Source organism: Lutjanus erythropterus, chromosome 1 (assembly GCF_056507025.1).
Source record: "Lutjanus erythropterus isolate fLutEry1 chromosome 1, fLutEry1.hap2, whole genome shotgun sequence".
Classification (NCBI taxonomy): domain Eukaryota; kingdom Metazoa; phylum Chordata; class Actinopteri; order Lutjaniformes; family Lutjanidae; genus Lutjanus; species Lutjanus erythropterus.
The window spans coordinates 34,490,548-34,551,495 of NC_139317.1; the positions used below are offsets into that span (position 1 = coordinate 34,490,548).

Sequence of the window (60,948 nt, forward strand, 5' to 3'; positions counted from 1 at the left end):
ATAGAGGGCAGGTGTTTTTTTCCCTAACACACAACAGTAAGTAAGAGCTGATATCAAAGCATAATCCACCACATTATATTTTAGATCTTTGTAATATATCAGGGACAGTGATTTCCACAACTGGGCCGTACTGAGACCTGATTTATAATGTATTATCATTTCATGTGTGTGATAAGGCTAAGCAAAAGGAGGCAGACGGTGACCAGAAAAGTCATCTGTAGAGCTTTGTGAATATTAGTGACATATGAAATAGTACTTTGTGTCCTTGGATCAGTGTGCTAAATCATTTAAGCAGAATGACCCTTGACTGGATTAGAGGGAGGAGGGTGAACTGGAGGGATACCGAGACCTGTTTGGCTGGAGAGACAAAGGGCAAAGGTCAACCTCCAGCATCGTCACTGTTGACCCAAATTCCATCCATCCTCAGCTACAAAGATCTGATAATTATTTTTCCAGGAAACTGCAGCATTTGATCTCACCTACACCTCTGCCTTTACTTTAAGTGGCCCTCTAGGTTAGGTGTGATTGAAGTGAGACGATGATTTACAGAGACAACACTCACCTAGCACGCTGTTCGGCCTGTTACAGCCTCTGTCTTACATGTGCCCTCTTAAATTCACTTATGTAGAATACTTGTCTTTCCCAAGGCGTTAGACAGGACGAGTGGATGCACAGACAGATTGCAAACTAGTGTTAATGATCGGCCTGTCAGGCAGAATCTGTATTACTTAATCTCCCAGTCCTGCTGTACATGATCAAAGCAATGCAAATGCAATGGGGTATTGATTTCTACAGCAGCCCTGCTCTTGTACTTATATTACTCTGTTTTTTTTGCTATCCACAGTTTCTCTCCACATCTCTACCCCAAGAACTATTGCCATTTAAACAACTTGGGGCAACAAAGCCGGTCTTTTAATGTTTTGCATTATGTAGAACAAAATACAAGTGATGATATCTTTTTTATGTTATTCTGTAACTACAGTCAGCTGGATATGCAATGTTTTGCAAAATCAAGTACTTTTCCTTAATCTGTATATCTCATTGTGGATAGGAAACTTGTCAATTCAAGATCAGGGGATTAAAGAACAGAGCTGAAACAGATGGTTTGCATGATGTGTCCTAAATGCTAATCCTGTCAACCTTTCACATAGTCAGCTGTGATTGATACATTATGACATATTGTAAAGGTTATATTCTCTGTGATGTTGATCATCACCCTTACCCTGTCTTCACAAATGATAGCCTGTCCCTTAAAAACAGGACATTATAAAGACTGAGCAGTAATTGATGCTGTATTGATCAAGAAGTCTGTCTGAATTTTGTTAAAATCCTTGTTACTACTCATGAAGAATGCGACCGGACAGCAGCGAAACCCATTTAAAGTCCCATTCTCAAAATGTGAGCAGCTACAGTGAACTCTCTGTCACAATGAAACATGGTGATTAAGACAGCCAGTCGGAGATGAAAATGAATTCCTTCAGCTCTGAAGAGGTGTTGTATGGAATTGTCACAGGTCACCCTCCAGGCGTGTGGCGTTTGCAAAGTAATTCATCCAACGCACTATCCCAGTAATGATAAATTTCAACCATTATGAATTGGGATGTTTCCTCACACAAGACTTTAAATGATATTTAGGTAAAAGGTCTCAAGATCATTTGCCTTGTTTCAATTTATCACAGGCAGGCTTGAGAATCTGTTTAATCTCCAAAAGCAATTTGTGACATAGAGAGACACAGTGAAATATTGGCAGGCCTTTGTCTTTTAAGTTATTCCATGGTAAAAAAAAAAAAAAAAAAAAAAAAAAGCTTTGCTGTTTATTTATTCTTTATTTTTTTAAACCAATTCTTGTTTTTCTTTTTTTTTCCAACTAGTTTAAATGTCACTAATGAAATTCAAATACACTGGACTCCTTGAACCTGCAATAACAGATTTTCTTTGGCCACTCAGGGGCAGCAGAAACAAGCTGTGAAAACAATGATATATTACTGCCTTTTAAGTTGATATCGCAAACTTGTTAGCTTTCCACTTTCACTTTGTTACCTCATGAGCAGATGTGGCGTTGGCATATGGAGTTGTGTTTCTGGTCAGTTGGCCAATATTTATACTCTCTCTAGATTTGGTTTAGTTTCGATCAACTTCTGAAGGAAATATCTGGACCTTTAGCTCCTCCTCTGTGTTTATCAGCTACGATACATTTTACTGAAACCACCTTTAACTAAAATGAAGCCAGTAAAAGAAGTGAGAGTGAATCAAACAAGTTAGAGAATCCAACATGGTAAACATGGTAAACTGATCATTGCAAGTAAGGGTTTGGGGGCATTATCCACTTTAAACATTTGTCAAGTATAATGACTTTCACAATAATTTCAAAATAATAAATTAGTTACAACTTAAACTGTTTTTTCTAACATAGCATATGTTGCAGCCCCTGTGCTGTCTTTATTCCTGGTGGAATATACCCATTATGCTGGTGACCTACCTTTGAGAAGGTAGTGACAGCAAAGTGTTATGTGTTAAGAATGAACACATTTTGGGGGGAGGGGGTTAGCTTGGACATTTGTGAACTTCATCCAATCTTTGGTTGCATGGCAGTATGATTCATTTTTAACTTTTGGTTGTGTGCAATTATTGTCTTCTATATTCAAAACTACATTTTGTTGAGTTTACAGCAGATTGATCATATTTTACTTTGCTGGGTAAGTTCAAGCACCTATCACATAACATTGTTGTTTATTGGCTCCATATGATTGTAGGCCTGAAATCTTTTCAGCAATGCTGTCTGCTCAATTCACACCCAAATAGTGGCTGTGCTTGTGTGTGGATGGCACCCTTCAGTTTTCTAATTGATGACTACTGGGTGCAGTCCGACGGAAGCAGTCTGCTGGCAAACACACGGGAGGAAACCGCTGCCAAGACAGCTTTTCTATCAGATTGCTCTTTGAACTTGAGGCTTATGAGCTGCTGACAAACTCAGTCTCTGCATGGTGGTGTACTGCAGTGCCCCTTGCCTTCCTTCCTCCACTCAATCCCTGAGACCTTGTGGAATCTACAAAGTCAACATTAGAGTCTAAAGAAGGGAAATATCCTGCTGTTTTTCCCTCACAAATGTGTCCAATCTCTGGCGCACTGTGATTCTGACTTAACTCTAAATGGAAACAGTGTTGTTTCTTTTCTTTCACGCCACCACCTAGCAGCAGAACAGCGTGTCAGACCACTTTCCTCCGGATAATTTCAGACATGAGAGACCCGTTTCAGCACTCTCTAGCCCTCCCTTTACTCTTGCAGCCTGGCCTTCATTAGGCCGACTTATTGGTTCCACATGGCCAAAGTGGACTTCGTGTTTATCCTCACGCGAAAGGTGCTGAGGAAATTGCTGAGTCTTCTGTCATAAGACGAGTCCTGAAGGCGATTTCCTTGGCTTGCTTCGCACGCGTGGCCTGGCGTCAGCCCGGTGGCAAGGGGAATAATGAGGCTTAGACTGAGGAGGGCCGTAAGCCTGGCAGGTCCTCATGGCTCAAAAGAAACTGATATCTACAGTGGGCCGGACATGGAGCCCTGAGGGACCTCTGACTCTGTCCTATGGGAGATTAGCTTTGCTACCCTTTGCCATGTATGCTTCCTTTCTTAATTCACTAAACTAATAGTGCACTCACACATCAGGGAGACTAGAAAGATTAAATAATCACAGAAAGTGTCTGCTGTAAAGATTAGATGTAGTGTGATAATTTATATGATTAGTAACGTGCACAAAAACATGACAGGCCTGGATTTAGCATAGGCTAGACCCAATGTAATGTAGTCCATCTGATACTTGCAGGAATGCAGGCTTTTGCCTATCATCTTGAAATGATATACAAAGGATTTTATCCTTTGAAATGGAAACAAAGGGTGTATTTATATATAAGAAAACGTGATCCATACATTATATCACAGTACCTAAAGATATAGGCAGGCATGCACAGACACTCCATTATTATGTGTTTATATGTCTTTCTGTGTGTGTGCTCTTGTGCCCTGGGTGAAGATGAAAAGTTTTTTGGACTTGTAACCCCTCTTCCCCTGCCGGTAATCACCCCAGAGCCCTGTAATCCCTGGCGCATGCAGATGCCGCCGGGGGAATATTACTGTTCATAATATTAATCTGCTCTCAAATTCCTTTCTGTTACCAAGATGAGGGCCCTCGTGCACCATGTTCTTATGGGTATTAAGTGTGCTACAAGAGATTCATCGAGAGGTAGATTCTGACTCGTCAGGGATCAAGCCCAGCCTGAGGTCGTATCGCTGCTTTAAGGAACACCCGTGAGCACGCAAAACCCATCTCCATATTCTCATAAACAGCCTGACATGAAAGACGCTGTGCCACAGCAGGGACACAAATCCACACCCAGCCCACATGAATCATGTCAGCCTGATCCAGAGGAGGGTTAAAGCCTCTTTAAGGTGCTCGGTCCCCGGCTGTGATACCTGACTTAGCAGCAGGTAAACCCCCGTGCCACAGGGCTGAGGAGAGAGGCATTGTCTCCATCAGCTGATCAAAGGCACGGCAGCACACCACCACCGCACACCTCTACAACCACAGGAACAGAAATGAATAGGAACCCGCCAGATGGATTGGAACCCTTTTCCCATTCAGCTACTGTTCATCATCCTGTACCTGGAATTTGGCATTGTAACATTTGTTGTACATAGCTTAGCGCCAAGGTGGATTTGTGGCTTTTGAAAGGGCCTCAGCACAACAGTGTAATCATACTAAGCCTCTGGGAATTTATTATTAAAAACATGCAAGGCTAATGACCACAATTACTTTAATCACAGAGTAGCTGTCTTTGAGGAGTGGAGACACAAAGTATTTACCTAATATGAGCTATTAAGCACCCTGATGACCCTTTTCCCAAAAGACAAATTTGTATGCTGATGATGCGCAGCATCACTTGAGTATATATTTATTTTTTAATAAGAACCTCAGAAGTTCATGAGTTTAGAAGCCAGTCTTGCAGATGAAAGCCTCACCCTGTTCTTAACTTGTGCTGTGTGTTTATTAGTTAACGCTTCTTTTTTTCACTCTCCCTCATGACTTGTGCATGTGCAGCCTGAGATGTCTGAGCGGGTGTGGAATTGGATGCAGTCCACTGTGTCACTGGGAGTATTTATGCAATCAGGAAGCGAGCAGGCAGAGGTGCGGTGGTGCCAGTGGCGTGTGAAATCTGCCGGCAGGATTGACACTTGGATGACGGATACCTGTAAAATACATTCACGCCTCTGAGAAAGAAGGATTATTTGTCTAGTGTTACACAAAACACTCAGCGACACTACTGAGGGATTCCATCCTCCCCCCGCGGTATAAGAAGAGAAACCCTGTGTGAAGTTAGGCTGAGGTAAAATGAAGAGAAAGGCCTCCACCGCTACATTCAGATCATTTTGATGTCTGGGAAATACACATTCAATTATAAAGGCAGCGCCGCATGTAAAGCTGTTTGTTCAGTTCCCTGAGCAACAGCAAAACTGAGAACTTGTAATGGAAAGTCGCTCTTTTGAATCACTGAGCATTTACATGCCAGGTGTTTGTGTTCTGCCTTCACAGGAGATTGGATGGAAATCTACATTATTTCTACATTATGTGTCTCTGTGTCTGATCTTGTAGAGAAGAACAAAGAAAGATGGAGGAATTTGTAATGCAGCATATTGATCGTGTTAGCCAGTGTCTCTGTATCGTTCTTCTGTAAGTGGTGTGGCGTGTTATGACCCTTAGCTTCCCTCTACAGGCATATTAGTCACCATTAGCTGTGCTAAGGTCACCTTGCAATGAGCCGACCGTCCCTGTGGAGGTGACACTGTCAGAGTGTCACTTGGCTTATGTAGACTTGTATCTTAACCTTGACCAAAGAAAATGTATTTTCCAGTAGTTAAAGATTTCCAATGGGGCCCACGGCTATAAAGCCTCAGGGATTTTACTGTCCAACCCCCTCTGCTTATCCTGCTGCCTAACCTGTTAGCTATCAGTATAAATGCAGACCACCAGTCATGCATTAAGTGCATAATTATTCCATTTCCAAGATAAATCTGGTGTATAGTGTCATATCTATCATGGCTGTCACCTCCTACATGGAGAGTAGGGCACTAAATGAAAGCCTTTTTGCTCATATGCACTTCTATATAGTCATCAATTTTGAGCAGTCTATTCATTGTTTGGTTTGACAGACGTGAGCTAATAATGAATGATCAAGCAATGCCCCTTAAACAAGAACAGCCAGCACAAGCATACACAGGCAGTGAAGAAGAAGAAGAAGAAGAAGAAGAGGAGGAGGGGGGCCGGTGTCATTCCACAACACAGACAGAGCTAGACAGGCAATCCTCTTCTGCATTACCTCTTATTTTTTTTTCAAGGTTGCTGTTCTGGCAATGGGGACAATGTCAAAAATTTGTAGCGATCAATATTTGTGAGTATGTCCGATCAAGAGGAGGACCAGTGTACAAGTGTTAACAAAGGACCCAGGCCATACCAACGTGGGTTTACAGCTTGTATACACTTGGATATGATGCGAAAACAGTGGTTCAGTCCTCAGATGGTGCCCAAAGAGGAGCTCTGATCCTTGTCCCCGCCTTGTTTCACAATAAATAACATTGCTTGTCCACTCAGCATGGACATGGAAAAGAGATTTAGGCCTTGACCATGGGATGATGTTTATTTTTTTTCTTTTTTATTATGTGTTATTCCGTTTAACATGGGATTAGGCATGTTAGTGCTGATAAAGCTGAAGTAAGGCTTCTGGGTTGATTGGAAGTAAAGCAGGTTATGTGATGTACATAATAAGAATATTTAGGCAATATTGGGGTTATTTTGAAAGGCTTAGTTGAGGACAGCAATCCAAAAACCTTTGCTTTCACAGTCTTTTTTCACTGGAGACTTTGGTTTGAAGACATACTACAATGTTTCATTGACTAAAAGTGTTGGCATGCTTGGCCTCACATGGGACACCAAATATATTAAGGTTTGTGTGGCACCAAAATATCCAATATCTTTCTATTCATTAATTAATTATTAATTTTAGTACCAAGTTGATAGTATATATTTTGTATATATATAGTATATATTATATTTTGAGACTGAGACTGTGATGACTGGCTGTCAATTTTCTCTTCCTTTTTAAGAGTGGTAACTCTGAGGGGACGTCTTTCTGTAGGTGTCACGGTTTTGCCATTATCTTTCTTTTTTTTTTTTTTTTTTATTAAACTGATTATTAAAACATTTTTAACCTGCTATGATTGAATGACAGCTGAGTACATCACAGAGTGGCTATATGTTATTTTGTATCTGATATTGCAAATCCTGCAGTCTTTGTTGGCTGATATTAGTCTTTCACAAAAGATGCATTAAAAATGTACCCAGCATCGTTGAGGGGATGCATGTGTCAGGTATTACGGGTATCACTTTAGAATAATGTTGGCTAACCTACAGAATCTTACAATAGATAGTCCAAATGCTGCTTCAGGCTTAAATGTGAAGATCTGTCATGTGTTACATGCTTGACTGCCCATGTTGCATTTACAGTAATTGATTCTTTTCAATGATTTTAAAATGCTGAGGCCCCTGCCGGCATTGCATGTTTAAAAGGAGTGCAGGCATGTCACGCATGGCTTACTTCCACACAGATACGCTGCTTTCTTGTAATTCAATCCGGCCTTTCTGCTCCTTACCAAGGTGATTAACTCCCTAGGACACAAGTGCTGCTGGACTTCCTCCCCTGGATTATACCCATTCACTATCATTTTCTCCATGTAATCTCATATATAATGACACACATTCACATAGTCTCAGCCTATATCAGATTGGCTTTGTTGTCAACTGACAGAAATACTACATTACAAAGGCAATATGCAGAAACTAAATATTTGGTCAAAATCTAGTTAAGACCTGAATCTGACTTTCTGATGTTTCCATGTAAAATGTTCTGTCAAATACATAAATTCTCTGAGACACTTTTTAAAATTTGTGGAAAAAACAAAACAGAACTATGAAAACCTAAATGCTCCTATTTCACTTTGCTGCATAGAAGCTAAAAGAAGAGAGCTATATCAAGTTATAGCTAGCTACTGAGATAGCTACCTCTAGCCTTTAAAGAATTTTTTTTTTCCCTAGATGTTATCTGTGAAGAAAAACTAAAGATCATTCTTAAAGAACTAACATCTTGGTTATCTGGTGAGGTATTCTACATAACCAGACTACATAAGGCAGTAGGCTCATTAAACCTACGTGATTAAAACCTGGCTAACCTCCTGCTAAAGATAACTGGCCTTGCAGAGTAGCATTAACTGGTGTTTAAATCATATATTAAATGTATTCAATTCTAAATTAGTTTAGTAGTCTACATTCAATTCTGACAGACATCGAGCAAAACAGTGATAAATTCAATCCTTGTAAGCTCTGGACTGCAAATAATCAGAGTAAATCCATTAATTCCTAAACAAACTAGATTAAATGGACAAGAAAACTGAAAGAATACAATTTGTTGGTAAATAGGTCTACTGAATTTTCTATATGCTAGGACCAGTCGAATTTAGTAGAACATAATGGTAAGCTTGCAGATTGCAAACACTTCACGTCTCCCCCAAGTTCCAAGTATGTTGAAGAACCAACAGTGGCTGCCAAACTCACACAAAATGAATCTAGAGCCAGTGTTTGGTTTGGACATTCTGGGCTACTGTAGAAACATAGCGGTGCAACATGACAACCTCAGTGACAGAGGACCTGTGCTGTCTGTAGATATAAATGGCTTATTCTAGAGTAACAAAAACACAATGATTCCCATTTTCAGGTGAGTACACACTAATGAAAACATACTTAGTAATATTATATTCCACATCTGTCACATTCTGGACATGTAAGGCATTATACAGCAATGACATTTGGAGGTTAAAAAAATCTTCATAAAATGAAGGCATCACAACTTATTGTTTAGGCAAAACAGATAATACTGAGGTGATCTGTTTACAATTTTTTAGAAGTTCAAGGTGTGTTTTTGCTCATTTATTTACATTTTTTATGCTTGCTATTGCTGTCAAAAGGACCTCACCCACATGATACTGTATTTTAAAAAGCAGCTTCTGAATTTTTGATGAACACATTGTAGACCAACCAGTGGAATAATGCACACACAATGCAGAAAAAAAAAGAGGCATCAAATGCACTACAGCTCTGCTGTTCACAGCCTTTATCTGTATTGTGCTGGTAAACAACAGAGAAGTTATTTTAGAAATGAAGCAATTAAGCAGATCCAAAATGAACACAACCCCCTTGTAAACCAGCACATGGCAATGTCATTTGCATGCCTTTGAATAACTAATCTCTGAGGGGAGTTCCTTCAGATGGAATTCTCAATGCCATGCGCTCTTTGTTTTAAACACAGCAAACAAACAAACAAAAGCGTCCTGGGTCCAGAGTTACTTTAGCTGCCCCCCCCACCCCCTCACCCCCCATCCTGCGTCTCCCCGTGTCTCCCTCTCTGCTGTCAAATGACCTACAGCTGACTGACAGTGACTGTAAAGGCCATCACTCACCACCAGCCAGCAGGGAAAAAAAGATGGGGGGTTACCCTCTTATTAGATAAACATAAAGAGTGGCAATAAAGGAAAATAGCATCTCAAGTTCAGTGTAGATTTTCTTCTTTTTTTTGGTCTTAATTAGAATCACCATCCATCATGGTCACAGCATTTCTATTCATCCAGCTGATTGGGGACATGACAAATGAATGTGGGAATAAACGGAGTGTCAGGCCGGGGAGGGAGATGGATGTTCTCTCAGCAGGGAGGAGCGGGAGAAGTACAGTTAGCGTTGGCAAGTGGCCAGAGCTTCTGTGCTCCATGTCTTTCCACACATCACCCCAGGGGCCGTAAGCAGGAGCACTTTCCCTCTTCTGAACCCCCTGTTACCCTCTTTTCCCTATTTATTAGTAAATTAACACCATGTCACATTGATACACTGTAAACCCCCCCACCACCTGCTCCAGGTCTCTGAACACACTTCTGTGACCTGCACTGTAAAAATAAACTATTTCTATCGACTTAAAAAAAATGGGCTGCCTTAAAATTTTAAAAGCTACTACAAGGAACATTCATATTTTTTGTTTTTGGAGGCCCCTGGGGTCAAATGCTCAACTATAATAACCACAAAATATGATGTTAAAATTAAATATATTGAAATAAAATGTTTATTTTTAACTGGCTAACCTCACGATAACTTCATCGGGAATATGTGAACACAGGAATGTTTCATCTGATTTTGAGAAGAATCCAATCCGGTGGCAGGCATTAAAAATAACTATAAAGAAATAGCCAATCTTCTCGCTGATGGCCTTGTTTTCTTATGTAGGTCATGTAGAGCAATCAGTATTAAATTCAGGCTGTTTTATAACCAGTTAAAATTCCTTGCAGTAGCTTTAACCCTAACCCTGAATTTGAAAAGACAAGTTGAAGTAATTTGGTAATGATTCATAACATATAATATGATAATAATTAAATAACATCAACAATAATAATAACAATAATAATATTTTTTAAAACAAATAAACTTGGTGTTTATTCAGTACTACTTGAGAAACCATGTTCAATAAACTTGCAATATTAAATTGAAGCAACAACTCTTCAGTCACACTGACAAACATAAATAAATTTGATTTTCTTTGACATTTTCCCAGTTTGATTAGTGTGTAAATATGCTGATCATGTTTCTTTAATGAGTTCATTAAACTCTGTACAGTACGTTCATTCAACTCATCATTTAATTTCAAAAGACTTAAAATTATAAAAGCTCATGTTTATAGGTTCTGATGTGTTCTTAGAATAAATCCTAGAAATACTACATTTAATTAACTTCAGTAAATAAAAGTTGTATATTTTACCTTAAGTTAACAAGAAAGGATTAGCTGACTCTTAGCTGATTAGCTGATTTTTTTTTACAGTGTGAAGTATCTGGATGTCAGTCAAATAAAAATGTGAATTAGCACAGGAATGCAAAAAGGCTTTGGTTCCTTTAAGCGCCTTCTCCTTACAACCGCCGCGGTGTGATGGTGCGATGTAGCACGGATGTATGATGAATGTTAAGAGTTGTACTAGTTGTTGTCTGGATGTAATTATAAAACAGAAACACCGAACATTAGCCGAGCCCTAACAGTGAATAGATTAAAGACAGTTTAGCACAATGCTGTGTTTTATTCTGCCTCACTGTGTTCTCGGCAGGAGCTGGAGGGCCACTGTGCCCATTGATGTGTAAAGCAGAGCGAGCGGTGCAAAAGGGTTGCTGAGTTCAGACTGAATTAGACACCATTAGAAAGTGTTTGACTGACATACTGTAAGCCCCTTCTTCTTCACACATTATTAGCAAACTCACTTTGATCCTATTATACAGCAGACAATTGTTATTCTAGAAATGAAGAAAAAATAATAACGTTATAAAGATTAATGCACCCCTACACCTCATTCTTCCATCCGCCCACTTTTGCATAGACCCGGCTCTCATATAAATTTGAATTGGTTTTTCAATTATTAGAGTGCCTCAGCTCTCTCTGGCTAAACAAAGAATTTCCATCAGATCCATTGAGATGAAGTTAGATTATGCATTACTGCAATATCCAATTTAATAACTCAGATTTTCCTTTATTGTTTTTTCTGTTTGCATTGTATTCCTTTAAACGACTTAACCAGGCTGGATGGCAGGCTGGCATAGACAGGGGTTCTGCAGCTTCGCCTGACAAAGACATATACAGGGCTCATCATCAATGACTGAGAGCATGAATAAATACAGGCCCTCTTCAGGAGGGATGACAAAAAGTTGAATTCATGGTTCAGCCGACTTAGTGGAGCAGAATAAATGTGATTAATTTAATTATAGAGTAAATCAATATCTGTGTCAACTCAAATAGCTTCAAAAATAACAGTGATCACTGTCAGTTTGTCAGTTTAACTTCTATTAATCATATTTTAATCACATTTTATCTTAGGGCTTATTGTTCTGTCACTATGTTCCCTCTATTGTATAGTTTGAAATAGCAAATAGTTTATCGACAGTATATATCTATATATTTAAGTATTTGGCAATATATACGCGGTATGTGTTCTTGTTTCTTAAATGACAAGTGCCCAATCTTTGCACAAGATGATCTCACAGCTCCATTTTCTTAAAGTGCGCACGTCAATGGTGTCATTTCAAATTTGAAGAATTATAGTGATTGAGCTGCATAAACAACCTGCAGAGGAAGTCAGATTCACTGTCACATCCAGACGCTTTAGTTTGAAAACAAAGAGAGTGGAAAAAGGGATTGTGATCGCAGCTCCGTGGCATATTGGAACAAAAGCCCAACCTGAATGATTTATCTTTTTCCCCTCTTTGAAGCGAGAAATGCTGTCTCCCCACTGCCTCTGTTTGAGCTGCGCTGGCGGAGTACCTGGGGAGGGCAGCACCATGCAAGACAGTAGGCTGTGAAGCTCTTGTCCCCATATTTAGTCTATGCAGAGAGACAGTGCATACAAAAGGGAGAGGGAGTACAGCGGTTCTGGCCTGAGGCTATCTTGTGCAGGGCTCCCTGAGCTTGAACAAAGTGCGTGAGACATTTTCGAAACACAGATGCATTTTGTTACAGAAGAAAAGAATAGATGAGAAGTAATGGCAACTCATGAAAATTAAAAAAAGGAATGCTCTGATGCATACCATGTTTCAGCGAGATCCCCGGGTGATTACATCCTATTGAAATAACCAACACGATGCTTGCCATGGCTTGCCGTAGCTAAAGCCGAGATGCGGTGTTAAATAAGGCCATTTGATACAAATCTGTCACTTGACACCCCCTCTGGTTCCTTACAATGCACGATATAAGGGAAGAGCTCTTGAACTTTTAGGTGCCACCCCCATAAGCCTGCTTGGATGCAGGTCTAAAGTTTTATTTATTTATTTATGCATTTTGAGAAAATCTGATTCCTCTTATTTCTACAAGAGATACGATATTCTGAAGACATCTGTTATGTTATTAATTTCACATAAATCTTAAGCTCCTCTATGCTTGAAATGAGGCTTCATTCAAGCTGAATTAATGAAACATGATTGTAAGTCCCTCACGTGGAAGAGGCTGTCATACAATATTGAGTTGCTTATAATCACTGTGTAATCTCACTGTCTGCCAGGGGAGGGCGGCGCAAAAGTCCTCCATAAAACAATGTCTTGGGGAGATCAGAAGCCTTCGCCTGTATCTGGCAGGATAAAAAGGCAGGGAGTGTGCAGCGAGGGAAGAAAAATGACTCATTGGTCGTCAGCAGAGAAAAACTGCAGATTTATGCTGTGTACCCGACCGCTGTGATATGTGCTAATTGTTGAGATCAGAGTGCTGCATGTTTGCTTGAACTTAGGTAACTGTGTGTGCGAGTGCCTGGCGGTGCACAGAGAGACACTCTGAGGCCTCATATGTGAAACAGAGTTGAGAACGCCCACTGCCATGACTGACAGCAGCACTAACTCTCAAGCTGGCAGGTGAAAGACCCATGGGTGCAAGCCACAAACAGGACTCACCATGAGGGAAAGCTGTAGTAGGTCCACGCTCGCATGAATAATAAAATGTAGAAGCAAAAACAGAAAGGTGTGTGTGTGTATGAGCGTGTGTACACATCTTCATCAGTCATTTTTCCAGCTTTAACACTCTTATTTGGCCTGTGCTGTGTTTTATCTGGCGTGCACAGACTGCTGGGGCTGAATGCCTCGCGCTGAAGGTCTCAGGTGTTTTGATGTGTTTAATGTCAGCGGCGCGGACAGCAACAGCCACAGCACTTTATCAGACAGACAGCCCCTGTTGCCAGGGGTCACCAGTCACGATGCGCAGGATGACTGGGCTCACACTAGGCTGTTCTTGTCACATCCGTGTAGCGCTTGTCACAACTTACAGCGTCATTGCATTACTTGGCAAGACTTGTTACACACCTGCCCTGTGAAGGAAGGACGAGACTCCAAAATAGAGACATTTTGTAAATCATTTTGCAGTGCCAAAACTGCACATGGCACTCAATCCATGTTAATACCCAGTGACGTATAATGTACTTCATCAAGTACATCAGTCAAGGGAACACTGGGCTTTATCTGCCATCTCCATCCACCACCGCTGCTCCAACCCTGCCTAATTATTTTTTATGCAAAGCAACACAAGAGGAGCGAGTGACACAAAAACACAGTTGAAATTGGGATAGACCTCATCATTGTTTGGCTGCGCCCACGACTTAATTAAAATTCGCAAGGAGCCTGGCTCCTTTGTTCCCTCTGTATTGCAGCATTGTTCATCAGAAGTGAGCAGGAGTACAAATAATCGAGTGCAAACACTTCCTCCGGTGAAGCTAGCCCTTTCTCTAGAGGTTTACCCTACTTTACTTTTCAAACTGACAGAAATGGGTTGTCTCAAATCTGCCACGGCATCACTTCATTAAAGAAGTAGCCTGCTTTAAAACAAACAAACAATACACCCACCCACCCCAATCCCACACCCCCCTGAGCAGGCACATGCACACTTGCCACCCAACCCATCCAAAATGTGTCACATCCCCAGCAATCTGTAATTTTGGACTCGAGGGGTTAATTGCCTGCCATGGCATCAAAGGAGAGTTTTGATGTGCTTTTTGAGGGCTGTCTTTAGCCAAGTTCGGAGAGTAGAAGGGAGCGAGGAGTGAAAAGAGGGAGGGGTGTGGTGAGAGCAGACGGAGAGGAGGGCACATGAGATTTCACTCGCGGCATAGCAGCGCAGGCGTCTCCTCAGGTAATCCTGCCTCTCAAAGGCATTATTGAATTTTCTTGTTTTTCTTCTTCTCTTTGTCAAGGCAGGGAGGAGAGAGTGTGTGCAGAGGGAGAATTGGGGAGGGGGGGTTAAACAGAGTGAGCCTGACTTCTGAAGGGTCTGCAGCGGGTGCTTGATTCTCATTCACCTCTGCAGATCCACGTCAAAACACAGCCAGACCTTTTAAGGCGCCTGGCTTTGAAGTGAGAGGAGAGCCTCAAATCCAAGCTCTCCGCCACATATGCCCAGTCTGAAAAATTAGCAGCCATGTGCGTCTCCCTGCCCCTTTGAAGTTCCACGGACCGCTCTTCTCCCCATGTTCTAACAGAGAAATCAGAAGGTATGCAGCCTGACTCCCAGATTAAGGGTAGTGATCGTGCTGGATGGTAGCGCAGGCAAAGTGCCTCGTCTCTGGCTTTTGTTCAGTCAGACCATGAAAACCTATACCTTGTTAACACTGTTTACCTAACTCTTCAGAAAAGCTCTGCAGAGTTGAAACAACTAGTAAAACAGTCAGTTGTGACAAAACCCCTCTGTGATCTGCCTGACGTGGATCTGAAGAGCTGCAAGTGTATCAAACCAGCAGCTGCACTCATCTAAGACATTAACTGATTTTCTTTTCTTTACCAATAAAGCCTGTGGAGAACTCCTCCTACCCAACAGCCAGATCTTTGTTGTTGATGAACAGCAAACAAGAGTTATTATAAAACTACCTGGTATAAACTTGCTTTAAATTGAATGAAATGCACAGCACAAGGGCATTAAAGGGCAGAGCATTTGCCCTGAGGAACACTAGAGAAAAAAAGAGCAAGGGTGTAAGATGTTGGAAAACAGGATGTGCACAAAAATCAGACAAAAGTCCATGTAACAATATTTCTAGATGTTGCTTCATCACTCTTGGCTAACCTGCTCTGTAAAAAGCAATTATGAAAATAATTTGCATTCTCTTGACATAATGCAGCCCTCCTCTAGTTTCAGGGGACTCGGGGAGACCCTTCAAGAGACGAGTATTAACCACACAATGTGCTGAAGCTGCTTATCCCATTGTAATCTGACCTGATTGGAAGGGTTTGATTAAAAGCGAAGGGGGCCACACGCCTCCTAATCCCCGCTGAGCAACGCTCCACGACCCCGTCTAACCTCCTCAAATGCCACAAGGCCCCCTCCTGTCAAGACAGCTCAATGCACAGTACCAGACGGTGGAGTGTGCTGTGCAGGAGTTTAGGGCCACTAATCCCCAAGCTTGTCTTGTCCCTTTCTCCTCTTATCCTCATCAATGAGACTTTCTCTCCTCACAAGAAGATTTGGGAGATGACTGCTATTTTGGTGCTGGAAAGTGAAATAGCCCCGAGGGGCTGTGTAAACATTGTGGCTTAGCGCTAGCCGTCACAAGAGAGGCTTCGAGACTAGACTCTATACTTCTGAGGCAAGCAAATCCGCATCTTGTTATGAGGGAATCGGCTGCGCTAAAGCCTTGCTTAGTGACACATCTTGTTGTCAGAGGGTTTGTCTAAACAGGTATCACAGCTGTAAGCTGTCGTATCACTGCGCATCATCGCCATCCTCTGAACTTACTGTCATCACATCATCCACCAAGTTCATGAGGAAGCATCAGTATCAGGGGTTTTTTAGTGAGAAACATCATTTTAGTGTCAGTAACACAGGAATAACATCTGGGGGTGAGTGCACCTGTGTGTGTTCAAACAAACATGCATTTAGGCAAACCCCCATCCTCAAGAGTATCTTTAAGGTGCCGCCTTTGCAGTGAGTGTCGGAAGTCATCTCTAAAGCCCCTCAACTCCCCTCCGTTTGGTGTCTGACTACAATGAGAGAAATTGTCAGGTAGAGATGTATTTGTGTGTGTGTGTGTGTGAGAGACTGGGAAAGATGAGGGGAAAGGATCAGCTCGCTGTCAGTGTCAGTCTCAGATGGTTTCCTGTTAGTGAGCTTAGAGAAAGTGTATGTTTGTGTGTCAGGATATATAGTATTTTTTTACATGGTATGCGTGTGTGTTCGTACATGTGTTTGGAGGTAGTTTAGTGGTGCCAGTCCTCTGCGGGCGGCCCGCCGCGTGGCTCTGATCAGATCTTATCAAGTCCAGAGAGGAGGCTGTTGCGGAGCGGCTGGCTGCTGGGTGGGTCTGGTTCAGGTGTCAGAAAGAGAAGGGAAGAAAGATTAATGGCCCCTCTGAAATGAGGGCCTTCCTCCAGTTACCCCGGCCCTGCCTATCAAAAGAGAGGTCTGCTAACTGACCGGGGATCGCCTGGGACAGGTAGGGTGATTTTTTAAAGGCCTCTCTGCTGATTGGTTTGGCATGTCCTGTGGAGGGGTCACTGAGTGATGGAGTGGTGAGGAGACAGCGGGCTGCCTCTGGTTGGCCTCTGTGAACAGCTCCCTCATTCATAGGTATGTCTCTAGCAAGTCTCAGGAGGCAAGCCGTAGATGAAAAGGTCCTAATAGGTTGTCAGTTGATCTCAACACTCAGCGGCTTTCCTTATCTAATGAGGGTATGAAAAGAAGAATTTGAATAGAACCAAAGCCCCAGTTCTTGTTCTGCCACTGTTTTTGAAAAGTTCCTTGTTGAACAATTTGTGGGAAGAGGAAACATGTTGACACACAAGAAACACCAGTGAAGACGTATAATCTTCAATCCAACAATTGATTTCATATGGATGATAATTATCTCTAATTTAAATGCTACACCCTGTTAGGGAAGATCAAGGCCTCGAGAGAAATAGAAAATACGTTTTTTTCTGTGTTTCTACTGTAAAGTTTCAGGTATTATACATGTTTATGACACAGAGAATTGTTGTGAAGATGGCACATTAAAGGGATTTTACATAGTTCTACCCAATACATATTCAGCAATTACAACCTTAATATAAAAAAGTTAGAATGTTGTGTTAAATGTAAATAAAAACAGAATGCAATGATTTGCTAAATCTCCTCAACCTATATTCAAATCATTACAGTACAGAAGCAAGATATTTATTGTTCAAACTGACTAACCGTTTTTTTTTTTTTTTGTTTTTTTTTTAATATGTATTATAGTGAAATTCTTTCTCATTCTTGCTTGATATACAACCTCAAGTGCTTCACAGTCCAGGATCTCTGTTGTTGTATTTTACATTTTATAATGTACCACATATTTTCAATGGCAGACAGGTCTGGACTGCAGGAAGGCCAGTCTAGTACCCAAACTCTTTCACTACAAGACCACACTGTTGTAACATGTGCTGAATGCATCTTGGCATTGTCTTACAGAAGTAACACCTTGTCCTAACTACATGCAAGCTTCAAACTGTCATGTCTCATTGTGTCCCATCATGCACTGTCTGCCCACACTGAATCTGAAATAGAATATGCGGTTCTGTGACAGAAGATGAGATTATGATGATGTGACAGGAATAAATAGAAATGGGGTGTGCAGCAAAAGTTCTACTCAGAACAGTGCAACGCATTGCGTCGTGCCACGTTGCTCGCATCCAGTTGAGACATTCTCATAGTTGCATGTATGTAAGTCAAGGTGTAAGCAGGGATGTCTCTGAAAAAGGAGGTGTAAGGATGACAGCCTATGTTGCTCCAAAATCTACTACTGTTAGCTATGCAATGGGCACTAATACACCCCCGCACCATTACAGATGCTGGCTTTTGAAGTTAGCGCTGGTAACAATCTGGATGGTCCTTCTCTTTTGCTTGGAAGTCACAACGTCCATGATTTCTGAAAATAGTCTGAAAAGCCACAGCACACTTTACTTGACAGTCAGACAACTTCAACAACTCAGCAATTTCAGCAATTCAAAAATAATCAGTCTCATGCCACATGCTTACCTCTAAACTCAGCTTGCTTGATTTCATCTCTCGTATTCCATGTTAGATTACATCAAGTAGGAAGGGTCATTATAACTACATTTGTAACTTATGTTTTTATCTTATTTTTGTATGACTACACTATGTACTTGTTGTATTATGTTTTCCTCTGGCATTGGCAGTCTACTTTGTTTCATAACGGCTGCTCTGGAGATCGGAAAGAGAGCAATTGAGGCATTCATGCTTATTGATATGCTTAAGAAAAAAAAGACAACCCAAAAAGGCTAAATGTCTGTGGGTGAGGGACCGGCTACACAGAGGGGAGACCAGTGGATCATTTCACACTTTATTCAAGGAGCTGGTAGTAATACAGAACTTTACTGTGTTCACTTTAGTAGAAAATTTACTTTAATCTACTCAAATGTATTTGTTTGCGAGCTTGGAACGTTTCTCCTCTGTATCAGTCTCAATAGATTGCTTATTTAAAGGCAGGTAAAACATGCAGGTTTTCCAGATTTGTGAGTGCTGGGAGAGCAAACAAATGAAGTAATAAATAATGCAATTTAACACTAAATTAATATGTTATTATGTGCCTGCCCATGCCTCTGGGGTCTATAAGGAGGCTGAAAAATTGTGAGCGTTGCCAGATTTTTATGAATTGCATATTAAGTGTGTTTAAGTTAGATTTAATTAGGGAAAGCTACTTAGGGAGAGTTTTGTTTGTATCAGTAGTGATGGCAGGCAGAGACAGAGGCCTTTGGCGGGAATATGTAAGAGTCTCCTGTATTGTAGTACTCAGAAGCTGCAGGCATCTCACCTTACACATTCACACTGGATCAAGCACTGAGTCTTTTGTGCTCTTCAATCCAAGCATTATTAGCCAGTCCCCACCAAGGCTATTTTGTGTTATGTCAGAGAAGGCTCTTTTCCTCTCCCTGATGGGCTCAGACACTTTTTTTTGGCTGTCGTCACCATAGTTATAGACCTTTATTGCATAAACATGTTGACAAATGGTCCTTTGTAAACTTTGTTGCTGGCGACATTTATTCAGTAACAAAGCAGTTACTTGAGCTGGCTCCCTGGGCTTGCTTTCCATTCAGGCTAGTGATCATTTGTCTGCACGCCAGTGGCCCCTGGGCTGCTAGCCCACCCATGACGGGGGGCTCCATGAAGGAACTTATTTATAATTGCAACTGAGGAAAGGTTTCCTAAAAGCATTTTTCGCTTTAATGAAGTTTACTGGCACCGGTAGGCTGGTATGTAGCCAAAAGGTTTTAGTATTCTTTAGTAACGTGTTAATATGATTTGTCTTGGCAACAAGCAAAAAAGTGAAATTGGCACAGAGAGTAGCCATGAGCTGGAATCCCAATGCCAAATTTGTCATCCATGTTTTTACTTTGAGGTGGGGTTGGAGGAAAAAAATGTAATTAAGGCCATTGTTGCAGTTCTCTGTGGGGGAGCATTTGCTTTGGCTAAGCCTTGTAATTATGAATGATATCCTCTTTGGCCTGCTTTACTTTCTGTCCCCGCTGCAAAAATTGGATTTGTTCCACACACCCCTGCAAGACACAAGATAATCTTTGACCTGAATTGTCGTCACCTGCACTTGCTGCTCAGAGCAATGCTTTTCCCACTCATTTAGCCCATTCACTTAAAAGCTTGCCATCTCATAAGCGACCGTGCTAACACGATGATCACAAAAAATGACCGCCCTGCCTGCAGAGAGGCTGAGTGATCCCATCAGCGTTGGGTTACCTGGCTGGCCCCCTGCTCACTGTACCTGTAGAAAAAGACATTAGTGCAGTGGTATGCTAAGGCAGGAGGGTGGGATGACCCCTGAGGGTTTGGTTGACGGTGTGAAGGCTCCTCCGGGCCTGAGTGCTCTCTCCTCTCACTCGGTGTCTCGCCTGACCTGGCCAGTTAGGACCCGCACAGACCAGGCTTTCATTCCACCCAGCCCTGCGGCTTCAGCTCCTAATAAAGCTACCATTTGATCCCCTTGAATTTCTAAATCGTTCTCCTTTTGATTCCCTCTTAACTCAGCCTGTGTTTTTCCACTTTGTTCTGAACGGAGGGTCAGGTTTCGCTCTCAGTGATGGAGCGTTTGGTGAACTGTGTGTAGCTGTGTGTATGCGTTTGGTAGCTTGTCGACAAGAATTATGCTTCACTGATGAGATCATTTAAAGCAAGTTTTGCTGTGAAGACATCATATGACTAATATCCTTATTTGCATTTAGTCCAAATTTTGATAATCATAATATTTCATATAATATTTTCAGGTTAGATAGTTACATACCAGACCAGGTTAATTCAATTACTTCTTTAGAAGGGATAGATTTGTGGAAAAACATTATAGGAATTTAACAATATACCTTTTGTATTTTTTTCTCCATTTCATTATTTTTTTCAATTGTTTACATTAAGGAAATAAATATTATGTACAAAAGTACAGGAAAAAATAATCCACTTTAGTAATCCTGGATGATAAGTAGCTTGTTGCAACCCAGTCATCAGAATAAAATATTGCTAGTGCATGCTTCTGCAAACCACAAACATAATTTCTACGTTTCCAAAGTAAAAATACATTTTACAACATTTCTCCTTTCTCATTTTTCATATTTATATACACATATTTAGAAATGTTGATGTAAATGTAGAAACTATAAGTAGCTGCGGTTTGTAAGAACATACACTACCAATATATTATTCTGGTGAGTGGATTGCTTGTTGTTTTAATAAACACAGCGTTGCATATAACATATTTTCATTAGTTTGAGTCTCCTAAATTCCCTTTGCTTAAACACTTAAAAGTTAAACCTTTTTAAAATAATAAATATCTCTGCGCTTAACAACCAACATAACCAATGAATGGGATATAAGCCTATGATAAAATGATCTTCTAAAAACAATCCCATAAACTTAGAATGTTAGTAGGTTATTCAAGTAAAATCACAATGATATATTTGATTTTATATTCATAAAAGGGCCGGTTGAGGTTGTTGAAAGGCCAGATTCATGGGCTGCCAATTGAATAGACCAGTACCAGATTCTCTTTGTTAGATAAAATAAATGGTCATATGAATGAGGATTTGATTATCATTATTATTCTAAAGGAGTGACTACAAACACAAAGCAACAACGTGTAATTTACACCAGTGCAATAAATAAGAAATAGCTCATAGGACACATTCTAATAGACAGCGATGTATGCTTGCTTGAAATTTACAGTAAGGAGAGCAGCAAAATGATATGAACAGACCTGTTGACTTCACAGGCCCAGAAAATTATAGGTTTGTTTTAAAAGGCTGATTATTCTCTGGTGTAATGAGCAAAGTACACCCATAAATTTGCACGGCTGCCTTGAGGCAGGACCCAGTGTGTCAGGACTGCATGGTGTTTTCTCTTTAACACCCCTCTTTAACTGCTGAGGATGGTGTTTAAGGAAATTACACCCCAGGTAGCAGGCACTCCCAGGCTTTGTTAATTGAATGCCCTTTTCATCACTGTTGTCCAACGGGTTCCTACTGTGAGCTTTGTTTTTGTAATTATTGCTTTAAATACACAAATTAAAACAGAATTATTGTATGAGCTGTCTGTAATCAGAAAGGCTGTCTGACCCAGGTCTTATCCTCTGCTTTGAAATACAGTGTCTACCCTCAGGTAGAAGTGTAAGTTTAATTGTCGTTCATTCATACTTTTGGCAGTTAAATGACTCAGTGCTATAGATGTTGACGAATTTTTAGGGTGGAAGTCATGGTGGAAGTCAGGGCTTTATATTGTGCTGTATCATTTCATGCCACAGCATGTAATGTGGTATTTAACTGTATCATATTGTATCATGTATCAACTGTGTTGTATTGCATTGTGTTGTATATTGTACACAAGCTATCATAAGTGCCCAATTGGAACACTGATTGTAAAAAACTAATTGTACTTCATAAAAGTAGTATAACATCCAGTTACCAAAAGGAAATTCAGATAAAGTTCTAATGTGTCAGTTTCATACTACAGATAGATTGAATCTACATACATAATGTATGTCAGTTTTCTGGTGTTCGCAAATGTTTAGGAGTAAAATTAGTGGCCTCCCTCTGGAATTTCTGTATGATCCTTTTCTCCTTTGCGTTCTCTGCAGCTTTCACACCACAGTCCAAATGTCAGGGGAGAATTAACTCAGGCCCTGCTCACTCAGATCACAGAGAAAGTATTTCCTGACATGTGTTGGTGCCCTGGCCTGTACCCGTGCCCGGCTCTGTGTGTGTGCCCGTGGCACTCAGCAGAACAGGGGGAAATGAAAGAGCTCTTATCCTGGTGCCAGTCACAGATGCCCAGCACCACCACCCGCCCACGTCACCGCCTGCTCTGTCTGCATTCCCCTCTGACACTGTCCGGACGGGGCCCTCCACAGACCTGCAGGTGGCCCCATTAGCAGGGAAAGTATGTCAGTGGAGCTGCCCAGGGAGTGTGAATGGAGCAGGCTGTTCCTGAATTCTGGCTCCTCGGGAACGAAAGAGATAGGAAGTATGCCTGTATGGTTAATTACAAAAACATGGAAATAATGGCCATTGCTGTTCCTTAATTATTTTAGCTACATGTTATTTCTGTAGTGTAGAATTCAAGAAATCAGGTTGTGTTAAATTTGAAGTTTTTATTTTACTCAAACTTTTGTATTTTTAAGCATGAAAAGAGAAAACACAGGCAAGCTGTCTGCACATATATCAAAATTTAAATCATATTTGCAGCACTGAGCAAACACTGTATTGCATAACAAGTTGTTGGTCAGATTTTGTCATACACAGGGGGTTCTAGGTGTGAAGAAGGGTACATGAGGGCCTGTGGGAGTGGGCCTACTGTGTGTGTGCTTCGCTCGGCGCAGCATCCAGACTCCAGCCTAGCCAGATCCAGACCCAGCCTCACAGCTATCTGTTCCACAAGCTGAGATCAAAGTGTCGGTGCTGGCAAATCCGCCCGGGCTCCGGCACAGCCTTGCTCCAGCAGCTGCTGAGCAGGAACAGCCCCAGCATGCCTTGTTGAGGTTAGGGAAAGGAGCTGAAAGATTCATGGGCTGGATGTGTCATTAACTCACTGCATGATTGATGTTCCTCATGACTAATAATGCCACAACTCAAAAGGAGACAAGAAAAAGGCAAATATTTTCAAATACTTCATTTCTTGTTCATTTTCACTCTGCCAGAGTCAGACTGCAAGAAAGATTTCTGCCCGTCTCTCTTTTGTAACTCCTTCCACTCTTGTCTCTCCAGGACTTGCTTGGCACTTCAGGAAAAGAGAGTGATGAAATCACTGACAACATTTTTGGAACCAGGAGTGGGTCTGGGTGGCCAGGCAGCTACTGTAGCCTCATGCTGCCTTTCTGACACTCTTGGGGAGATTTTCTTTACAAATATATAAAATAAAATATATTAATTGTTTTGCATAAAAGCATTTATTTGCCTTCCCATTCATCTTTTACAGCCACGTATTCTATTCAGGATCCCGTGTGGATTGCACCCTCTCGAAGCATGCAGAAAAAGAGGGGACTATTGTTACGACGGCCTATTATTTAAAACCCCAATAATCCAAGAAAAGGTCCTATTGGACAGAAAACCCATCCGTGCAACAGACCACTGTCCCTAAAAAACAAATGCCATTGATCTGAAGCCCCATTGCTCTGAAAATACACACTGTCCCTGCAGTTAGTAGTTAACTGACTGCCAGTGCTGTCCATGGTGCTGAATTGGTGGGGGTTTTGCCCTTAATAGGCTCTCTGCCCTTACACCAAGCAATATTTCAAGTGACTTTACTGTTTACTGTGTACTGCAGATAACTTTCCAGTGTCAGAAAAAATCAGTTTTATCTCAGTTGGCCTGTTGGTACCCTGAGGCATTAGATGGTTCAGGGTTAGGGTTAGCAACTGCATGGACAATGTGTATTTTCAGAGCAATTGGCCTTCGGAACGATGGGGTTTTGTTTTCAGAACAATTGGCTGTTCGACAAATTGGCTTTCAGACCAAGGGGGCATTTTTCAGGGGTTGGGTTTTTTGAAATAACTGGCCATCAGAACAATGGCATAGCAGTGTAAAAAAGAGAGAAGAAATATCCAGGAAGTAGTCTCCAGTCCATCACAGGGGTAAGAAACTGAAACCTATAGTATGGCTGCACAGTTAATCCAAGTATTATTGAGATCACAATATCCAAACTGCAGACGCTGCAATTTTTTTGATAAAGAGAAATGTGTGACAAAGCAGCATTATAATGAAGTACTGTAGTGTTGCAGAGATGTTCTAGCCCACAAATCTTCTTCGCCACATGTAAGAAACATGTTTGGTACAGACCAAATGTCACATCATCATGTTTTGATTTATTTTAGTTTTTTCAGTCAACATGAAACTTGTGATGCAAAAATTGTCATTCCCAGTAATTGTGAATCATATCATAATATCTGCCAAAATAATTGTAATATAATTTGTCTTCAGCATGTAGAGGGAAAGCAGATATCTTGCAGGATGGCTCTCATCATATTTTTTTGTTATTATCAACAACTTCAGTCTCAAAGCATCTAACCACATTTCAAAAACCAATATTAGTCAGAAAAAACTGTGCGTGACAACTCATGCTGTTGGCTGGTACATTCTGTCCAGTTGATCTAATTTATTTCCCTTTTCAATAAAGGGCCTCCTGAGGCAAGGTGGTGCACAGAGACAGACATGTGAGCCTTTGGCCGTCTGTGAGTGTCTGCTCATTAATTAGGCCAGGGAATTCCATCGGCCCACGTTCTGAGGGGGAGCAAAGGTACCAGATGGACTCTGGGAGGGGTGTTAAGATAAGAAAAACAAAATGGACAGAAAGAGGGAGCGATAGACAGGCAAAACACACACACACACACACACACACACACACAAACAATTACAATATTGTCAAAATTGTCATGAAAGATCAGCCAACCTCAACCTACACCCCTCTCACACCCCCCGCCCTATACCAGTCCTGTCATATTCAGACTATATGACCTAATAAGAATCAGAATTAAATGCTGTAAAATGTTATCAAAGCACTATCAAACTGAATGTGTGTTCTCCTTTGGAAAAAAGGGGCATAATCTGCCATAAAGCCAGCTAGGCTGTGTTTGACCCATAAATACCCTGTTTGCATTTTGCCACAGTAAATCCTCCACCCTCTCCTAGTAAATGCCGAGTCAAAGAAGCTTAAGAAAAGATAGAGCAATGAATTTGTCGCTCATGAATACAGTTAATGTTGTTTTTTCACGTCTCATATGTTACTTGATTTGATTTTCTGTTATTGTTATTTCAGCTCTTAATCTTCTGGGATTGGAACTCCACAGGACGAGGGTATCTTAGCCGGGCTGATAGACAATGAAATTACCACCAGACTTGGCACTTCAAGCAAACACTAAGATGTTTACAGTTTCCCTGCGTGAGATTTCAACTGGAATAGTTGTTTTTGACAACCTATCAATCTGCCACAAGCAACACAATTCACAATGTAAGGATAATATTTTGAAATAACAGCACCCTGGCAGTGATTGGATGAATCTTAATACATGCTTCAAGCTTATTTTTGTTTTTCTCCACACAGATTTCTTCCCTGTTTTCCATTGCGTATAAAAATTGGGGAAAAAAAATACAATGCTTTTGATTGTATAAATTTAAAAAAATCTATTTCCATTTCCATTTTGGTGGAAGGAAAGTGATAGTGAAGGATAGATTGATCAGTTGATGAATTATGAACAGGAGGGGAAATGTGCAGCACTGAATGATTTAGATAAAGAATTGAGAAACTGAGGATGACAGAGTGAGAGTGAATGGGCCTGGAGAAAAAAAATGGTGCAGATAGATAAGAGTCAGTGAGAGCACAGAGGAGAGTTGTGATAGATAGATAAAGAGGGAGAGCGAGGGAGGGAGAGAGCTTCTTGATTGCCGGTCTCAGGCAGTTTGACTGGTCGGTGACAGCATGCTCCTGCTCCGACCATACGGCCTGTCTCCTTAGCTAACAGCCCAGCTGCACGGGGAATGTCCCCGGGCCTGACATTTTGACACGGGCGCCACGTTGACAAATAGCTGGAGTTTTCACCTCCTGCTACACTGTCTGCTTCCTGCTAAACCAGCCCTCGCCGACTGTATGAAGTGAGGGGGCGGGAGGGCTGACAGATCTGCTGTCAGGCCGGGGGCTGCTGATCGAGGTCTCTGTGGGTGGCAGACTCCTACAAAGAGGGAGGGGCGGGGTGGCGGTAGCCATTGACAGAACACTTGAGCCAGTTTTGGGGCTCTTTACAGACTGGTAACAACAGTTATCTCGCACCCTGCCCCAAGTCACACTCACACCCCCTGTCCCCGTCCCCAGTACGCTCCCAGCTGAGAGGGCTTGTCAGTTTGGTGTTGGCGAGGCGGTGGTGTAATCACAGCACAGCGAGGCATTATAGAGTGTGCGCCCATCTCTCAGTTGAGGTGTGGGCACAAGATGGAGGTGTTTGTATGTAAAAGGCTCCAATGTGGAACAATTCAATGATATTTCTTACAGTAATTTTTGACACAGTGTAAATGTCAATTGTCTTTGGTTGAAACGGCCCCGCCTCTGTGAAAGGAATATCATACATCTGACTAAGCGACTAAGCTGTTAATAATACATTTGTATAGATGCACTTTGCTCAACCTAGCATCTAAAAAACAAATATTCTACTCCCATGAAGGAAGAAAAACACAGTCCTTAACATGACTCAGTAAAGTCATGCTGTCGCTTCCTTTTATTTAAACTTTTTCCATACAGAGAACTTTTAGCAGCATTTTTGATGATCAGTTAGAATGAATTGAATCTGTGTAACAGATGTATCATATCAGCATATTTGATATTTTAAATTAATGGATCATATTAAATTAGACTTTTTCTTTTTTGTTTTTCACAATATGAGATCCAGTCATTTTGGCCTGTATCAGATCAATACCGATACTGAGTGTTGGATTGCACATCCCTAGTGGAAAGTTCTTATAATGATCACATCTGTTTGCTTCAAATTTCTCTTAAATTGGCATTTGTATACTGTATTTATAATATGAATATAAAGAAATGAAATTAACAGCTTCGTTATTTACATACTTTTATTGACTGTTTCAAAATACAGTAAAGCTGATTCAAATGCTTTTCAAATTACTGTACAAATTAAATTATAATTATTAGTATAATTCATATTTGAACTGTAACTAACCATTATTTCAACATTGATTAAACTGCCGATTAGTTTCTTAATTAATGTTGGTCCATAAATGTTAGAAAATGGTGAAAAATGTTGCTCACTGTTTTCTAAAGACCAATGCGATGTCCTTAACAACTTTATTTTGTCCACAACCCAAAGATAAGTCCACACAAAGATATTCAGTTTACTGTCATAGAGGAGTAAAGAAATGGAAAATGTTAACATTTTGACTTTTTTAAATAAAAAAAAAATCACTAAAAATGATTATTCAATTATCAAAATAGTTGTTGATTAAAACTGATGGATTGATAATCTAGTAATTGATGAATCGTTGCAGCTCTAATTCTGATTATAATACAGCACAGTTCTGTATATAAAATATGGCTGTGTTGCTGCTGCATCTCATTGACTCATTTTTGACAGTTTTGTCTTAAACTTTGAGGAGACTTACATTTTTCACTGAGAGAAAATGACTTTCATTTTCTTGTCATGTATCGTAGGAGTGAAGTAGGAAAATATGAATTTACAGTCTTTTTATTTTTTCCCCATTATGTTGTCACATATGAAAACACAAAAACTGTATTAACTTTATTAAACAGTATTTGAAGAGAAATGGCTCCCTAGCTTTTTGATCCATGTAACACTTAAACTGTGATCTGTATAAGCGGTTTGCTCTGTATTAAGATGTAATTACAACCAGTCAGTTAGGTTTACTTTTGTTTTCACAACATACTGATCCCTTCCTGACAAAAGATAGGAAATGAATGTATTTGTATTGAATCTGCACCTCCGTTTTGCCCGAGGTGTCTTCATGTTCCTGACAAACAGAATGTCTTTCTCACAGTCTTGAATGGGAAACGTACAGGTGTGTGAATGTATCTGTGAGCCAGTGTCTGTATGAGTTGGCCGAGGTGAGCGTGTTGTGCCTTGGTACCACTGGGGCTTTAAGTGCTGGCGGTTGGCTGTTATTATGGGGCTGTATTGATTAATCCCCTCGCCTGTATAACCTCCAGCTCACTTTGAGGTGTCCCCAGTGTGCCTGTGCCTGTGCAGAGCACACGCTGTGATTAATGCCCATCTCCTGAGTCTACCCGCTACAGAGCACCGTGTCAGGCCAGATTTGTCAGCTCACAACTATAGATTAGTCTACGTCTCCTCCTCAACTTTGGAGCCACCAGTGCCCTGTAGTGTAAATCTGTCCCCTCGCTCCCCTCTCACTCAGCACCCGTCCCCTGGGTGAGAAGATGGCAGATGCATTAAACAATTCACTTAATAGATAAGCTACAATACGCTTGACTTTCTTTTCTCATACCCTCCTCCTCCCCTCTTTCCCCCCAACGTCCTTCCTCCCTCTCTTCCCTCGTATCTCCCGCTGCTGAAATGGAATTGGATCAAAGAAGGAGAGAAGGGGGTTGTGGGGTGGAGGGAGGGGTCCTCATTGGGTTTTGTTGAAATATTTATAGGTCAGGGTTGACTGGTTAAATTGAATATCTATGCTGATCTCGCTTGCCTGTTTAACTTGCGCCTAGGCAAATATGTTTCCTAGGTGATAACCTTTTATGTACCAGTCTGACTTCATTGAAATGCATAGAGATAAAAATGTGTCACACTTCACAGCCAAGCCAGGCAGCCACTGATGCTCGATTATTCAAATGATAATTGACCCCCACCTGTAGCTTGCTTATATTCAGTAGTCAATCACTCCATCCGCTGTTAAGATATGGTGAAAATACGTTCTGTAATTTACATTACAAACCACTGGTGAATGTCAAGTACCCCAGGCGAGCCATTTGTGTGGAGAAGAATGGGAAAAATATATGGCCAATTATGATTTCCAATCTTTTTAATAATTTAAATGCTGTTGATATGTGAATTACTGGCAGCATGGCTCTCAGTCCTGTGCCCTGTTTATTTCCTAGCAGTGTTATTTTCTCCCTAACAAATGACTTGATGTTAATCTTCATATATAATTTTCATTTGTCTGATATAATGGCTTCTAGTGGCTTGCTGTCAAAGGCTGATAAATTGACAAGCAGTATCATAGCACTAGAATCAACAATGCAGAAGTGTTTGTTGGCTAAGACAGGGCCTTTTTTTTCAACCACAGGGCACTCATGGTAATGAATGAATGCATATTCATGTATGCACAAACGCACATACACACATGTATGTGAACACTTTCAATCATCTGATTCTTTTGCAGAGCGAGCTTTGATCCTCATCATACCTGTTCAGGGTATTTCCTCCAAACCACCAATGGCTTGTCGGTTTCTCCTCAGCATTACCCTCGGCTTTACTGTCTGATCTTTGCAAGCATGAGCGATGTGTTTTAATGTTGTCAGTTTCATCTAAGAAAACACACGATACGGATACAATTTGCATAAATTTCCAAATGGAAGGCGTGAAAGCATGCTCGGCAACTGTGCCTGTTTGTTTAAAGTCAGCCAAAGCTCTATAATTAGCAGTGTTTAATTATGGAAATGGCTGCCGAGGAGAATTTCAAACACACTTCTTCCCTGGATCATTAGTCACAGGGGCAAAAAAATGAAATGCTTTCAGCAATGAAGGGTTCATATTTCAAGCTTATAGCTGCTAAAAGGGTGTACTCAGAAAATCAATTTTATGAAAGTCCGTTCAGCACTAAAGGGAGTTCCATGCAACTAAGCAATTTTGAAATAATGTCGGTGGGGGCCTGATTCATGGATGGTAACAGGACTTTGCTCTCCTTGCCTGGGACATTATCCTCTAAGTCCAGGTCAAAGGTCAACCTCTGGTTTAAATCAACCTCTGTTTAGCATAACTCGATTCTTAAAACGCTGCTGGCAACCCCACACTGAATAGATAAGTAGTCTTCTGCAGGCAGAGATCATGCAGCGGACCAGATCAAAGATTATGAAAGCTGTCTGAAGACTAAAGTGGGAGGGGAGAAAGTTCAGGTAAACTATGGGAGGAAACTCACTGTAACCTTGACCTCTTGTATTATATATGTATTATTGTATTACATTATGTATTATTGCCTTTTATGTATTATTCCTACCTGTACTGAGGCACATTTTAACTCGTCTGCCTCAATTGGAGGGCACTTTGGATCAACTCCTGTTGTTTTAAAGCCCCTTTTACACTGGGCAAAAAACCCACTAACAGCCCCTAATATCTGTCTTTTGTCTTCAGGGGGAAAGGGTACAATAAGCATTCACTCCCAGGTCAAATGACTCTGCAGTAGTCACAGCTATTGTATTTATCAGCTCCAGCTGCAATTAGCAGCAATGGAAACATGGCACCTGGATGGACACACTAATTTCCACTCCTTTTCCAGCATGTCCATCGGAAACTACAGCAACTCTTTTGTCCCTTTTCCGTACACATGCTGCTTGCCTTGATGCAGTTTGACCTGGTTCATCAGCCCAGCACAGCAGAGTTTGCACCCACTGGGCTCGTCTTTAGTCCTATATTTTTGTTTCAAATTATAAATTCTTCCACAATAAAATTCACTCATTGTTTTGTTATCTAAACGTTTTTATTATGAAGTAGCAAAATCTGGAAATGTTGGGTTTTCATCAGCAAGACCTTAACAAGTCTCCTGTACAGCTGAAAGCAAACCAGAAACAGTAAATAAAAAAAAAAAGCAGATTCTCAAGGTACAAGCAACACAGGTGAAACAGGAGAGAAACTAAACTTCAAACCACAGAGATTCAGTTAGACACTACAAATGTGCTGAGTACTGACACCTTTCACTCTGCTCTCCAGCAGTGACAGGAGTAGAGTGCCAGTTTTCCAGTGTATATCAGAAAAAACTGAAAATCAAACTCAGCTCTGGGCAACGAGAAAAGGCACAATTGCCTATTTTTGCCAGGATTAAAAAAAACAGCATATACATGTTAATTCTGGTGTAAAAATTGTATAACTGTGCTAGACTTGACCTCATGAAGTGCTAGTTATCATTTACCACAACAATGATGTCTTAACCTCAGCCACAAACTCACACACTGACAGTAAACACACAACTTGTGCTTTTCCTCCCAGCACACAGGCGCCCTCCACGCTATAAATCCAGTCTTTGATAGCCCCACACATTAAGCTGGGTGTCATTCCCCAGTACGAAGGATATGGACGACACATGTGCGGAGACGCTTTGGGAACGTCAGGTCTCCCAGTCTCCTCTTTAGAAACCACATCATCACCATGCGGCGCCCACACACTCAGTGGGAGGCCCCTGCGCTAATAGCTTGTTGTGGGGCTTTGGTGTCCTTTGGTGTGTGTGTCCTGTGCTCTCCGGTGGCGGTGGCTATAGCTGCAGAGGGGACATTTTTGGTGGGTCGTTTAAGCTGGGAGGTCACATATAAAAACGTCTACAGCTGCACTGGGACGGCTGGCCCACGCTCCTCACAGGGGATTCCCATTAGGCAGATTGATTGTTTCCTCTCCTCTCCTCCTTTGATTCATGTCTTCCATCTGAGCTCTAATGAGCCATCGGCCGTATGGCACCACTCAGGGCATCTGTGCATCGGCCCCTGTACTGTACATGGCTAATGGGAAGCACATACTGTACTGTAAATGCACACACACACACATACAGTACAGACTACAGTCACACCTGCGATGTGTATTGTCTATGCATGCTGCTTTCTGGCAGGTTTAGTTGCATTCACTTACCTTGTCCCTTCACATTAAAAAGGTTTACCCAACTTTAGAGCTGTCATGATACTACAATTTTAAACTTTGATACAATACTAGTATATAAAAAAAAAAAACAATACTCATCACCTCTTTATTACCATTACAAAACGAAAGGCACTCAAAATAAGATTTATTTTATTTTATTTTTAATGAAAAACTGCAAACAGTGCTGGTACAGAGAAAGTCACTGAACACTGTCTGGTTTTGGTGCAAATCAAATTTTGGGCAGGAAAATAAACAGTCTGTTCAGGAAGTTGCAATGTTGCAGTTGCAGCAATTAACACAAATTTTAAAAAATCCTCATGGATTTGCTTGACCTTGCGATTTCGGTCGATCACTGCAACTTGTATGCAAATTTGATCAATAATTGTAGCTTCCTGCAAGTTCTACCAATCATAGCCTTTTTTTAAATTTTTTTTTACAAGTGCTGAAAAGAAAACACATTTTATCACATTTATTAATGCACTGTGCACTTTTATATTTTATAATTTTGTGCTTGCTGTTTTGATTGAGTTTGAGCTCCAAAAAGCTTTTGTTGTTATATATATACATATAATATATTTTTTGCATATTTCACTTGCTTGCACTTGGATTGCAAAAAAGCTGCCATGAAATCATGCATTTTAGGTTGCAACAATCCCCCCAAAAAGTCTGTGAAATGAACTGTCGTGAATGAGCACATATAGTTTCAGTAGTTTTAATAGTATGACGTGTTAGTATTGTATTTTTTTTAAACGCATAGTATTGAAAACCTGTTGATATTCATTGCTTTGAACAATCTTATCCATCTTACAAAAATCAGATGACTATAATCACTCACAACTATAAATCTACACTAACATCTTATATGACAGCTTAGTTAGCATCACAGTACCTACTGACCTCACAGAACAAAGCAGATTTCAGATGAGTGTAGATGTGCACTGTGCACGTGCACATGTTATTTATTCTGCCACAGAAAAGAGGGGACAGCTTTACAGCCCTCCACCACAGCCATTATTTACAGCCTCAGTCATCCATATATCCTCCATCATCCACTTTTATGGCACACACAGAATGATAATTATGATAACAATAATAACTACCCATATAAAATACCTTTACTGCACTTGGGAGTATGAATGAGCTCTATTCTTTACTAGATACTCATATGTTTCTCAGTGGAGAGTTAAAGCAAGCACCAGTTTCCCTCAAATGAAACTCAGCCTGCATCTGATATTGATTCACGGCTGCGTTTTGGAACGTTTTATTCAGGATAATTTTCTACCTTGGGAATTTCGGGGGTGTAAAGGCTCCATAGCGAATCATTCAGCATGTTTGAAGGTGCCGTATAATCGTTTTTTTTTTAGCTAGAGTCCCTCCACTTTCATAGTGCAACTGAAGGTAATACTCTCTCTGTGTGTGGTGGTTTTGCACATCAAAATGAGCTGGAAATGTGTATATCTCAATCTGCTTCCTTATCAGAACATTTTCTATTTGCTAAGAGGAACCATAAAATGCTATTTGGCCTCCCTCCTGCTGCAGCGGTGTGTTAAAAAAATTTGAACTCGCAGCTTCAGACAGATATATTTGTTCTGGAAATATGACATAAAATTGTGTTTCTCTCAAATTGTCCTTGATCCATATGGCTCCAGGCATCTTAGTATTGGTTTTAATGTTTCAATACAAGTTCAAAACAATGCAAATAATTAAAGGTGTGTGTGTATGAGGTGATGTAAAGAGAGAATGACAGAGACATAGTCATTGACTGGAAGAGAAAAAGAGATAGGCCAGAGGGGTAGACTGGTGTCTCAGCTTCAATGAACTGCAGATGAACTGAGTGAGTGGAGGCTCATAAACACATGCTGTGCTGTGTTATTGATTGGGGAGAATAAATGAATGTTTGCTAAACATATTGGATCAGAGAAGACACAGCTCTCACACTGATCAGGGTGATCTGCAGGGTGGCCCAGGGTCTCATCTGTTTGTGTTTGTTTAACTGTGTGTGAGTGCTGGTATGCACTTTTAATGATGTCTGTGTTGTTTTGCATGTGTGTGCGATTCTTTTCCAATGTTTGTGTCAATCTGTGCACATGCATTTGCCCGTCAGGACTTGGCCACAGTCTCAACTCGTCTCACACTATCACCTCACCTGATTTGTGCAGAGACACCTCAGGATGCCTTTCACACTGTATGTGGGGAGAACTGTCTCTAGAGGTCACTGCAGTTCCATGGGTGACAGATGCAGCCGAGGCCAGCAACAACATCCTGTTTAACACAGCCACTTAGACAATAGGCATGAACCGGAGGGAAGAGGCAAAAAGCTGGAAGAAACCGGTGGAATATCACAGTGAGTTTCACACTGTCAAATAGCCACACATGGGCAGACATACACCTATGAAACAAACCTTGCAACCTTGTCACCAAAAGCTGCAGATCCAAATCCGCATTAAGCTGTGTTGGGTGCTAATAGCAGTGATTTCACACTGACACTGAACACTCCATGGCTGCAGCTCACATGTCTGCTGCTGGGCGAGTTAGGAAATGAAATGGATCCAAGCCCTCATCCCTCTGGTGTACTTTAACTAGGTATCTTTTCCCAAGTACTCTACCTAAGTACATTATTCAGGTACTTTTCTTTAGTATTTTCATTTTATGCTACTTTATACCATTACATTTCAGAGGTAAATGTTGTACCTTTTACTACACTATGTGATTATAAAACCTTAATCACTAATTACTTTGCCGACTGAGAGCAGTAACACAAAATATATCAAATAAACAAATCAAATCAAATAAACAAATAAATAATGATATGTTGTTATAGATTAAGGTCTATACAGTTGTTAAAAATTAGCCCCACCTTTACCAGCATCAACATTAAAGTGACACAAACAGGTAGTGTATGTATCAAAAATTATAATCTATTATTACACAGCTTTGAGAATATTTGATTCTGATTGGTCAATTACAGCATTCTATGGTCTCTTATTTCTGAATAACACAGTTTTGATCACAGATTCTGGAGGATCATGCAGAGGCCATAAAATAATTTTTAATTCAATAAAATTATTTTTAAATCAGTATTTTGTGTAAAATTATTGATATTTTTATGAGTAGCCATTTAATAAGTGGAATAATGTCCAGTAAGCAGGTCGTTATGGTGATTCAAGACCTGCAAAGTATAATGTATTGTAGTTGCACAAATCCAAGTACCATTTTAGGCAGGTGCTGGACCAACAAAAGACAGCAATAAAGACATAAAAAGGTCCATACACTGTAGCTCCTTTCAATTTATATAGCAAATAATTTTATAAACAAATTTCACTGATAGAAGATACAAACAGAGCTACCTTTTTATGTCATCATTGATTCAAGACCTGTGTTGAAGACCTGACCAATGTACTGTACATTATACCTCACATAAATAATATGCTGTATATTATTGTGAAATGGGTCAAGATTAAGCATAAGTACTTTTACTTTTGTTATTTAAGTATATTTGATGCTAACACTTTTTTCTACTATTATCCAGGTAACATTTAGAATCCTTGTATTTTTAGACTACTTGTAATAGAGTATTTCTACATTGTGGTACTGATACTTTTAGATCTGAGTACTTCTTCCACCACCAACTTTCACAGCTTTTATGCATTTAGCTCAATAAGACATTAAATTTTGATTTTCAGATTTTAAAGTTCTCTCTTTGAAAGGTCTCGAACAAAATAAATGTTTAAAAAAAGTTGCCCAAGGATTTCCCAGCCATGGGCAGCTCCTAAAAACACAAAAACAGCCTCATCCTTTCCTTAGTTTTGGTCATGCTTCTCAAACTATTATTGTAATCTGGTACAGAAGTCAAAAAAAGGGAAAACATGCTGCCAGGCGCCTCTCTCCCACTAATTCTATTACACTGGGTTATTTTTAAAAGTTTCTTTTCTAAACATTTACTGTCAGTAGTACACTGGGAGCTGCTGTTCCATATGCTTTGTTTGTATTGTGGTTGTGGTCGCAGTGGGACTGAACCCGCCTGCTTCCAGTGAGCTAGTGGCAGCTACGTGGTCCGCCATGCCAAGTTTAAAATTAGTAACAAATTTAATATGTACTCTGCTGGCATCCGGTGCCTTTTGTAGAGTGCAAAATGCTCCGATAGTTTGTCGTGGGGTCTCTCTGGAAGACCACAACCAGGCCCAATATAGAAACTCCAATTGGAAGACGGGGGAAAAAAGAGAGACGAAATCCAGAGCAGATGCGGATAACGTCTACAGTGATCAAGCTAAGAAAGCTGAAACACTAACACGGGACCACCAAGACAAACTCAGCTTTCGCAACGCCTCCCTCTCGTTGGCAAAGAGGGAGCAATTGCTGCTCTGTGCTCCTTCCCCACGGCCACAACCTCAAGCCCAAACTATTAGCATGACCTAAACGACAAAACCATGCTCCTGTTAATGGCATAATCGTGGAGGGACATGATTTATGGCTTTCATTTTTAAGGATCAGTCTCCCCATAACTCCTAATATGGAGGAAAATATCTGTTTTCACTAAGGGAGCCCTCCCATAATGCCTTATAGGCTGTTAAAGCATGGAAAAGAACATATTGGTGTCATAAATCTAGATTTCAAACTAGACAGCATAAAACATAGTGCGGGATTACAGATGGGGACAATAGTGAAGAAGTTAAACCAAAGCAAAGGATTACAGTACATCATGACTGGCTTGGATATGAAGTCTGGAAGTTTGAGGTAAGTTCTATTAATAGTGTTTCATCAACAGATCTCTTCTTGGCTTCCTTTGCCATCCATCACATCCTCAGCTGCCCACAGTAATATACGGAGGATTTACAACACATTTTTAAAATGGATCGGACTTATCTTTACTTTTGACTGGTGCTAGGTAATACAAGTTATCCATGAGTTTTAAGGGGATTTGGCTTCACAGCATGTGGATAATTTGTCCTTTAAGTGTAATATATCAGTTTTCATCCTGGTTCTCTCTGTGCGTGCATGTAATTTATCATGACTTAAATTTCTTCATGAGGACACATAAAACCAATTTAATATATTAAGCATGCAGTTATCCAACAACTAAAATTAGGAAGTGGATTTTACGTTAAAGGAAGATTTCCTTGCCAACCCTTGGCTCACCTTACCTGCATTTTTCTCCCCTGGTCATGACAGCAGACGAAGTCAGAGGGCTGGTAATTCACTCTACTGTAGTTTGGCCTCTGACCAGTAGAGGGAGGTCAATGATTTATTTCTGCCATGTTACAGCAGGGATCTGCATTTGCCTCCTCTGGCTTCTTGATTATGAGTGATTCTAAAAAAATGTGTCAGTTATTATTTTTAGACAACCGCATAATGCAAGCACAGTGGGCCCTTTGAAGGCTCATTTATTACGCAGGAGATAAGCGTGTTCCAGCGGCCAGATTCCTCAGGAACAGGTCACCAGCCCTGATTAAAAGTGACTCCGCATCAGGCCATAAATATTTGTCAGCCCACCTTTGAAAGGCAGGCGAGCCATGGCTTCTCTGCTCGTTTGCCACATGAAAGTGCAAATGGAAACACTTAGGGTTGGGAGCTGCATCAGTCATAGCTGGAATAAGATGGCCAATAAAAAGGGCGTAATTATGATGCTCCATCATTTGACACAGCTCGGGGGTTTGGGCTGTTTGCCTGCGTGCTATAATAGAGGCAGAGAGAAATCCCACCCGTGAATAATGGGACCTGTACTTTTATGAGCGTACTGTGTTTAAGAGTGAACTTTGAAAATGTGTGGTCTGTGTGTCACCTCCCTCCACCTCCTCCCTCGTCCCCCCCTTCCCCTCCTCCTCCCCTCAGCTGTTTACCTTGCTGCTGTAGAATGTGGAGCATGTTTCGTCTGCCCCTCTTTGATGCGTCTTATTGCTCCGCCATATCAAAGCCACGTCACGACTGGCGTGCCACCACAACAACAACGCCTTGTTGTCAGCTGCCCTGCTTGCAGCTTGTTGTGAGGCGCTTTATGGCCCATGCATTGATGGTGCTTGGTGTGAGCCGACTCAGTTGTTTGTGATAAACAAAGCCGTTTTTCACATTTCATGACCCCCATACAATGTATTTAAAGGATTTCATGTTGATTTACAGGCCATGAGGCTCTCCAGTGTCTTAAATCACTTTTGTTTTTGATCAAGAGCCTTCTGTAGGTAATCAACACGACATAATTGCTTCAAAGTGCACTTCTGTAATTTTTAGCCATCTTGCATGCATAGGTTTTTGAGGTCAGCATTGTCACAGTAATGATACGTTCTGTAATCATGGAGATACTGTTCTTGGAAATGCCTCCACATTCCTTGGTGTGTCTGCTTGATATATGAGGGCCCTGAGTAACAGAAAGCAGAGCTGATGTAGACATCAGGCAGGTGTGGAGACTCCATTAGAGCTAGCAGCCATTTGACTTGCACACCAGTGTCTAATCCTACACAGGAGCTTCACACAGAGAGGCAGGGCCCCCAAGCAGAGCCCGGTGGAGAAGAGTGCTGTCGACGCCATACTGTTACACAGCCCTGCTGTGAGTTTTCTTCCTGCCTGCATGATGCCAATGAAACTAATGTAGTGGAAATACTCTGTCTTCAGGTGGAGGAGGCTGTTCATTATATGTACTACTGCTACAGCGAGTCATTGTGCTGCATACCTGTGAAGAAAGGAAAAAAAAAACAGTCAGGTGCAGAGTCTCCAAGAGAGACAAGCTGCTGGCTTCACATGCCGGACTTCATCTGTCAAATCTGCAGTGGTGTTGGCACAGGCTGAGCTCAGGAAATTGGAGACATAAATTGAAGAGAATTGATGGTGCTGCTGCTGCTTTGCAGAATATTGTTGCTGAACATTGTTGCTGTCTGCAGTCCAAATGAACTGCTGCGGAGGCTGTCACCGATATAGCTTCACAAAAATAAACCTATTGTGACACAATTCTTCTCCAAATTATCTTCAATCAGCCTGAACCAAAAAGTTTGACCCAGAATGTGATTTATGTCCATGTAATGGGAAGTTACTAAATTGTGTGTGTGGGTCTAAATATGTTGTTGAACATGTATGGGAATTCGTTTCTAAAAAATATGGTCACAAACACCATAAAATTTAAGATTTTCCAGTTTCAGAATTCCTACAAAATTATAATACTGACATCCCTTCTATAGAAACCTGAGATGATAGAAGCACCATAGAAAATGAGAGAACTATGTTTCAACAGGGGGCACTATACTCCAGTTATGTAGGGTTATGCTCTGTTAATGTTCATATAAAGTTACCCCTGAATACACATTCTGCAGTCTTAGCTTCACTGTCCATGGCCATTGTGTTTTCATACATTCACTACTTTTCATGTGGATGTCCAATCAGTATTGATGGTAAATGTAGTCAGTTGAAGTAATTCCTCAGTGTGGGTTTTTTTGACCAATAAAGCTGAAATCTCCTGCTTGCGAAGTCATGATGACAGTGCCTACATGAACCAGGAGGCACTGCAAGCTCCTGCTGCCCACACCCATGTTACTGTGTATCTAGCCTATAGCTATTACTTTTTGGACAAAACATAGTGTTAGGTTAGCACATCCCCTGACCACCAAGAGGTGGAGACGAGAAATCTAAGCTGAGGTAGCCTGTAGTTCTTAATAACATCAGTGACATCACTGTGACATCACTAGATGCAGGAAGAACAACAGATTTTGCAGCAGAAGAACTCATCTTTCTTGGTCAATTTACCACATACTGAGGAATGTATTGCATCAATTGACTACATTTACCATGAACACTGATTGGACATCCGCATAAAAAGTGTTGAATTTTCCATTTAAAGCGTGGTTAATACCCACCAATTTTTGACCACCAAATGGTAGAAAACACCACAGCAAGCTGACGAAGTATACAGTCACCCTCACATCTCTGAACTGTTCAGTTGCCCTCTTTCATATCCAGTGAACATAAAGAAACATTAGAAAATCTGAGTTCAAGTGGACGCTATATTTAGAATATTTGCACGACTTTTCCTTGCTGTCAGACAGCCCTTTCCAATGGGAAACTGGCATTACATGAGCTAAATATCAGTCTCTCCAAACCAACGTCATTGGTGAAATCACTAATTTTACCTTGCAGAACATGGAATTTGCTGGTCTACTGCTGCCTCAATCTTTTAGTTTGTTTTTGGCAAATCACAAAAAATACAAATTCTTGCCTAGCTACATAATTGCTTTACTTGGTTGGCACACAGTTTTGTGCAGTCATTCACTGTTCCTAAATTATCTTATTTTTGTTTCTGAGTCTGGTTGAATGCAAGAGAGTGACATTTGAATATTTTCATACAATGGCGGTTTCCTGTTGGAAAAGGCTGTCTGATGACAAGCTAAAGCAGTGAAAATATTCTAAATGCAGACTTTTTTGCTTCTCTAAACAGGAGGGTGTGTTGCTCGCCATCTCTTATGGGAAACACATTGACTATGGTTGGTACCTCATACAACCCCACTTAAAATATTCCAAGCTATGTCTTTAAAGTGATATTATGATGAAATAATCCAATTACATTTTTCACATAAATCAAACTTTTGCAATAGAAGAAAGTATGACTGAGGTGTAAGACTATCTTTGCCGCAAGGTAATGTAACACCAGTTCAGCCAAAACTGCCCTACTTGTTATTTTGGAGTCAATATACTGCCTCTGAGCAGTATATTGAACTGTATCCAAGGTGCTTTACATAACTAAAATTTGTTTTATTGTTTTAACTTTATTAAAAAACTTTATGCACATCTGAATTTATGACAGGTGCGTTGGAGGAAGATTCAACTTGAAGAAAACCAGAAAGACTCCTGCACACTGTCTCGCTTTCTGCTGATTTATTAAATATCCGACGTTTCGGTCTGGACGACCTTCATCAGGTAGACTGTTTTAACTTTAGCAAAAGCTGCATGGCTTGAAAAGACTGTAGAATCTAGGATTTACACTTATTTTGAGACCAGCCTATGACATGATACACCCTGTTTAAAAGTCAAATGGAGACTCAACAGCAGGCATTAAAGGCCAACAGATGCCCATGATAAAGGAGAAGAAAAACAGAAGGAGAGAGCGAGATTAAAAATGAGATGCGGGGGGATTATTTAAGGGCATTAAAATGACACAGAAGATTATTCTGATGGTGGTGACGCCAACCTAAGGTCAGCAACGGAAAACTGCCAGACCAGCAGACAAACATAAAAGCACAAACAAGATAACAGGAACCAGAGTGCACACAGTTTAGCACTCCATGTGTACAATGTAGGGATTCAGGCTACACATGAAAGCACCTCTCGTGTTCAGTAAAAATTTATGTCAATAAAAATAAATGTGTGGGTTGGCCTTTTATTGCGATTGGAGCTTCTTGGCCTGCTTATTAAGTAAACATGGCAATCTTTGCTCTTGTCGTCCCCTGACTACCATTTGCACTCCTTCCAGTAGTTACAGATGGTCCAGGAGTGAGATTGAGTTAGCCCTTTGGTTTAGCATTTAGCAATAAACACCAAGGAAGAATCGCTGGGTAAGCACCAGAAGCAACCAAAGCAAAGGTTTAAAGCTTTGTTAGAGGATGACTATCTCTTAACTGAGGGCTCCTCACCACCTTATTCACAATTAGGCAGAAACAGATTGTCAGTGAACTGAGATGAGAAGTGGAAAGGAAACTCAGAATTTGGTTACAAGTTTTTATTCCCGTTCTTAAAGTTTAGATTATTTGATGTGGGGTTGTATGATTTGACCTACTTATCCATAGTCTGTGTTACAGCAGATGGCAGTCAACAAACATCCAGTTTGGAGAAGCAGAGAGGAGCACCAGCACAGGAGCAAAGCAATGAACTGTTGTGATCAGGGTCAGCAACAAAAGGTGTTTTGGCCATTTAAAATAGGTTCGCCTAAAAAAAATTGAACATCAGTTTAAGTGTATGCATATCTATAATATTCTGCTGCTTTACTTTGCCATCAGACACTTACACTTTAAATTATACTGATTTTTTTTTAGGTAGACCTTTATTAAGTGGCTAAAATATATTTTGCTGCTGACCCCATTCACAGCGGTACATGGCTTAACTTCTATGCTGCTGCCTCTCTCTCTTTCTCCAAACTGTAGGCTTGTCAAACCACCATCTACTGTTGCCACAACACTGAGTAGCGATATGTACCTCACACAACCGCATTTCAAATAATCCAAACTATCCCTTTAACAGGCAAAAGAAGACTCCAAGAAGGGAATGAGGTCTCCAAAAAGAAACAAGGCCCTGGGAAATGGCAGCACTAACATCACTCTGTGCCATGCTCCGGCCTGGCACATCGGGATCCGGTTGGGAACTAATATGAAAAGGGCAAAGGTGCTGGAGCAGATCACTCTGCCTCAAGCACGGCACCAGCAATGGACTGGGGGCCTGGATTCTTTCAGACACGAACAGCGGAGGTCAATCACAGGGTATAGAAAGAAGCCGGGGTCGCAATGCAACATCTACCCAAACCGCACAAAGCCATCTTTTCATCCCCTCTCTGGCCATTCCACCAAGTCCATAATTGTCTTTGACAAAACTCATTAGCAGAGACCTTGTAGCAACATCGGCAATCAGAAATTCCATGGAGGGAGACATGCACAGAAACAATGTCCCACACACATTTCATTGCGCCTTTTGACAAAATGTAATGAAGTGTGTATATTGTCCCCCTCATCTGAACTCTGAGCCACTGGTACAAAGACTTTGTTTTATGAGCCTGAGCTGCCCAGCGTGGGACACATCAAATGGCACCTCCATGCTGGCTCCTTTGTCAGACTAGAGGGCAAATTATTGTTTGAGATGTTGTTGTTGTTGTTATTATGGTTCCTATTTATACAGAGAGGCCTTTGCTATCGTGTCAGAATAATTCATATTCTTTTACATAGCAGGCACATGCTCATTAAGTGGGGGCCACAATGTAAAGTGCACATGTGATGGATGTTCCTGACAGCACTTTGTCAGAAGCTAACCCCTCATTGACTTCTTACATTATATTGTACAACATACCACAATAACAGTCATTATTAAACTGGTCTCTGTCCCTTTGAGACACTGGTTAAGTAAGGAAATGGCAATAAAAATAATAAATGCACAAAATTGCCATTATTCTTTAAGTGTGCTGCATAATTTACAATTCAGCATTTATCTGGCACTCAAGGTGAAGTAGCACAAGAAAAATGAAAACAATTTAACCAGTGGATCTCTAAATAATTGTGGTCACTACACCAATTGCTCCCAGACATTTCAGCTGTCAAGAGTAATATTCACGGGGGTGATTTCACAGAGTTTTTCTTGAGCTCAGAGTTTATCAAATTCGCACATTGTCTGCAGTCCAAAAAACAGCTGAGCTACAAAAAAGCTTACTATATTATGAAATGAACATTCTTTCTGATCTTCCATGGAAAGGAAGATTACATGCTTCAGATCTTAAAAATGAAACTTGCAAAACACATGCAGCATGTCACTGCAGATATTATTAATTCAAAAAAGACTTTCAAAAGACTTGAACCCATGTGTAGGCCACGATGTAGGGGAGAGTGGGGATGATAGTAACAAATTAAACTAGAAAAACTGCTACTTTAGGTTGTAAGTCAAAATATCATGTATAAAATACAATGAACACCAGGCAAAAAATTATTTTGTGTATATAAAAGTGTATATATATATGTGTGTGTGTGTGTGTGTGTGTGTGTGTGTGTGTGTGTGTGTGTGTGTGTGTGTGTGTACATGTCTTACCTGAAAATCATTTTTTTGTTTGTAAAATAATGTTGCTCACAGAGGCATACCCCTTTGCCTGTGAGCTCAAAAAGAAAATGTGGGTGTATCATACTGATGACATAACTGCAGCACTTTTTTATTTGCTAAAACTGACAGGGTTACAACTAACCCTTTGTACACCACTACCCGGTCTCCCCTACAGTACATGTGAGAACACATTGTCACTGATTTAAAAGGTTTGTGTTAAATTTCTATACTTTCAGCACTGTCAGTCTGAGCCATGACTACCACCTCTGCTTCGTGTGAGAGACACGACGACCACCATGGAGAAAGAAACAGATCTGTAATATTATTCCCCCTGTCTTGTATTTTAAAATTTTTATTGTGCATAGCATAACAATCAAGTTTTAAGGTCACCTATAAAAACTGAAAGTAAAGAAAAAATAACAGCTGTAAAGGATGTTACTTTTGTGTCTCAAATTATTCATTGATGTGAGTGTGAGTGACTGTGAAATGTTACACAGTGTTTAGCCTTTGTGTTTTTTGTGTTTATGGAGCAACATCCATCTATAAATGACCATGTTCACAATTATAATTTTATTCCTTTATATATATAAAAGTGTTACATGTCCCAAACATTGACTTGGCAGAATACCTGCCATTTCTGACAGTCAGCTGGTCAATTGACTTGAAAAGAGCAGCAAGTTGGCCCAGAAAAGATCAATGATCCATGACAGTAGAGGAGGGGTGGTGGGGAGGTCGGCTGAATGTACACTTATGGAAGTGATAATAACAGACATATGACAATAAAGACACCGATTTCATACAAGGGATGGTCACAGATTAATCATGTCAAACCTATTTAAGTATTCATGTTTACCAGGGCTTGTTTTTCTTTTTTTGCATATTTGTGCCTCATTCACAGATTATCTAAAATCTGTTTTGGATTATGCAAACACGCTCTCATAGGCACCCATCATCACCCCCCCCAACCCCCCCCCCCCCACACACACACACACACGCCCGCCCAATGAAAAATGTAATTTACCAAGAGGGAAGGCGTGTATTAGGGAGATTTAGTTGTGCATAGCTACCTAAGGAACTTATTATTCCGTAACATTGTACTTTGCCACAGATTTCATGTCTCGCCTGAAGATTAAAGATGTCAGACAAACAAATTGTCTTGTGTTTGACCCCTCCCCCTGTGTCCACCACCACCAATAACACCACAGTTATGCTAAACGCCTATTTATCTGTACACTGTAAAAAATATATTTGCTTTACCTTAAAAAACAGTGTCTGCACTGCCTTAAATTTTTAAGTTGGCTGAATATGAAAAGACAACTTAATGTAATTTTGTAACAATACAAAAAATAAACTTTCCTAGTCAAATAAACTTGATATTAATTCAGTTGTACATGACAAAGCATGCTCCACAAGCTTAAGGTATTAAGTTGAACCAACAACTCTTCAGTCACACTGACAAACAATTTTATTTTCTTTCTCATGTTCTCAGTTTGAAAAGTCAGTTATTCTTTTTACACAAAGAACTCAGCTGCTCCCGTTTGAGCAACTTCGGTCAAGCAGTCAAGCAAAGGCAATATGCGAAGCTGCTCCTGGTTCATATAGTGTTTTCATTATTGAGAAGCAAGCAACCATGACTTGTCTTAAAATGTATTCGAGGTCCACCTCAAGTTTTCAGAACGTTTCCTTCAAACTATAAAAAGAAGGGTCTCATGAGAGTTTTTATTCTTGCATAATGCATACTGGGAAGTTTGATAATATGATGATCATGTTTCTTTACAAACTTAATTTAATGAGTTGATTGAACTCTGTACAGTACATTCGTTCAATTCAAAAGACTTCAAGTTAAGAGCAGAAGAACTCATGTTTTTAAGTTCTGAAGTGTTCAGAATACAAATACTAGAAATATTTGGATCAATTAACTTGAATAAATAAAACTTAAAATAGCTGGTTCAATTATATTATTGTATGTGTTTTTTACAGTGTGCCTTAAGCTTACTTTAATTATTTATTTAGATAAAGGTTTTCACTATAAATGTGAATTGCTTTAATGTAGTTTCTGATCCATCACATCACTGATCAACTTCCATTTGCAGATGTGTCTCCTGATTGTCTCTGCTGTGCAGCAGCTGCTTTATTTAAAACACTGTGTATAGGACAGACTAATTGACCTGTTAGCTGCTACAGGCTGCTATATGAGCCCATCACGGCCATTATCTATGCTTTCCCTCAGGTACATCTCCATGGTGGTAATCCCATCGCGCATGCATCATTACCTTCAATAGCATAAGGGCAGCTTTTCTTTACAGGCTCCGATTTAATTAAATTTGGTTGTAAATATTTGATGCACACCTACCCTACATTTTAATGTAAAGAGCATCGCAGCAGGCGTCATGACTGATTACTGTCGAGGAGGAGGAGGAGGAGAGAGGCTCCCTGTTAGCAGCTTGTCATTAACAGGACTGTTACAGTATCGGCCTCCTGACTGATCTAGACTTGGAAACTTCATATCATAAACCTGACATGCAACAGGCAGCTCTTTATCTCCACACACTGTGCTGAACACTTATTTTTTAATTCATTATTTCAGTTACTTGTAGGAAAGGAAACTCATCATATATTTAATTTGCTTCAGTCACCTTCAGGTGAAAATATATATCATATTTGTTAATTTCATGTTTTGTTTTTATAATTTACGACAGGAAAAGGTTAATCAGTAATTAGTAATCCGAGATTCGGGCCTTTAAATGCCCATAGCCTACATACATTTGTTTTTGCTTTCAGTCTGACGCAGCTTTCAGTCATTTATTAAGTCTCAGATTAACACAGAAGGAAAAATTGAACTGGAAAAAAAAATCTAAATAGGCCTAAGTTATTATTCTTGACCTTCCCCATCCTCATCATGTAGATTTTCCTGGATTTACCAGGCTCCGTGCATCACTGACAGCTCCGCCATTGGCCAAGGACACACAGGATGACCACAGCGCCTCTTAACCGAGCCTGAATTGCCCTAATACGGAGGAAAGACTTTTATTACAAGCATAATCCCACAAAGACGACCTCAGATGACGTTTTTGCGAGGATGTGGACTATTTGCAGGTATTGTTTCAGCGGTGGTCTGGAATCAAATTGAGCCATAAAACCTAAATCTTTCCCTGCTGACGTAAGAATAATTCACCGGGGATCAAGTCAGGAATAGTAAAGGAAATCACTGATTTGATAATACTATTTTGAATCACATATATGTAAAAGTCAGCTTTTCCATCTCTGATTTAGAGAAGTTGTTCAGAAGTATTTTCCACCGTTTGCTCTGTAAAGTGAAATAAGTTTCACAGACTTGTCAGGATAAATATGTAGATTGCACAATAGTGCGTCAAAATCAATATCCCAGCTGCAATTAGTTTACACGGCAGCCTTTTGTCTTTCACTACGGAACTATTTGATTTTAAAAGTTTGAAATGTGAGGATCAAAAAGTTTCTGAGGGCGTCAGCAGGCATCACAGACTACAGTGATCATCTTATTACAGCTGTCTGTACTGTACGAGAGGCACCCATACGACAGTGAGCCCATAACGAGATGGACTATAGGCAAAACAGCCGAATCAAAGGGACTTTGATGGACCATGTGAATGTCTCCGCCGGGTTTGATCCTACAAATGACCTTTTAATTAACACAATGTTAAGTTAGTGCAGCGGCCTGCTACACAGGGGACAAAGCAGCATTCATCCTTATGTCCCTGCCTCGCTGCTTTGGCCTGAACAGTAACAAAGTGTTTGATGCCACTCCTGATTAGATGCTGACAATGGAGAGAGGATGTCCCCCTTTCTTCCACAACTTGTGGATTTCACTCACGTCCCCCTCTGAATTATGACCTTCTTCCATCAGCGCTGCGGCTCCATGCGTCGAGTCAAGATGATCAAACTTTGATCAAAACGCACATCCGCAAATGTTTTAATTGGCCGATCGGACGCTCGGCTCGCCTCTATAAATAACCACGACACAGAAAACCAGAAAGCTCTTGGAAAAAATGTATTCTTAGAAAAAAATGTCATGAATGGCAAAACACAGAAGAAGCTCACATTTTGAACACAATGACAAAACTCCTCAGGTCCAACACATGAAGGGGATCCAGTCCTTTTATGGTCAACTTTATGTCCGACAAGCTTTTTCTCTTTTACAACAGGCGAAATAGACACGAAGCCACAGTAAAACGCAACATGTAACAAAATACTGAAAGGAGATACGAAGTCCAACCAATAAAACACGTTAAATAACAAACAAACAAGACAACATAACAAAATAAATAAATACACAGAGAAATAAATAAGTTTGCTACACTACACGATTGCCATACACAAATTCGGCCGTTTTTAATTTGGCCATTCTCGTTGCTTTGCATGTAGAATTTTTGCATAAATTCTTTTTACCACCATAAAAACAAAGTTGTGCAAAATGATAGCCACGTCCACAATTTGACAGCTCTCACTGCTGCAGCGCCAGGTAGCTCCCATGTGTCATATTGAGGCCGCTGTCCTCGGCCAGTGAGTCCTTTAGTGCATAATAAATGTCCCATTATTTATTGTGTTTCCGCTTCCAGTGATCTAAAAGTAGAAAAAACCCCAGCAGGAATTAAAAATGAGTTCCCAAAATTAAAAGAGATAAACAGCCTTTATGACAAGATGTTTAATTTTTTAAAAAGTTTATCACTCAGGTAGAAATGTTTCTTTTTGTCTCATATTTTGGGGATTTTAATAAATTATTTTTGGTGACATAGTAACCTGTCACTTGTTATTTCAACAATCATTAGATTTAGATCAAATTTTAAAAAATAAAATTTAGCAACACATATTTAAAAGCACAATACACAACATTTTCCATGAACAAAATTATGTATAGACTTATATAAACATAATCCCTTTCAATCACCACTTATGACCCACTAGAAGTGTGTAGTGGTGTCTGTGTCTGCAGAGACCTTGCCCTCTGACTGCATTTACTTTTTACTATTTTCTCATTATTTTGCTGTGCTAAGGATGCTTCACCAAACCAAAACATCAGTATCTGATATCCTGGGAATGAGACACAACAATCAACTATCCTTTTGATGCATTTATGACTAGTCCGAACAAATCGTACTGCTTCTCCTCATATTTTGATGGTTATAGTAAATTACTTTTGATGAAGAATAACCTATCACTTGTCATTTCAGCAATCATATTTAGATCAAATAAAATACAATCTAGCAGCTTATATTTAACAAAAAGTGAGCGTCTGTCTGTATCCTTGTTCACCTGTGAGTGTTTAATGGTGTTGTTTTGTGTAGATGTCTGTCTCTGTGTGTGTGTGTGTGTGTGCATCGTGACTTGGCTGCTTTCTTCCAGTTCAGTGCAGACTTCTCACCTGCTTCACCTCTTCATCACTGGTCTGAATGCAGTGACCTTGTCATCCTGCACGGTCCCACAGGCTTCGCTGAGGTCAGATGGCTGTGTCTCTGCTTTGCCACCAGAGAATCCTCCTGCACACCCAAATAAAAGCATAGCTGAGAAAACTCGCCTCAGATGCAATTTGGCAGAAAGTGCCTCACCACTTCGCAACCATAAAAAATGGGCTTTCCTACATTCGACAACGCATGGAAATTTAAATCATGTTTGGCAGAGTTGGTGTGCCTTAATGTACCATACAATGGAAACCACTGTATACCTGTCTGTGCACAGAAATGGTCTACATGTGGGAGCTGTAAGACCAATTTTACCCTTTGCAGTATGTTAAAGGTTTAATATGCAACATTTTCCTACATCAACAATATATACTCAGGAACATAATCCCTTTCAATTATCACCCGACCCACCAGAAGTGTGTTGTGGTTGCTGTATCTGCGTGTATTTCACATTATTTTTGCTGTGCTTGGAACGCTTTAACAACCCAAAATGTCTGTATTTGTTATGCTGGGAATGAGACACAACAATAAACTATCTTTGTGGTGCATTTACAGCTTGAAGAAATCCTACTGACTCTCCTTTAGATATTGCAAGTATAAGATATTTTACCTTCAATAGTGGAGTACTGACAGGTGTCTGGGAGTGCAGCATAGGATGAACAGTGCAGTTGGAGGTCCTTGTGACTGTAGCTACCAGTGCCATAGACTTTTGAGTGCAAGGATGAGCCCTCAGGGAAGGGGCTCTCAGTACTGGCAACTCTGCCAGATTCATGGAGGCCTCTCATGCCCCCACACTGTCCAGTAGGTGCCCCGGTAAGCCTGGCGCTCTGGAGCTGGCAGTCCCCACTCGAGTTGCCTGTCCTCAGCTCCGAGCCGTGCTGCTGTGGGCTCAGTATGACCCCTGATGCGGCAGTACGAGCCAGAGACCAAATCCGAGGCTTATCTGATGTTTCGAAGTGAGACAGGGACACTGTTCCCGTGAGGCCGGTCGAAGAGGGCGCCTTGGACACCACGGGATCCAGGAAGTCGGACGGGAGAGGAGGGAGGGTGGTGACACTCTTGATGGCACAGGGGAATGCGTGGAAGCTGTTGGTTAAACTCAGGTGCAGCTCAGAGCTGCAGTCTCTCTTTTGAGGGGCTCCAGACACTGCCATGGCCCTCTGGAGGTCCTGATCGTCTGCAGCCACCTTTTCACAGTCACTGTCCAGTTTGTCACAGTCATCCTCATCCATGTCCTCCAGATCACTGAGGTGCAGATCCTTCTCCTCCTTGCAATCACTGGAATCTACAATGAAAAAGAAGATTTTTAATTAACAATGTTGGAAAAGTTGGCCATTGTAAATCTATAGAAATTTGTTGAGAAAACTTTGTCACTCTGGCTCACCAACTTTGTTACCTTTCCAGTTCATAAGATCAGCAACTGTATTTCCCTAAATTTACTCTAACAATATCTTTAGTTTAACACTTAAGAACTACTTTATGGCACCAAAAAGAAGACAAATAATTACCTTTGGTGACACAGTCCTGGTCGCTCTTGTTAAGGTCGTCTTTCCTGTCGTCGGTGGCCTTATTCTTTGGTGACCAGGTCATCTTGTTCTCTTTTTTTAGCCTCCTCCTGGCGTTGGCGAACCAGGTGGACACTTGGGTGAGGGTCATTTTGGTGATGATGGCCAGCATGATCTTCTCTCCCTTGGTAGGGTAGGGGTTCTTGCGGTGCTCATATAACCATGTTTTCAGGGTGCTGGTGGTTTCACGAGTTGCATTCTTTCTCCTGGCTGTACCATTAAAGTCTACTGTCCCGTATCTAGAGAGGGACACACACAAATTGACACACATACACACACACACAGACAGTGGCCATTAGTGCATTCAGTGAAGGATGTCATAGTCTACTCACTCAGACACCCTATATCCCCACACCCTGCTGTTTGAAATATATACAGCTTCGCTCCATGCAGGTATCAGAGAGGAGTTACACTCTGACCTTTGATCTGAATGCGGCACATTCGCCCTGAGAATAGCTGCTTTAAATGATCAGTGCTAGAATACTTTTTGGCAGGTCTGCTAATGCTCACATTACACATAATGGACAAAAATGAAGGTAGAATTTACCTGTCATATTGATACTGTCCCAGTGAGTGGTCGTAAGGATAGTATGCAGCGGTCTGAGTGATGCCAGAGTGTAAAGTGCCTGTGCTGTCCTTAATGTCGTACTGTGGATTCTGTAAAAGACAAAGAGGTTGTTATAAGCTTGCAGAATTCAATATTTCTCTGCATTTTATTATTTTTAAAACAATCTCATACATAAATTAAAGATTTTTCCCCATTTTTCATCTCTTAAAATAACAATAAATAACTTGAAGCAAGAGCGATTTGAGCTACACAATATTAATGTCTTTTTAAAATGTATTTTAACAGTTTTAAAGTACAATATGCTATACATGACCCCATAATGTTAATTTTTATTATTGTATGGTTTTTTTTTTACTTTTTAAAAAATGTTCAGGTCTGATGTGCAATATTTTCATGGAAAGTAAATTTTAGCTGACTTCAGGTGTTAACATAACAGAAAATAAATAAAGAAAAGTTCCATCTGCACTGTAAAATATCCATTCAACAAGTCATTTAGTCCCCATTTAGGGTTTGTTGTGATTTAATCCACTCCAAAATTTTATTCAAACCTTATTTTAAATGGACAATTCTGACTATGTGATTGCTATTTAATTTAACTTTTTTTCAAATGCTGGTTCAGCATCATATGAGTGCCAATAATTTTCAAACATGGCAGAAAGATGAGGATTACTTTTTCCAGTTAAATTACATTTGATTCAAATTAGGCAAGTTCCTCTGCACTGCTTCGTCACACCTAAGTGACAGGAATTTTGCCTTGTTTTAAAGGGGGGAGCAGATAAGACTGGATGCTGGATTAAACGGCTTGTCGAAGCGGATATGTTTGCAGCGTGAAGATAAATTGATGAACAAAACCCGGCTGATCGATCAGCGTGAGCCCCCCTCCTCCCCCCCTGAGCGCATCAGTGAAGCCCACCAGAGTGGAGTAGATAGCGGATGGGTCGGTGCTGTAGGGGAAGTAGTTGGCGTAGTTCTGGCTGGCGGCGGCCGCTGCGGCGTATGGAGAGCTGTACATCCCCAGCGCTGCGTTCAGCTCCGTCCGGCTGCTCGCCAGGAGCCGGTTCTCGTAGGACGGGCAGCAGAAGGAGGCAGCGGCGGCGGCGGCGGCGGTCTGAGAGCCGCCTGTCCCGTCAGAGACCGACCTGGAAATCGAATCGCAGCAAGTCGTACTGGGGTTTGCCGACACGAAAAACTGCATGAAGAGAACCGTGGATAGACATGGTCATTGGCTGTTTCAGCTCTTATCTGGATATCTGTGAGAAATCTGAAGTGACTGCAGGTGAAAAGATATTTGAGTTAAGTTGCTCAGTCGAGTCTTGAGGCGTGAAAACTTAAAACGAGCGAAAACGTGAGCTGGTTTCGTTTGTTTTTAGTTCACACCAGTTGTCATGAGGCAGGTGTCATTATCTTAACTTATGACCTGCCTTATTTGAAGGTAAGTCACTTTTCAGAGAATTCCTGGAACGAGAGAAAGTATCTTACATTGTGAACAAGTGTAATAAGCGATATCCGTTCATTGTAATGTTTTCTTGTTTTAATAAAAATAGAATTTAACACGGCAAATGAGATCGGAAAGATATATTTTTAGGTGGAAAGAAATGTGCGCAATCCGTGCGTAAAAGTGACCTGCTCCAGTTTATCTACGCATTCAAAATGTGAACTTGTGCATAGTATAAGAAAAATCTAAAGTAATGTCACTGTCAAGTAAATCGCCACTTTATTTCAGATTTTAAAAATTTAAATTTTACAGACAATCTATTGAATGTTCAAAAAATATTAATCGAGATAAAAGTTGAGTAACAACTTTTCCATGAGAGCAACTTTTGTCCCCTGTTCGACTTGAACTCGAACTTGTCATTAGGCGCAATAAAACTGCCCTAAAATGTAAATAAACCACTTTAATCGAGTTTTAGAAACTCATAGGATAATGACATGTGTCTAACGCTTCCTAGTAATTTAAACAGAAAGTTTGCGGATGTGTACAGCGTGCGCTGCAGCCCAATTACACCTCGTCGTGAGCAATAGGTGACATTCATCTCTATTGTCATCAGAAAAACACGTGAGTTCATTCATAATTCAGTGTAATTGGACACGGGTGCGTGTCGATATTTTGGTTCAACAACAAAAGCACCAACAGCGAAAAAATTGCTGTCAATACTGTCAAAGCAGTCACTCACTCAGGAATGTTTCTTACAGAGAAAAACTGCTCTGACCAAAGCAAAAATAAAAATGTTTAAAAAGCCAATTTTGTGTGTGTGTGTCTGTGTGAGTACACAAAGTTAAGGAGAAATAAAAAGCAAAGTGTCTTACCTGTGAAGTTGCATTGTAAGGGTATCCAAATTGCGAGAAAGACATAGCTGCTTCTTTTGTTACCATCAGCAATATTCTTCACCCTTGATCGATTGCAACCAATTCTACTTCAAATCCACCGTCTTACACACATTTCCACGCACGGCCTTTCGCTCAATAATAGATGACTTCACTCATAGGAGGGAGACTTTAGGCTGGCATCAGCTGCAGATTGTTTTATATGAATGAATAATCCCCCCCAAGGACCCGATAAGAAATGAAATTAAGCGTCATTAAGTGCAAAAAAATTGTTGTTGTGTTAGCTGAAGGAGGCTTAAAGGATAACGTAAGACTTGCAAGATATGGACTCTGCTTGTGCTATTATTTGTGGCTCTATAGTTCTTTAGCATTCATCCATGCAAGGGTATCAGCGTGACGTCACTGTAATCCCGGAACGGCAGGGTACCAAGGATAGAATAATGTCTTTGCCAATCACGTCCAACGCAGGGTTTTCTTAAGGTGCACTGTACACAGCCTTGTCCCGCTTTTTGTAATAGAATTCTGCACCGATTTGCTGAGATAAAGTGTCGGAAAATTGTGTTATTGTTCATCATTATTGAATTGCAGCAACATATGGAAACCTTCTGTGAAAAGTTACATTAATTAGAAAGAAAAAAAAGAAAAACGGGATATTTTTGGAAAATTCAGCAGAAGAAATTACTTTTTCTTTTCACTCGGAATCAAACGTAAAGTCTCCAGGACATTTCCTGTAGTTTAAAAATGTTTCTTTTATTTACAATCTATCACAATTAAAGCTGGTTGAATGAGGACTTGTACGACTTTTTTTTTCTCTTTCTTTTTTAATCTCGACCTCTGTTCGCCTCTGGCTTTCTGGCCAGAGGTCCATCCCGGAGTTAATGACGATGATGTTTCTATCTTTCTCTATTAGAGAGAGGGGCAGTCCCAGCAGGAGCGGTTAGAGGGGTTTTTGGCAGGTCAATAGACCAGTGATTGATGCGCGCCTGGAGACCTACGTGACCATTACGCGTAATGCGTAATTGTATCAATTAACAAATGGATACATGCCCTTGTTTAACCAACGAGTAACAGAGTGAAAATATGCCTTAGAGGTGAAATCCGAAGAGCCGTGCTCGAGAAAAAAAGACAGTGGAAGCCCTGCTCCCCAGTCTAATTAAATATCCGTGGATGGGGGCGACGAGAATTGCATTTTAATTGAATGATGCTCACTTGAAAGATGGGTAAGGAATGATGCTGCCTCACACTGAATGAAACGAGAAATAATTTTAAGCCTTATTAGATCAGCAGCTCAACCATCACCAGTTCTTTCGTTCCCTCCTATAAACATAAACAAGCTGTGCCCCCTCCTCGTGTGATGTTGAGCTGGGACAGGGAGGGAGGAGAGGTAGGAGGGAGGGGGCGTCTATTATTTCCCCCTATACGCACTATATTTGTATTGACAGTGACAGCGATGATCAGTCCGACTGAGTCATATGATCTGCCTGTTTCTGACTATCCGAGACTGTGTAAGGTTTCCGTTGTCACGACTGATACCTTGTGCCAAATTTACCGGTGCCCCTGATGTTCTGCATGGCGTTTCCTCCCTTGGAGACCCATCTGCGATTATGGGCTTTCTCTCCGAGGGGCGCTAAAGAGCCGCGTGTAGCAGATGAAGATCTCCCGTCAGGAGATTTTCCACAGAGATAAAGTGGACATAGTAGTCATGGTCCAGGCTCTGGGAAGTAAACACCCACGGGCTACAGGCTACTCTCTCACACACACCACGTCTTTGGTTCTGACAAGTGCTCATTGCTTCTGACAGGCAACTAAGTTACAGCAGGGAACTTGTTGGATAACACACCATGGTCCTCAGCAGGGAGCATTATTCCACGTAACCAAACTGTATCAAAGCTTTCAACTATTCTTTGAATAAAATCTGCCTATAATTTACATTTTTCCATCTTGTTGATTCTTTTAGTGATTTCCCCAGCCATCTCAGTTACTTTTAGGTTCATTCTGCACCCAAAATATTTAAGTTTCCAAAACTCAAACAGAAAACCAAACAGGGCAAGTAATTTAAAATCAGTTGTATTCACAGTGACAAGCCAACTTTGCTGTAACTGTATTTCCAAATACGTTATTTTGGTATGAATGAAACCATGAAGACAACTGAAGCCAGAAACTGAGAAGGCACTGTACATATTGATTGAAATAACCCAGTGCAAAGTAGTATTGATACTTCGCCACTCAAACAATTCAGTCTTTTTGGTACCCAGGTCTAGAAAAAAAAGAGATTATTTGTATGTTTTTTCACCAAATCATTTAAAAAAAAATCATACATACAAACTGCCTGTGTGGTCTGATAAAAAATGTATAAAATGTGAACGGATTATTTCAGAAAAAAAAACTGAATATGACTAAAATGATGAAAACTTCAGGGTGGACAGCTGCACAGTGTAAAAAAGATATTAAACAGGGCACTCTATTAGTATTGGTATCACTTCAAGAGTACTGGTATTGGTACTCGTATTGTAATTTTTTAAACCATACCCAGTCCTAGTTAGTATATTAGTCATTTACAGGATCAAATATCTGAACAAGCAAAACCATGTATTTTTTCAAAAATGTGTATAACACCATACCATGCAGAAGCAGCATAAGACAACATAAAACTACCAAATGCCCAAATAAACAGGGACATCCATGCACACATACACAGAAAAATACATATTAAACACAAACATACAGGCAAGCAAACTGTATAAATGCAGTGTTCATTTACGCTAAAAATAAATAAATACTCTAATGAAAAATAAAGCCTTTAGTTTGGTTTTACAAGAAACCAGTGTCCAAGTCTAACATCAGCAAACTGTTCCATTCTTCTGGTGCATCTCCAGAACATCTGCATTTCACAAAACACAAAAAAAAACAGCCTGGTTTGCAGCTTTGTGACAATGAAGTTTTCAGATAATCCAGTGTATTTTTAAATTGTTTACTGAGTTTAAGAAGCAGAAGATTTTTCTCAACCTTTAATCCTTGAATTTAGAGTGCTACAGAATCACAGCACTCAGAGATAAGCGGTGTCAGCTGGACAGTAGCAAGCGTTAAACACAGAATGACACATATTTCAAGTGAAATTTAACATTCTTAACTTTACTATTAATGATGGATACCAGAACTCACTTTCACGCCTAAACCGTTGTTACATAGGAGAACACAGAGAAGGTTGAAACACGCTAAATGTAATTGCATGCCGGTGGTCAATGCATTTCTACAAGGGCATGCATGATGGCCCAAGTGCATATGGACAGACTCATGCATAATGCATGCCCAGCAGTCAGTGTAGATCTCACTGAATCAGGCCGAAATGAGCACTAATTGTAATGGCAGGCTGACCACAGTGCCCTTCCCTCTAAAATGTGTGACAACCCCGCAATGAGACATTTTTTTACAGTATTTTGTCTGGATTACTTAGAAATCACATTGGAACAAGCTTTTGTTTTTAGCAGCTAAATGGCGGACAATGGTAATTAGTGATCCTTCTTTTTCAGATGTTTTTTATTACTTTTGGCAGAGTCTGCCATTGTAGAGGTTTAGAACACTACCCAACAGTGTCCTATCACAGAGAGCAGCTTCTTTAGCAGCAGGATTGTGTAGTGGCCATGCTTAAAGGACCTGTGTGAAAGTTTTACAGGGGTCTATTGTCAGAATAGGGCTGAAATGGAATATAGCATTCATCTGTGTGCCTTCAGTCATACAGGTAAAGGTCAACTCTATTGTCATGTAAAGAAATTATTAATTATTAATTACACCATATGCCGTTTTGTATGCATTTAGTATTTGCATATTTCTATACCATGATAGGTCTCCCCCAAGTAAAGATTTTCCTAGTCGACTAGTAGTTTTTAGTTTTTGGGGCACAAAGCAAGCTGCCTGTGAAAAGAGGTAAGGATTCTGAATGTGCTGGAATAACCAGCAAGTAAACATATTTTTCTGCCCTGCAACTGGTATTCACATTATATTAAGTTTGGATTACAATAATTCATATAATCTTTATTGGAGTTACCAGATTTGTGGGGACAAACACATGTGACAACACAGAAAGCTCCAAAAAGTTGAGATAATAACAAGAGACTATTAGAAATAAATCATAATGAATAATTTCCTGTGTAATATCCTGTATACGTGCATTCTCATGATACAGAAACGAAGCGTGCCTCTACTCGAAACAGGCTGCAACAAACTCTGGCAGTTGGAGTTTGTAGACATACCACTTGACCCGTGACTGGTCATGTAATAGAACATTTAACTACTAGCAGACAAAGGCATTCACCCTTACAGTACATTCACTCACGGTATTAAAAAACAAGCAAGTCCAAACCTCTATTATATCTTGTTCTAACGGATCCATGCGGTTACTAATGAGACTGAGTAATGCACGCATCCTCCATTAGAAGCATCACTGGGTGGAAAAAGAAAAAAAAAACCTGGAAAGGTTAAGTCAACACTCAATAGCTCCCAGCCCTATTCTCCTACTTAATACATTTCCTATGCTGACTTAATGAACCACACAAAGCCTTTCTGGTTTTTCATCAGATGGGGGGTAGTGGCGGTGGTGCTGGAGGTGGAGGGGGGGGGCTGTATGAAATGGTAATAAGGGCAGACAGACGGAGAGACGCAGGGAGAAGCCCGTGCTGAGCAGGGGATGAAGCTGCACCTACCTGGAGGTGTGTGATCTCATTAAAGCCAAATTGGTATATGCCAATAAATCCAAGGCACTTGTGATCTGGAATTATTACACGCGCACATACACACTGTGTACACACAAACTTCCCCCCACTGAAGAGCATTATTAGTACTGCAAAATTATCCAAAATGGAAAGAACAGTAATAAATATTGTAATGAGAAATAATAGAGCAGCAGTGGCGGATGTGGTCAGAGCAGTGGCCGGTTAACACCAAAACAAACATCTCCAGGGCTGGTGAATAATTACAGCACGCAGAGGGAGTCATTAAAGCTTCATCAAACAGAGAAAAAAGGGACATGGCGAGTATGACATCATGACGACTGTCTCAATAAATCAATCCAGAGTGGAGAAAAAAGGGACAGTATTGTACACTGTAAACCTGAAGTAGTTCACAGTACTCAAAAAAATGAAGGCAATCAGTTGCCACAACTCAAAAGTTGGAGGTTATCATAGCTTAAATATTTGGAAGTAGGGTTACATGTACTCTGATCACAGTTAAATAATAAAAAAAAAAGATTTAGCTAAATAAATGCAAATAAAAATCTGCATTATTTTATGTCAAGTAAACTTCATATTAATTTTGAGTTTAATATTGCAACAGCAACTCAAACTCAACTCAAACTCATATTTTTAAGTTAATAAAACTGTAGGTTTTCACAATTCATTACCAATAATTATGACTGCCAGGGGATTATACAATCACTTCTGTGTGTATGTGAGTGCATGTGTGCATGATCAACAGACCTGCATCTTGTGCAGAGCTAATCTTGCACACTATTGGACCAACCAGCCTGTTTCTTGTGCATATTCATGACTGTATGCTGAAGGACCTCTGTGATTCAGAACTTTTGAAAAACCTTGAAAAATCGGTGGTCAAAGGCCAAAGGTTACACTTACCTCACTAAAACGCACTGTTGGCCATAACTCATGAATTCATATGCTATATTTCAAATTTACACGCAAATATCTAATAGGATATAATGATGACGTGATGACTATATCTAAAAGGTCAAAGGTCAACTTCACTGTGACATCACAATTTTCATTTCATTTCTTTGCCAGAAGCACACAACTGTAAGGCAGTAATTCTGTGTCTTGACTGCCCTGTTTTATATGATCATTGACAGTTGACTTATTAGCTGGGGGCCACAAGTGATCAACAACTGCTTCAGTTTCAAATCTTGTTTCAGTTAGTGACTAAGTATATGGGGGCGGTGTCAATGTTGCCAGAACCTTGTAAATCTCACCTGGTTGCACCGGGCAGTTGTGGTGGCATTGCAGTGAGTGCTTCACCATCTGCTGCTTAGTGAGGATCTGCACTCTTCAAGTTAATTTAAGCATTTAGTTTAATAGTGTATGTCATGTCAGTACAAGTTTAATCACTGTATAAGTGGTGCCACTGTGCAGAGGGATGATTTGAATGTGGTATGTTGACTTCAGAAGACAATGAGTATTTTGAAAGAATATAATTACTCATATATCCATTAAGTTTTGTTTTCCGCAATTTAAACATGAATCCGCACATTAATGGACAAGCATAATTGGTGTTTCATTTGTAACCCTGTCACTCTGATTGCTTGTAGTCAGATGTTTAACTCAAACAAACCCTAGGCATTTTGTGTTGGGAGCCGCACATCCCAGAGGCCCCTGGGGCTCCTGGGAGAGGGAGAGAGACAGAAGGGAGACGAGCAAGAGGCATGTGTGTGTTGTTTGTGTGTGCTGGCTGGCTGGCAGAGTCCCCTTGAGGCTCTACTGTAAAGCTATCATCAGTGGTGGTGTCAGGGATTTGTAGCTTGTCACTGAGAGCGCGAGAGAGTGCTGGCAGTGACTCTGGGAAATAACTGCTTATGGAGCGAGAGCCTGGCTTGCACAGCATGTGCAAGTGTAGGTGTGTGTGAGAGAGATAGAGAGATGGAGAACTAGTGGGAGGAATGTGTGTCTATTTTCTCCCCGGGGTGTCTGGAGATGTGTGTGTGTGTGGACGGGTAGGTTGTGGGTCGATCAGATGATGTGTGGATCCATGTGCCGTCTTTCATCTCGGGGCCTTAGGCTCTTTGTCTATGTGTGTTCTTGTCGGCAAGTGGTGTGTG

General features: G+C 40.6%; 1 protein-coding gene and 1 long non-coding RNA gene across 4 annotated transcripts; one reads left to right on the forward strand and one right to left on the reverse strand.

The window, feature by feature from the left end:
* The first annotated feature begins 36,892 nt into the window (after positions 1-36,892).
* Positions 36,893-44,522, forward strand: LOC146333191 (uncharacterized). Its single transcript, XR_014771309.1, has 3 exons — positions 36,893-37,209; positions 42,685-42,908; positions 44,475-44,522. It is a non-coding gene; the product is annotated as an uncharacterized LOC146333191 (long non-coding RNA).
* A 3,730-nt stretch (positions 44,523-48,252) lies between these two features.
* Positions 48,253-54,618, reverse strand: irx6a (iroquois homeobox 6a). Of its 3 annotated transcripts, none has more exons than XM_084724862.1 (7): positions 54,114-54,618; positions 52,720-52,945; positions 51,786-51,895; positions 51,182-51,477; positions 50,284-50,958; positions 49,637-49,751; positions 48,253-48,837 (listed from the first exon to the last, which is right to left on the reverse strand). In XM_084724862.1, the coding sequence occupies exons 1-6, from the start codon at positions 54,125-54,127 to the stop codon at positions 49,642-49,644; spliced, it is 1,431 nt and encodes a 476-aa protein (XP_084580988.1). In that variant the 5' UTR covers positions 54,128-54,618; the 3' UTR covers positions 48,253-48,837; positions 49,637-49,641. The 3 variants fall into 3 exon arrangements, with proteins under 3 accessions (XP_084580988.1, XP_084580979.1, XP_084580996.1); XM_084724853.1 differs by having other exon boundaries at positions 52,720-52,995; positions 54,114-54,617; XM_084724870.1 differs by lacking the exon at positions 52,720-52,945.
* Between the last annotated feature and the right edge of the window lie 6,330 nt (positions 54,619-60,948).

What these genes read in the sequence shown, in the direction of transcription:
- irx6a (XM_084724853.1), bottom strand. Translation starts at nt 54,179, where the DNA reads ATGGTAACAAAAGAAGCAGCTATGTCTTTCTCGCAATTTGGATACCCT. An exon ending in CTTACAATGCAACTTCACAG is followed by an intron (nt 52,996 to 54,113) that starts GTAAGACACTTT and finishes CTCTTCATGCAG; the next exon opens with TTTTTCGTGTCGGCAAACCC. An exon ending in CCAGGACTGTGTCACCAAAG is followed by an intron (nt 50,959 to 51,181) that starts GTAATTATTTGT and finishes TTTTCATTGTAG; the next exon opens with ATTCCAGTGATTGCAAGGAG.